The sequence below is a fragment of the Triticum dicoccoides genome, chromosome 4A, assembly GCF_002162155.2.
Source record: "Triticum dicoccoides isolate Atlit2015 ecotype Zavitan chromosome 4A, WEW_v2.0, whole genome shotgun sequence".
NCBI classification, from domain to species: domain Eukaryota; kingdom Viridiplantae; phylum Streptophyta; class Magnoliopsida; order Poales; family Poaceae; genus Triticum; species Triticum dicoccoides.
Genome location: NC_041386.1, coordinates 362,106,752 through 362,178,840, shown reverse-complemented (window position 1 = coordinate 362,178,840; position 72,089 = coordinate 362,106,752).

The window sequence follows — 72,089 nt, the reverse complement described above, 5'->3', positions numbered from 1 at the left end:
TCATTCCTGTGTCTGTCCCTTTGGGGAAATGTCATGCGGTGACATCCGGAGTCCTGCCTAGCCTGCTACAGCCTGGTTCACCGGAGTCCTGTTAGCCCAGTGCTACAGCCCGGATTCGCACGCTGCTGACCGAAATGCTTAATGTTGATTCATGTATGCCTGTCCCCGTAAGTTAGTGCCACTTTGGGTTCACGACTAGTCATGTCGTCCCGGGTTCTTTGTCATATGGATGCTAGGGACACTATCATATGCGTGAGCCAAAAGGCGCAAACGGTCCCGGGCCAGGTAAGGTGGCACCCGTGGGAATACCGTGCGTGAGGCCGCAAAGTGATATGATGTGTTACATGCTAGATCGGTGTGACTTAGGATCAGGGTCCTGACAGCTTTGGTATCAGAGCCTGACTGCCTGTAGGATTACCAAGCAAACCGGTCGAAGTTGTGTCTAGAAATGCTTTAGTTATGTAAGGGAATTGATTGTGGAAGGGAACGTAAGGCTCTTTTTACTCCTTTACCTTATGCCCTTCTGATCTGAGTCATCCTCTTCTCTTCTACAGGGATTAAGAACTAGGCCTTCTCATCTATCTATCAGGATGATGAGTTACTATGATAGAGACTTATAGGATTGATGGATTTATGCCCCAGTTCAGTTTCTACTACTTCCTTTTGTTCATAGCTGGCCTCAGAACCTTGATATGATGTTGTTGAGTGGTTATGCCACCATTTGGTAGGATGTCGCAATTCTTTTTGAGCATTTACAGCCGTTATGCTGTCCAAGTCATCCTAGGTTACTAAATAGTCTGATGCATTTTCAAATCCTTTCTTTCCGTTCCCGATGTCCTTTTTGGTCAGAATAAGCACACTATCCGGTACGTTGAGGTACTCTATTGCCTCGGTATATATGTTGGGGCTATTTTTATGACCCTAGGTGTTTTAGGGAGTCACCTAGTAAACTAGCCATGTTTTGTGTTCCCGGTGTGATGATTCTGGCCGTCATTCTCGAAAGCATCCCATGATGCCATTTAGTTAGTAGGCATTCTATTCCTGGGTTTTGAACCCGAGATTCACCCTACATATTTCATGTTGATAGTGTTTGCTCGTTCCTTTAGGTTATTAGTAACCTTGTGATAGTCCTCGAGGTCCGTGGTATTTCCTTCTTCCAAATACCATGAACTGCTTATGGCAGAAGTTCTTTGAACCAAAAGATCACAACAAGAGTGCTCTTGAGGAGTTCTCCATTCTGCATTGTGAATCTGCCAGTCCTACCTTTCTGCATGGATTATCTGGAAGAATTATGTTGAGCTTTTGTTCAATATACTAATCTATGCATCCACAACTCAGAAAGTGCTATGTTCCTTTGAGTTGTCCCTCTTCGGTTGAATTCTGACCCTCGTGTATCAGTTGATAGTCAAGAGTATGTCGTGCATTTATGCTCATCGATGCCTATTATTCTTGTGGTCCGTCAAGCCATTCTATTCTGGAATGACTAGGAGAAACAAACTCCAGTACCTCATCCATCTCTGGGATTGGGTCAAAGCAGTTGTATGCCGCAGATCAAAATGCCAATCCAGCTTTTGTTCTGTTCTACCTTGGAGTGTTGCCTCCTTATGTCAGGATCGTCATGAGAATTGCACCACCTCTTATGAACTCTGGATACAGTGATACTTCTCACCATCATTATTCATTCCTTGGTTCCGTGTTATTGTAACCGGAACACCGACAAGTGAATCGTGATGTGTGAAATCTATACTCCTAGCAACTCCGTTGCTTGGTAGTTAAATGGATAATAACATCATTCTTAGCGTGTTGATTATTGAATCATCATTCTAGGATTGACTGTGCTACCCTGTCCTTATTTTTGGTGCACTCTTCAACCAAGAGTTAGGGTTGTATTAATCCCTTTCCCATTTAGTTTTACCGTCTTGCTCTGAAAAGAAAGATTGTTCTCGAGCTTAGTAACATATCGGTGGTTTGTGATGTTCCGAATATCTTCTCGGAAGTATTACCAGGTTTTCACCTGACTGCTATGTTGAGTTCGTGATCATGTTGGTTTTCCTCCAAATCACCCCGTCTCCAAGAATCTGTGTTGGATATCCCTGAGCTAGTTGGTTGAGCTAGACAAGAACTTGGAGAGTTGGAAGATAAAAGCTTGTCTGACTTAGTTCATGTTAAGGGATATCTTTATTGTGCGTGTTGAAGAAAGATGATATCTCCATCTATTGGTCCTCGTGATCAGTTGTCGGATCTATTGCCTTGTCAAAACTTTGACTTGAGTATGGGCTATCGTCAAGTCAAATCAGAACCAACAATGTTCGTAATGTTGTCTTACTCATGGTTGATCCCTCGAGCATACACCATTACATCTTTTGGTCTGACCAATGCTATCACCGTGTTCACATGATGGTGGAAGTCCAGTGATATGGAAATTCCAACGAGTTGTTGTTGAGCCCATCAGCAGCATTTTGTCTCCCCCATGATTCATGTTGAACATCCAGCTAGTGTTGGAAACTTGTGAGCAATGCTTTCGTGATCCGTTCATGAAGCATATGTTCGGATGAAAGAAGCGATTTTCTCTAATACGTGTGCATCCGATGCGAGTTGCCACCGTGAATTAGAGAAAGCTAGTTTTGCTTCCTATGGAATCATCCCAAGTCGGTCATGCATGTGCAAAGTACTCTATGATTTGATAGGTTGGCCGCCTCCACTCCATATGTGTTTCCTAGCACACCAAGCCACTGATTGACTTGTTCAAGGAAAAGAAGTCTATGCTTGGGATCTAATCCATGGACTTGCGTAAGACTTCAAAATCCTTGATGATGGATCCTAACCAGAATTCGATAGTGTTTTATTGCAAGACTACCTTGTGGTCATGCTTGTCTGGGACAGCATGTTCACATGTGTGTAGCAGAACCTGCTCATGTTTTGGAGCTTGCTATCGTAGTTCATCTCCCGAGAATCTCGCAACTTCATCTCGTCGGTTTGTGTTGCAAACTTTATTTCCATACATGATGTCTGAAATATCCTGTTACCAACCAGATCTGAATCTCAGGCAGATATGATGGTTGAAAAACTCCCAACATTTGCATTTTGTTCCTAGCTTGCACCGCCTTGTGCCAATCTCCCTTGGACTGCCCTTCTCAGCAATTGTTATTCAGGATCATCTTCAGAAGTGGTCCTACCATGGGTCCCATCCATTTCTGATGATAAGCAAAATCATCCATTACGTTGTCTTCAACAAGGTAGTCCACATCATCCACTCTAGTTGAGTATGCCACTCTTTCGAACCCCTTCAAATGATCGATACTGATTTGCCTTAGGCTGGTATAAAGAGTTTCAATGATCTTTGTATCAGAAGTAATTCTTTTTGCCACTTAAGGGAATAATTCTACGAGTCACCTCCTCTAGGGTGCCCTGTTATGGAATCATGGTAATTATCTCCTCGCCACTTTGAACCATCCGCTATCTTCTTAAGCATGGAATATTTGCCTACCAAATCGATCTTCACCATCCATTACTATCCATCCGTCTTGATGTATGTTTTGTGTCCCAACTCAAGAGATGTTTCAACGTATCACTCCATGAGTTGATCCTGAGTGCTCGACCTTCGAGGAGATCGATTCCTGTAGGGTTTCTTTCTGTCGTCGTCATGTTGGATGAAGTTTTCGAAAGCAAAGACGTCAAGATCAGTTTGAAGCAATGAATCAACATCTTCAAAAAATGCAATGGAGCGTGAAGACTGTGTCAGTTCCGTGTCCCCTCTGTCTTTTTACCTCACGTCTTGAATCTCGGGATAAGATTCTTGTTTAGTGGGGGTGAGTTGTCACATCCCTAGCTTCTGGCAATGCACTAGCCTAGCCTCATGAGTGTCATCATGTTTAAGTTTCAAATGAACTTGAAATGGGGATTGTTTAAACCCTAGCATCAAAGGAATTCACTAGGTTCAACTAAAATATTCTCAGTGAATCCAAATGGCTTTCAAAAATGTTCATCATTTCTGGAAAATGCTAGAAGCAATAACCAGAGGTGTTGCACACTTTTCCATGACATATTTGGGCTCGGAATTAAATCATATAGTATTTGAATTTGGGAATATAAATGCTATTAAATATTTTAAATGCTCAAATAATCATAAATTAAAATGTTTGTTGTTGGTTATATTCCAAACAGTGGCATTGAGAAGTTTCATGATTTTTGGATCTGTTTAAGTATTTTCTAATAAAGCCCTAAAGACTACAGAAAATAGAAAACAGAAACAATTAATAAAAGAGAGAGAGAGAGAGAGAGGGTTTTTACCTGGCACTCACCTGGGCCTCACCTGTTTTGGCCCAGCCCACCACCTGGCGCTGCCAATCGTCGTCCAGCTCCCGCCAGTCGGACGCCGCGCGCGTGGTCATCGCGCGCCGACACACGCCCGAGCCACCTCCCGGTTCCGCCGACACTGGAGGCTGGCTGGATGTGCCACGCAACCACCCCAACCCCTCTGGCATATCCACCCCTTCTCTCCCCTCCTCTGCTCTCTCCCCGCAGCGCACCCGAGCGTGGCCGTGGCCGCCGTTCGCCATAGCCGCAGCCGCAACCATCCCCGAGCCTCTCCGACACGGCCCCGAGCTTCGTCGTGCCGCCCTCGTCCTCTCCGTTGTCTCACGCAACCAGAAGAGCCCCGACGCGTCGTTCCCGCGCCCTTCTTCCTCCTTCGGCCATGGAGATCACCGGCGACTTTCCGTCGTCACCAAGCCGTCTTCGAGCACGCTGAGATCACCGATGACCTCGCCGTGAGCTCCTCTACCGAGCCCCTCTCCCCCCGCCGTCTATTTCCTCCTCTAGCCTCACTAACCACCGCAGCCGAAGCTCGCCGCCGTCGTGGCTAGAGCCACAGTGGCTCGAAGCCAAGCACACCTCTGCGCCCAGCACGGCTCCAGGAGCCCGTAGCTCCCACCAGCTCCTCCTCCCACGCACTGCAGCAACCGCGCCCGTGTGTCCCGAACTCCGGCCACCGCATTTGTGCTCATTGCCATAAACTCAGACCACCCCAGCTCCTCTCGCTTGGCCTGCCAGATGCGCACGAGCCCCAGCTATGCGTAGGACCAAACTGCGGTCGATTTGGTCGACCGTGGGCAAATTACGAGCCCCTCCGCCGTCTCGGGCTTCACCGGCGACGAGCCATGGACCAAGTCCGGCGGGTTTGACCCCGCTTGACCGGGGTTTGACTTCCCCCCTAACCCATTGATGTGTGGGCCGCCCCCGTTAATTATTAGTTAGCTTAGTTTAGCGCTAGTTAACCTAGATTAGTGCTTAACCTAGAACTAACTAACTATGTTAAGTTAGTTATGACACTGACACGCGGGACCCACTGGTCAGGTTTGACCTGGACCGTCCCCGTTGACCGCTGACGTAATGCTGACGCAATAATGTAATTTCTGGATTAAAAACAATTCTGGAAATTCCTAAAATTGCTTTAAACTTCAAAAATTCATAGTAATTCAACCATAACTCAGATGAAGATAATTTATATATGAAAAATGATCAGAAAAATCCAATCTATCCATATGTACTGGTTTCATGCATGTTTAAACAACTTAACCTTGCTGTTTAGATCAAAACATGATAACGCACTTTATAAGTTCTTAATTTGAATTTGAACCTTTGGTTCAAATCAACTCAAACCCTTCTGTTCTTAGTTGCATTAGCTCAAATCACAGCATATTGACATGTCATGATCATGCATCATATTGTGCATTGCATTGATTATGTTCTTTCTCTGTTGCCGGTGTTGTTCCCCCTCGATAGTCGTTGTTCCGACGCTGTGATCGATGACACCGATGAAAAGTTATACTTTCTTCAGAAGTGCCAGGCAAGCAAAACCCCCTTGTTCATTCTGATACAATCCCACTCTCTCGCTCCTGCTCTCTTTTACTGCATTAGGACAACAACAACAATTCAACTGTTACATGTTGCAGTAGTTTAACCCCTTTCCTCTGCATGACCTGTCATTGCCATAGTAAATTGATGAAACCCACTAGTATGTGTAGGAGTCGTCTGAGGCCTGATGTGCCTACTCATTCATGCTTGTTTGTTATGCCTGCTACTGCTTAGAGTTGAGTCAGGTCTGATTCATCGGGGATGAATTGGAATAGTGATGAACATGTCCTACTGTGTGTGAGCTAAGTGTGTGAACACGATTTGGTAAAGGTAGCGGTGAGAGGCCATGTAGGAGTACATGGTGGGTTGTCTCATTGAAACCGTCCTTAGGCACCGAGTTCTGTGTTTGTGATCCATGAACAGCTACTACCACTCATTGGGATCCTTAATTGACCCTCTCGACTTGCCCTTGTCCTCTGTCCAGGAGTTGCAACTAGTTTCTGGTGTTTGTAGGATATGTGTTGGAGGCCGTGCGTAGCGCTGACCCTAGGGGTGGGCTATGATGCGGTAGATACACTGTGGCACGATGTACCGGGTGCCCGTTTGGTGTCTCGAGAACCCTGCACACATTGTTTGGGGCTGTGAGCGAAACTCTGGCCGGATCTCCTCGCGGATGGAACCCGAATAGGCGATAAACCTGGAGTAGAGACTTGTGTGGTTAGTCAGGTCATGGCCGACTCCCTCGCCAGGCTTCCGCTTGAAGGTTGCCGAGATACATGACATGTACATGGTGGTAAGTGGCGAGAGCGTGTGTAAAGAAGTACACCCCTGCAGGGTTAACATCATCTATTCGAATAGCCATGTCCACAGTAAAGGACTTCTGGGTTGCCTGTACAGTTCATAGACAAGTGAAAGTGGATACTCTAAAATCCGCAAGATAAGCGTGAGTGCTATGGATGGCGTTCTCGTAGGGAGACGGGACCAGATCCATAGTGGTGTATTGATTGGTGAATATGTGGACTCGTGTGCGCCACCTCAAAAGAGTTACTTGCAGTCGTAGTTCAGGATAGCCACCGAGTCAAAGCTGGCTTGCTGCAGTTAAACTCCACCACCCCCTTTATTGATACTGATGCATATGTAGATAGTTCTGATGTAAGTCTTGCTGGGTACATTTGTACTCACGTTTGCCTATTTTATGTTTTGTAGAGAGACGTCAGTCTCGCTAGTAGTTCCGTGTGGACTTCGACATTTAGCTTGATACCTCAGCTACGATCTTGTGCCCTCGGCATGATCTGGTAGATAGTCAGGCTTCTCAGCCTTTTCCATTTGTAGATGTTTGTACTCAGACATGGTAAGCTTCCGCATGTGCCTGTTGCTTGTATGCTCTGTATGTTGGGGTCATGAGACCCATGTTTGTAATGCTTGGCTCCTCGGAGCCTAATGAATAAATACTTTGAGTCGTAGAGTCTTGTTGTGATGCCATGTTGTATTCACACATATCGAGCATATTGTGTGTATGATTTGAAATGCTTGGTATGTGTGGGATCCGACAACCTAGTTGTTTATCCTTGGTAGCCTCTCTTATGGGGAAATGTAGTCTTGTGCTTCCATGAGCCATAGTAGTCCGCTAGAGCCCAGTTCACCGGAGTCCTGCTAGCCCAGCACTACTGTTCCGGAACACTTGACTGGCCGGCATGTGATTCACTTCGTTCCTGTGTCTGTCCCTTCGGGGAAATGTCACGCGGTGATATCCGGAGTCCTGCCTAGCCTGCTACAGCCCGGTTCACCGGAGTCCTGTTAGCCCAGTGCTACAGCCCAGATTCTCACGCTGCTGACTGACATGCTCGATGCTGATTCATGTATGCCTGTCCCCGTAAGTTAGTGCCACTTTGGGTTCTTGACTAGTCAGGTTGGCCCGGATTCTTTGTTGTATGGATGCTAGCGACACTATCATATACGTGAGCCAAAAGGCGCAAACGGTCTCAGGCTAGGTAAGGTGGCACCCGTGGGAATACCGTGCGTGAGGCCACAAAGTGATATGATGTGTTACATGCTAGATCGGTGTGACTTAGGATCGGGGTCCTGACAAGAAGTTTCATGATCATCATCATTAGCTTCCTCACTAATTGGTGTAGGAATCACTGGAACTGTTTTCTATGATGAACTACTTTCCAATTCGAGAGAAGGTACAATTACCTCATCAAGTTCTACTTTCCTCCCACTCACTTCTTTTGAGAGAAACTCCTTCTCTAGAAAATATCCATTCTTAGCAATGAATATCTTGCCTTCGGATCTGTGATTGAAGGTGTACCCAACAGTCTCCTTTGGGTATCCTATGAAGACACATTTCTCCGATTTGGGTTCGAGCTTATCCGGTTGAAGCTTTTTCACATAAGCATCGTAGCCCCAAACTTTAAGAAACGACAACTTGGGTTTCTTGCCAAACCACAGTTCATATGGTGTTGTCTCAACAGATTTAGATGGTGCCCTATTTAACGTGACTGCAGCCATCTCTAAAGCATAACCCCAAAATGATAGTGGTAAATCAGTAAGAGACACCATAGATCGCACCATATCTAATAAAGTGCGGTTACGACGTCCGGACACTCCATTATGTTGTGGTGTTCCAGGTGGCGTGAGTTGCGAAACTATTCCGCATTGTTTCAAATGAAGACCATACTCATAACTCAAATATTCACCTCCACGATTAGACCGTAGAAATTTTATTTTCTTGTTATGATGATTTTCCACTTCACTCTAAAATTCTTTGAACTTTTCAAATGTTTCAGACTTATGTTTCATCAAGTAGATATACCCATATATGCTCAAATCATCTGTGAAGGTCAGAAAATAACGATACCCACCGTGAGCCTCAACACTCATCAGACTGCATACATCAGTATGCATTATTTCCAACAAGTCCGTTGCTCGCTCCATTGTTCCGGAGAATGGAGTCTTAGTCATATTGCCCATGAGGCATGGTCGCAAGCATCAAGTGATTCATAATCAAGTGATTCCAAAAGTCCATCAGCATGGAGTTTCTTCATGCGCTTTACACCAATATGACCTAAACGGCAGTGCCACAAATAAGTTGCACTATCATTATTAAACTTGTATCTTTTGGCTTCAATACTATGAATATGTGTATCACTACTATCGAGATTCAACAAAAATAGACCACTCATCAAGGGTGCACGACCATAAAAGATATTACTCGTTTAAATAGAACAACCATTATTCTCCGATTTAAATGAATAACCGTCTCGCATCAAACAAGATCTAGATATAATGTTCATGCTTAATGCTAGCACCAAATAACAATTTTTTAGGTCTAAAATTAATCTCGAAAGTAGATGTAGAGGTAGCATGCCGACGGTGAACACATCGACTTTGGAACCATTTCCCACGCGCATCGTCACGTTGTCTTTAGCCAATCTTCGTTTAATCCGTGGCCCTTGTTTCAAGTTACAAATATGAGCAACAAAACTAGTATCAAATACCCAGGCGCTACTACGAGCATTAGTAAGGTACATATCAATAACATGTATATCAAATATACCTTTCACTTTGCCATCCTTCTTATCCGCCAAATACTTGGGGCAGTTCCGCTTCTAGTGACCAGTCCCTTTGCATAGAAGCACTCAGTCTCAGGCTTAGGTCCATACTTGGGTTTCTTCACTTGAGCAACAACTTGCTTGCTGTTCTTCTTGAAGTTCCCCTTCTTCCCTTTGCCCTTCTTCTTGAAACTAGTGGTCTTGTTAACCATCAACACTTGATGCCCCTTCTTGATTTATACCTCCGCGGCCTTTAGCATTGCGAAGAGCTCAGGAATTGTCTTATCCATCCCTTTCATATTATAGTTCATCAAGAAGCTTTTGTAGCTTGGTGGCAGTGATTGAAGAACTCTGTCAATGACATTATCATCAGGAAGATTAACTCCCAGCTGAGTCAAGTGGTTGTGGTACCCAGACATTCTGAGTATATGTTCACTGACATAACTATTCTCCTCTATTTTGCAGCTGTAGAACTTATTGGAGACTTCATATCTCTCAATCCGGGCATTTGCTTGAAATCTTAACTTCAACTCCTGGAACATCTCATATGCTCCATGATGTTCAAAACATTGTTGAAGTACCGGTTCTAAGCCATAAAGCATGGTACACTGAACTATCGAGTAGTCATCAGCTTTGCTCTGCCAGACGTTCACAACGTCTGGAGTTGCTCCTGCAGCGAGTCTTGCACCTAGCGGTGCTTCCATGACGTAATTCTTATGTGCAGCAATGAGGATAATCCTCAAGTTAAGGACCCAGTCCGTGTAGTTGCTACCATCATCTTTTAACTTAGCTTTCTCTAGGAACGCATTAAAAATTCAAAGGAACGGTAGCACGGGCCATTGATCTACAACAACATAGACATGAAAAATACTATCAGGTACTAAGTTCATGATAAATTAAAGTTTAATTAATCATATTACTTAAGAACTCCCACTTAGATAGACATCTCTCTAGTCATCTAAATGATCACGTGATCCATATCAACTAAACCATGTTCGATCATCATGTGAGATGGAGTAGTTTTCAATGGTGAACATCACTATGTTGATCATATCTACTATATGATTCATGTTCGACCTTTCGGTCTTAGAGTTCCGAGGCCATATCTGCATATGCTAGGCTCATCAAGTTTAACCCGAGTATTCTGGGTGTGCAAAACTAGCTTGTACCCATTATATGTGAACGTAGAGCTTATCACACCCGATCATCACGTGGTGTCTCGGCACGACGAACTGTAGCAATGGTGCATACTCAGGGAGAACACTTATGCCTTGAAATTTAGTGAGAGATCATCTTATAATGCTACCGCCATACTAAGCAAAATAAGATGCATAAAAGATAAACATCAGATGCAATCAAAAAAAGTGATATGATATGGCCATCATCATCTTTTGCCTTTGATCTCCATCTCCAAAGCACTGTCATGATCACCATCGCCACCGGCTTGATACCTTGATCTCCATTGTAGCATTGTTGTAGTCTCGCCAACTATTGCCTCTACGACTATCGCTACCGCTTAGTGATAAAGCAAAGCAATTACATGGCGATTGCATTTCATACAATAAAGCGACAACCATAAGGCTCTTGCCAGTTGCTGATAACAGTTACAAAACATGATCATCTCATACAACAATTTATATCTCATCACGTCTTGACCATATCACATCACAATCATGCCCTGCAAAAACAAGCTAGACGTCCTCTACTTTGTTGTTGCAAGTTTTACGTGGCTGCTATGGGCTTCTAGCAAGAACCGTTCTTACCTACGCATCAAAACCACAACAATTTTTCGTCAAGTGTGTTGCTTTAACCTTCAACAAGGACCGGCGTAGTCAAACTCGATTCAACTAAAGTTGGAGAAACAGACACCCCCTAGCCACCTGTGTGTGAAGCACGTCGGTAGAACCAGTCTCATGAACGCGGTCATGTAATGTCGGTCGGGGCCGCTTCATCCAACAATACCGCCGAATCAAAGTAAGACGTTGCTGGTAAGCAGTATGCCTATTATCGCCCACAACTCATTGTTTTCTACTCGTGCATATAACATCTACGCATAGACCTGGCTCGGATGCCACTGTTGGGGAACGCGGTATTTCAAAAAAAAATCCTACCATCACGCAAGATCTATCTAGGAGATGCATAGAAACGTGAAGGGAGAGTGTGTCCACGTACCCTCGTAGACCGAAAGCGAAAGCATTTAGTAACGCAGTTGATGTAGTCGAACGTCTTCACGATCCAACTGATCCAAGCACCGGACGTACGGCACCTCCGTGTTCAGCACATGTTCAGCTCGTTGATGTCCCTCGATCTCTTGATCCAGTTGAGGATGAGGGAGAGTTCCGTCAAAACGACGGCGTGGTGACGGTGATGATGAAACTACCGACGCAGGGCTTCGCCTAAGCACTACGATGATATGACCGAGGTGTGTAACTGTGGAGGGGGGCACCGCACACGGTTAAGAGAAACTTGTGTGTTCTAGGGTGCCCCTGCCCCCGTATATAAAGGAGGGGAGGGGGAGGCCAGCCGGCCCTTGTAGGGCATGCCAGGAGAGGGGAGTCCTACTAGGACTCCAAGTCCTAGTAGGATTCCACCTGGAGGAAGGGGGAAGAAGGAAGGGAGAGAGGGAAGGGAAGGAAATGGGGCGCCGCCCCCTTCCCCTTGTCCAATTCGGACCCAAGAAGGGGGACGCACGACCAACCCCTTGTGGCCCTTCTCTCTCCCCACTAAGGCCCATGAAGGCCCATTAGTCCCCCCCCGGGGGGGGGGGGTTCCGATAACCCTCTGGCACTCCGATAATTATCCAGTATCTCTCGGAACTCATCCGGTGTCCAAATAACATCGTCCAATATATCAATATTCATGTCTTGACCATTTTGAGACTCCTCTTCATGTCCGTGATCTCATCCGGAACTCCGAACAAACTTCGGTCATCAAATCACATAACTCATAATACAAATAGTCATCGAACGTTAAGCGTGCGAACCCTACAGGTTCGAGAACTATGTAGACATGACCGAGACACATCTCCGGTCAATAACCAATAGCGGAACCTGGATGCTCATATTGGCTCCTACATATTCTACGAAGATCTTTATTGGTTAAACCGCGTAACAACATACGTTGTTCCCTTTGTCATCGGTATGTTACTTGCCCAAGATTCGATCGTCGGTATCATCGTACCTAGTTCAATCTTGTTACCGGAAAGTCTCTTTACTCGTTCCGTAATTTATCATCCCGTAACTAACTCATTAGTCACATTGCTTGCAAGGCTCATAGTGATGTGCATTACCGAGAGGGCCTAGAGATACCTCTCCGATACATAGAGTGACAAATCCTAATCTCGATCTATGCCAACTCAACAAACACCATCGGAGACACTTGTAGAGCATCTTTATAACCATCCAGTTACGTTGTGACGTTTGATAGCACACAAGGTGTTCCTCCGATATTCGGGAGTTGCATAATCTCATAGTCAGAGGAACATGTATAAGTCATGATGAAAGCAATAACAATAAAAGTAAACGATCATTATGCTAAGCTAACGGGTGGGTCTTGTCCATCAAATCATTCTCTAATGATGTGATCCCGTTTATCAAATAACAACACATGTCTATGGCCAGGAAACTTAACCATCTTTGATTAATGAGCTAGTCTAGTAGATGCATACTAGGGACACTCTCTTTGTCTATGTATTCACACATGTACTAAGTTTCCGGTTAATACAATTCTAGCATGAATAATAAATATTTATCATGATATAAGGAAAAATAAACAACAACTTTATTATTGCCTCTAGGGCATATTTCCTTCAGGCACTTGAAAACTTGCTGCTCCATTGCTTCGAGTCTTGTCTCCATGCTTCCGGTCTTCTTCGGCCCCTCAACATCGTGGATGTGCAGCACCCCTTCATGCATCTCAATGGCTTGAGGGTGTCGCAACACCTCCGCAAGGTAGGGGTTGATGACCTTCTCAAAAAACTTGTACTTGGGGGCGCTTGAAGACGTCATGGTGATCTAGATCTGTCAGAAAAATAGCTCAAAACATGAACATGAGATATTGTCATGGTACGACGGTCAAAACCTTCGAGAGATTATATAATGAATTTTTACCGACCATAAGAAGTCGTGCAAGAAAACGGAGTCCATAAGGCACATGAGGTGGCCACAAGGACGGGGGCCGCGCCCAAGGGGGTATGGCACACTATCCACCCTTGTGGTGGCCTCGTGTCTCCTCCGTACTACTTTTAATTTTCCAAGTTTTTTAAATATTCCAAAACGTAGAAAAATTATCATTGGAAACGTTTTGGAGTCGGTTTACTTATCGTACCACATACCTATTCCTTTTCGGAGTCTGAAACATTCTGAAAAGTGTCCCTTATGCACTCCTCTGGTGTTACGGTATTAATAATATTGGTCTCAACTTTTATGGGAGTACCTAAGATATAATGTTTGATTCTTTGACCATTTACCACCTTCTGATTTTTTTTCCTTTGGCATGGTTGATTTTTATGGCACCAGAACGATAGACCTCCTCGATAATGTATGGACCTTCCCATTTAGAGAGAAGCTTTCCTACAACAAAACCTTAAACGAGAGTTGTATAGCAAAACATGATCACCTACATTAAACTCACGCTTTTGTATCCTCTTCTCATGCCACCTTTTAACTTTCTCTTTAAACAACTTGGCATTCTCATAGGCTTGGTGTAACACCCACAATGCGGCTATATCTCCCACGTGTCAGGGCACGACTTAGAGGCATAGCCACATGGTAGGTCTGTCGCAAGAGGGGTAATCTTTACACATCCCATGTACTGAATAAGAAAGGGATAAAGAGTCGGCTTACAACCGCCACTTCACACAATACATAAATATTCCATACATCATCCAAAGTACAATCAATGGTCCGACTACGGAACCAAAATAAAGAAAGACAACCCCAAATGCTAGATCCCCGATCGTCCCAACTGGGCTCCACTACTGATCATCAGGAAAGGAAACATAATAGCGACCCAAGTCTTCGTCAAATTCCCACTCTAGTTCGGTAGCATCACTTGCGCTGGTATCCTCGGCACCTGCAACTGTTTGGAAGTATCCGTGAGTTACAAGGACTCAGCAATCTCACACCCGCAAGATCAAGACTATTTAAGCTTAAGGGTAGGAGAGGGTATTGAGGTGGAGCTGCAGCAATCACTACCATATATGGTGGCTAACATACGCAAAAGAGAGCGAGAAGAGAAGCAACGCACGGTCGGGAAGCTATAATTAATCAAGAAGTGATCTTGAGGCTACTTACGTTCAAGCATAACATGAGACCGTGTTCTCTTCCCGGACTCCGCCAAAAAGAGACCATCACGGCTACACACGCGGTTGATTCATTTTAATTAAGTTAAGTGTCAACTTCTCTACAACCGGATATTAACAAATTCCCATCTGCCCATAACCATGGGCATGGCTTTTGAAAGTTCAAAACCCTATAGGGGTGTCCCAACTTAGCCCATCACAAGCTCTCACGGTCAATGAAGGATATTCCTTCTCCCGGGAAGACCCGATCAGTCTCGGAATCCCGGTTACAAGACATTCCGACAATGGTAAAACAAGACCAGCAAGACCACCCGACTGTGCCGACAAATCCCGATAGGAGCTGCACATATCTCGTTCTCAGGGCACACCGGATAAGCAATCCGTACAACTAAAACCAACCCTCAAGTTTCCCCGAGGTGGCACTGCAAGGGGCTCTAGTTTGGACCAACACTCAGAGGAGGACTGGCCCGAGGGTTTAAAATAAAGATGACCCTTGAGTCCACGGAACCCAAGGGAAAAAGGCTTAGGTGGAAAATGGTAAAACCAAGGTTGGGCCTTGCTGGAGGAGTTTTATTCAAGGCGAACAGTCAAGGGGTTCCCATAACACCCAACCGCGTAAGGAACACAAAATCAAGGAACATAACACTGGTATGATGGAAACTAGGGCGGCAAGAGTGGAACAAAACACCAGGCATAAGGCCGAGCCTTCCACCCTTTACCAAGTATGTAGATGCATTAAAGTAAATAAGAGATAATAATGATATCCCAACAATATCCATGATCCAACAAGGAACAAACTTCATCTTCACCTGCAACTAGCAACGCTATAAGAGGGGCTGAGCAAAGCAGTAACATAGCCAAACAACGGTTTGCTAGGAAAGGTGGGTTAGAGGCTTGACATGGCAACATGGGAGGCATGATATAGCAAGTGGTAGGTAGCGCGGCAAAGCAATCGAGCGAGCAACTAACAAGCAAAGATAGAAGTGAGTTCGAGGGTATGATCATCTTGACTGCAAAGTTCTCTGAGTTGTCAAAAGCTTGATCCTCGTTAGCGTACTCAATAGGTTCCTCGTTCACGTACTCATCTCCCGGCTCTACCCAAGGCAAGAACACAAGCAAAGGAACAACAATCAACCACGAAGGGAATCTCATAACTTAAAGCCAAAAATGGCAAGAGTCGGAGTTACAAATATGGCAAGTTACATCCGGGGTGTTACAACACTCCACCACTATGAGAGGATCTCGTCCCGAGATCTAGGACTGAAAGAACTCTGGATAATCGGAACGGAGGTGGTCCTCGTGTTCCCAGGTGGCTTCTCGGTCGGAATGGTGTGACCACTTCACTTTCAGGAATTTGATTGACTTGTTGCGAGTCTTGCGCTCAGTTTCTTCAAGAATAGCAATGGGATGCTCATGGTAAGACAAATCTTCTTGGAGATCAATCTCTTCGAAGTTGATGGTGCACTCCGGAGTCTTGAAGCACTTGCGAAGCTGTGACACGTGAAACACATCGTGCATGTTTGCGAAGTTGGACGGAAGCTCAAGTTCATAGGCGAGGTTGCCTCTTTTGCCAATGATCTTGAAAGGACCCACGTATCTAGGGGCAAGCTTCCCTTTGATACCGAAGCGACGAGTGCCTTTCATTGGAGAGACGCAGAGGTAGACATGGTCTCCGATCTTGAAAGCCAAGTCACGGTGCTTGCTATCATTGTAACTCTTTTGGCGCGATTGCGCGACTTTGAGATTTTCATGGATGACTTTGCACATTTCTTCAGCTTCTATGATTAAGTCATTGCCAAGAAGTTGGCATTCACCAGTCTCTAACCAATTGAGAGGAGTACGACACTTTCTGCCATAGAGAATTTCGAATGGGGCCTTGCCCGAACTCGCTTGGAAACTGTTGTTGTAGGAGAACTCCGCATATGGAAGACAATCTTCCCACTTCATACCGAAGGAAATGACACAAGCCCTGAGAATATCTTCAAGGATTTGGTTGACTCGCTTGACTTGGCCACTAGTTTGAGGATGGAAAGCTGTGCTGAAGCGAATGTTGGTGCTCATGGCCTTCTGGAAGGAGTCCCAGAACTTGGAGGTGAAAATGCTTCCACGATCTGAAGAAACCAATTGCGGAATGCCGTGCAAAGAGGCAATCCTGGAGGTGTATAGCTCTGCCAGCTGAGCTGCTGTGATAGATTCTTTGATTGGAAGGAAATGAGCCACTTTAGTAAGCTTGTCGATGACAACGAAGATAGCATCATTTCCACTCTTGGACTTGGGAAATCCAGTCACGAAGTCCATTTCAAGATGGTCAAACTTCCATTCTGGAATAGCAAGAGGTTGGAGGAGACCAGCTGGTCGTTGGTGTTCTGCTTTCACCCTTCTATAGATATCACATTCATTCACGAATTGAGCAATTTCTCGCTTCATTCGAGTCTACCAATATGACTGCTTGAGGTCATGGTACATCTTCGTACTTCCAGGATGAATGGATAGAAGGGAATTGTGAGCCTCATTCATAATGACTTTCCTTAGATCACCTTTAGGAACCACAATCCGATCCTCAAAGAATAGGGTGTCTTTGTCATCAATGCGATAGCACTTGTATTTGGGTTGGCTCTTGGCAATCCCATTTTTCACCTTCTTCACCATGGAATCCAGGAGTTGTGCCTCACGAATTTGATCTTCCAAAGTAGGAGAGACTTGGAGGTTGGCAAGAAAGCCTTGAGGAACAACTTGGAGATTCAGTTTGCGGAAAGCTTCACAAAGGTCCAGTTGGAAGGGCTTGAGAATTAAGCTGTTGCAGTAAGCCTTCCTGCTCAAAGCATCTGCAATGGCATAAGCCTTGCCTAGAGTATATTCGATACTCGGATTGTATTATTGAATCATTTCGACCCAACGAGTCTGCCTGAGGTTGAGGTTGGGTTGAGTGAAGATATACTTGAGGCTCTTATGATATATGAAGATGTCCAGTTTCCTTCCCAACAAGAGATGTCTCCACATTAATAATGCATGGACAACTGCCACCAACTCAAGGTCATGAGTGGGGTAGTTCCTTTTGTTGGGCTTCAACTGACGAGAGGTATAGGCCACAACTTTCTTCTCTTGCATTAACACAACACCGAGACCTTGCAGGGAGGCATCACAGAAAACTTCAAATGGCTTGGATTCATCAGGAGGAGTCAAGACAGGAGCTGTGACTAACTTCTCTTTCAGGGTATTGAAAGCAACGTCACATTCAAGCATCCATACATACTTGACATGCTTCTGGAGGAGGTTGGAAAGAGGCTTTGCAATCTTAGAGAAATTCTCAACGAATCTTCGACAATAACTTGCAAGCCCAAGAAAACTGCGGAGCTGCTTGACATTCTGAGGCGGTTCCCAATTCACAAGTGCAGACACCTTCTCAGGATTAACAGCGATGCCCTTGGCGGAGATGATATGACCCAGGTAGAGAACTTCACCAAGCCAGAACTCACACTCGGAAAACTTCACATATAATTGATGCTCTCTGAGTTTGTCAAGAACCAATCTCAAATGCTTGGCATGTTCCTCCTTACTCTTGGAAAGGACCAAAATATCATCGAGATACACTATGATGAAATCATTTGTGTAAGGGTTGAAGATGAAGTTCATCATGCGAGAGAACGTTGGAGGAGCATTGACAAGGCCGAAAGACATGACAGTATATTCATAAGAACCATAGCTTGTTCTGAATGTTGTCTTGGGGATATCTTGTTCACGAATGCGAATCTGATGATAACCCATACGGAGGTCAAGCTTGGAGAATACTTTGGCACCCTTAAGTTGCTCGAATAGCTCATTGATGCTGGGAAGAGGATACTTGTTCTTTATTGTCTTCTTGTTCAATGGACGGTAGTCGACGTAGAGTCGTTCCATTCCATCCTTCTTCTTGACAAAAAGAACACCACAACCCCATGGAGATGAACTCGGTCTGATCAGACCCATGCGCTCTTGTTCATCGAGTTGTTTCTTCAACTCCTCTGGACCAAGCTTGTAAGGACGTTTGCAAACAGGTTCCGTGCCAGGCTCAAGATCGATAATGAATTCAACTGGCCGATGAGGAGGCATTCCTGGAAGCTCTTCTGGAAAGACGTCTTGATATTCACAAACGACTGTAATCTGAGAGATGGCATTCAACTCGCCCTTCTCATTGAGAGAAAACAGTCGAATGGTATCATCCCGAGCGGCATAGATGATCACATCCTCAGAAGAGTGTGTCAATTGAATCTGCCTGGCAGCACAATCAAGCTGAGCGTTGTGCTTAGAAAGCTAGTCCATGCCGAGAATTAGATCAATATCGGAGTCACCAAGAACAATTGGAGAAGACAGAAATTCATAGTTTCCCATCTTGATAACGGAATCCCGAACGAATACTCGAGAAGTCATTTGTCGAGCCGGAGAAACAATAGCCAAAGGTCTCGGCAATACTTGAGTAACCAAATCATGCATAGCCACAAAGGGTCTTGAAATGAAAGAATGCGATGCACCAGTATCAAATAAGACTTTTGCAGGAATATCATTAACAGGAAGGTTACCCATGATCACTTCTGAAGAATCCTCCGCCTGAGCTGCGTTCATCATGTTGACCTTAGCATGCTTGGGATTATGCTTGACCACTTCATTGCATGAAGATCTCACAGGAGGAGGAGGTGGAGGCGCCTTTGGTTGAAGCATTTGTTTGCATAGTGCCCTTTCTGCTAACACTTGTTGCAAGTAACCTTTGAGAGCGGACGGTGATAAGGAGCACTTGACCTTGGAGTTTGAGACTGAGCATTGTTCTGATATCCTGGGTTGGGTGGGTGGGAAGATCCATTGCCACCTTTGCTCTTCTGCTGATAAGGCTGACGAAATGGAGGAGGAGGAGGCAACCAGAACTTCTGTTGCTTAGCTACCACTTGTGATGAAGAAGAAGATTGAACTGCACCCCTGACTCTCTTCTTGGATGCCTCACACTTGAGCTGAGCAGCTTCTTGCTTTAGTGCCATGTTGTAGAATTCATTAAACTTAGTCGGCTCAAGAAGCACGAGAGCTAATTGTAGATCTTCTATGAGACCACCTCTAAATTGATATATCATACTCTTTTCATCAGGGATGTCTTGTTTAGCGAAGCAAGCAAGTTTCTAAAACTGGATATTGTATTGATACACGGACATGCTGCCTTGCTTGAGATTGCGGAACTCCTCACGCTTGCTCTCAGCAACACTTTGTGGAATGTGATGAGCTTTGAAGTCTTGGTGGAAATCATTCCAGGTAATCACACGACCTCCTCTGGAATCTATGTATTGTTGATACCACTCAGCAGCTTGATCCTTGAGTTGAAACGAAGCAAACTTGACAAGGTCCTCAGGTCTGACATTGCTACATTCAAAATGTTTGCAAATGTCCACGAGCCAATCATCGGCGTCTATGGCCTCGACACAGTTACTGAAGGACTTTGGCTGTTTTGCGAGGAATTGGTTGAGGGTAGCAAACTGAGGCTGATTGTTGCCTTGGCCTTGATTTCCTTGGTTGCCTTGACATTGGTTGCACTCTTGCAAGAGTTGCAAAAGCATCTGAGTGTTGGTGTTGGTGGCTGCCATGACAGCTTGCCATGCCTCCGGAGGTGGAGGTGGTCGCAGAGGGGTCGACTGTTCCCCATCATTGCGGTTCGGATTCTGACGCGTTGGAGGAGCCATCCTGAAGAGGTTAACATCTGTTAGAATCTTGAAAGATAGATATTCAAGCTGAATCAATGGATCAAAATTGCAACATAAAGTCTTAACATTCGAACAAGGATGAGTGAATGAATTCCCAAAGTAAATCATCACACGTCCATAAAGTTGAGAAGCCACTTAGGTAAAGGTAGATGAATAAAGCAACAAGGTACGAATATGAACAAATAAGTGGTAAGGACTACCCAATCACAAACCAAATATCTGCGGGAAGAAATACTAGAGCTACTTGAATTCCCACCTATAAAACTCCTGAAACTTTCTGGTTATGCAATCAAGTGTTGGGGATACAGGGGAAGCATAATATCTCACCCAAAACTAGCAAATCCTACATCCAGATGTATCCATCCTTCAACACATAACCAAGAAACCTTCAGAAATCATTTACCTCAATCTTCGAAAAGCATCCGTTATACGAGTTATGGCAATACTCCCGAACTCCCGCCCCAGTACTGGGTGGCATCGAGGTTATCTCACCAACAACTACATAAAAGAGATTTTCGATGTCGGCGAACTCAGGTATTCCAGAACTGCAATGATAAAATTGTGACGACAACACCTTGGAGCTCAACTCCCCGGGACACTGCCACAACCCCTAAATGTCAGGAGGCACCAAGAACAATGTTCTCATCACAAGACTATCAGAACAATTCCAAGATACCCGCGCGATCCTAATTTTTTTTCGTGAAATTTAAGGAGAGAAGAGTCAAAACTTCTACGTTAGGAGGCCTCACCAGAGCGACGAAGGGACTGAGGAGTAAAAAGAATCCTACTTTCCGATATATATAATCCAAAGACTCAAAACATTTTGTTCTCAGCGATTCGATTAAGCAGGGGGCTCCTAAGTCGGGGATGGCTTTGATTACCAACTTGTAACACCCACAATGCAGCTATATCTCCCACGTGTCGGGGCACGACTTAGAGCCATAACCGCATGGTAGGTCTGTCGCAAGAGGGGTATTCTTTACACATCCCATGTACTGAATAAGAAAGGGATAAAGAGTCGGCTTACAATCGCCACTTCACACAATACATAAATATTCCATACATCATCCAAAGTACAATCAAAGGTCCGATTACGGAACCAAAATAAAGAAAGACAACCCCAAATGCTAGATCCCCGATCGTCCCAACTGGGCTCCACTACTGATCATCAGGAAAGGAAACATAATAGCGACCCAAGTCTTCGTCAAATTCCCACTTGAGTTCGGTAGCATCACCTGCGCTGGTATCCTTGGCACCTGCAACTGTTTGGAAGTATCCATGAGTCACAAGGACTCAGCAATCTCACACCCGCAAGATCAAGACTATTTAAGCTTAAGGGTAGGAAAGGGTATTGAGGTGGAGCTGCAGCAATCACTACCATTTATGGTGGCTAACATACGCAAAAGAGAGCGAGAAGAGAAGCAACGCACGGTCGGGAAGCTATAATTAATCAAGAAGTGATCTTTAGGCTACTTACGTTCAAGCATAACATGAGACCGTGTTCTCTTCCCGGACTCCGCCAAAAAGAGACCATCACGGCTACACACGCGGTTGATTCATTTTAATTAAGTTAAGTGTCAACTTCTCTACAACCGGATATTAACAAATTCTCATCTACCCATAACCATGGGCATGGCTTTCAAAAGTTCAAAACCCTTCAGGGGTGTCCCAACTTAGACCATCACAAGCTCTCACGGTCAATGAAGGATATTCCTTCTCCCGGGAAGACCCGATCAGTCTCGGAATCCCGGTTACAAGACATTTCGACAATGGTAAAACAAGACTAGCAAGACCACCCGACTGTGCCGACAAATCCCGATAGGAGCTGCACATATCTCGTTCTCAGGGCACACCGGATAAGCAATCCGTACAACTAAAACCAACCCTCAAGTTTCCCCGAGGTGGCGCTGCAAGGGGCTCTAGTTTGGACCAACACTCAGAGGAGCACTGGCCCGGGGGTTTAAAATAAAGATGACCCTTGAGTCCGCGGAACCCAAGGGAAAAGGCTTAGGTGGCAAATGGTAAAACCAAGGTTCGGCCTTGCTGGAGGAGTTTTATTCAAGGCGAACTGTCAAGGGGTTCCCATAACACACAACCGCTTAAGGAACACAAAATCAAGGAACATAACACCGGTATGACGGAAACTAGGGCGGCAAGAGTGGAACAAAACACCAGGCATAAGGCCGATCCTTCCACCCTTTACCAAGTATATAGATGCATTAAAGTAAATAAGAGATAATAATGATATCCCAATAATATCCATGTTGCAACAAGGAACAAACTTTATCTTGACCTGCAACTAGCAACACTATAAGAGGGACTGAGCAAAGCGGTAACATAGCCAAACAACGATTTGCTAGGAAAGGTGGGTTAGAGGCTTGACATGGCAACATGGGAGGCATGATATAGCAAGTGGTAGGTAGCGGGGCAAAGCAATAGAGCGAGCAACTATCAAGCAAAGATAGAAGTGATTTCGAGGGTATGGTCATCTTGCCTGCAAAGTTCTCTGAGTTGTCAAAAGCTTGATCCTCATTAGCATACTCAACAGGTTCCTCGTTCATGTACTCGTCTCCCGGCTCTACCCAAGGCAAGAACACAAGCAAAGGAACAGTAGTCAACCACGAAGGGAATCTCATAACTTAAAGCCGAAAATGGAAAGAGTCGGAGTTACAAATATGGCAAGTTACATCCGGGGTGTTACACTTGGGTTCTCCATTCATCGAGTGAGCTAATGTCAAATAACCTCCTCTCACCGGCAAGTTTGAAATCATAACTGAGCTCTTTAATAGCCCAATATGCCTTATGTTCTAGTTCAAGAGGTAAGTGACATGCTTTTCCACAAACCATTTTATACGGAGACATACCCATGGGGTTCTTATAAGCAGTTCTATAAGCCCACAAAGCATCATCAAGTTTCTTAGACCAATTCTTTCTAGATCTATTAACAGTCTTTTGCAAAATTAATTTAATCTCTCTATTGCTCAATTCTACTTGACCACTAGACTGAGGATGATAAGGAGATGCAACTCTATGATTAACATCATACTTAGCAAGCATTTTACGGAAAGCACCTTGAATAAAATGTGAACCACCATCAGTCATTAAATATCTAGGGACTCCAAACCTCGGAAAAACAACTTCTTTAAGCATCTTAATAGAAGTGTTATGATCATCACTACTAGTTGGAATAGCTTCTACCCACTTAGTAACGTAATCAACAACAACTAGAATATGTGTATACCCGTTAGAGGAAGGAAAAGGTCCCATATAATCAAAGCCCCAAACATCAAATGGTTCAATAACAAGTGAATAGTTCATTGGCATTTCCTGACGTCTACTAATATTACCAATTCTCTGGCATTCATCACAAGATAAGACAAACTTACGGGCATCCTTAAAGAGAGTGGGCGAATAGAAACCGGATTGCAATACCTTATGTGCATTTCTATCTCCAGCGTGGTGTCCTCCGTAAGACTTGGAGTGACACTTGCGTAGGATATGTTCCTATTCATGCTCAGGTACACAACGTCTAATAACACCATCTACTCCTTTATAAAGGTGTGGGTCATCCCAAAAGTAATGTCTTGAATCATAGAAAACCTTTTTCTTTTGCTCGTATGTGAAACTAGGTGGTATAAATTTAGCAACAATATAATTAGCATCATCGGCATACCATAGAGTATTACGAGAAGCATTTATGACATTTAATTGTTCACCAGGAAAGTTGTCATCAATAGGTAGTGGGTCATCAAGAACATTTTCTAACCTAGACAAGTTGTCTACGACGGGGTTCTCAGCTCCCTTCCTATCAATAATATGCAAATCAAATTCTTGTAGTAAGAGAACCCATCTAATAAGTCTAGGTTTAGCATCTTTATTTTCCATAAGATATTTAATAGCAGCATGGTCAGTGTGAACAGTTACTTTGGAATCAACAATATAAGGTCTAAACTTATCACATGCAAATACAACTGGAAAAAATTATTTTTCAGCAGTAGCATAATTTCTCTGGGCACTTGATGTCCACTACACAACTTTATTATTGTAGACACGTGTTGGGCCTCCAAGCGCAGAGTATTGTAGGACAGTAGCAATTTTCCCTCAAGTGGATGATCTAAGGTTTATCAATCCGTGGGAGGCGTAGGATGAAGATGGTCTCTCCCAAACAACCCTGCAACCAAATAATAAAAAGTCTCTTGTGTCCCCAACACACCAAATACAATGGTAATTTGTATAGGTGCACTAGTTCGACGAAGAGATGGTGATACGAGTGTAATATGGATAGTATATATTGATTTTTTTGTAATAAGAACAATAAAAAACAACAAGGTAGCAATTGATAAAACGGAGCACAAACAATATTGCAATGCTTGAAAATGAGGCCTAGGGTCTGTACTTTCGATAGTGCAATCTCTCAACAATGCTAATATAATTGGATCATATAACCACCCCTCAGCGTGCGATGAAGAATCACTCCAAAGTTCCTATCTAGCGGAGAACATAAGAAGAAATCGTTTGTAGCTATTCTTTCCGATCGATCTATCCAAGAGTTCGTACTCAAATAACACCAAGTTATTCTTTCCGATCGATCTATCAAGAGTTCATACTAAAATAACACCAAGTTATTCTTTCCGGTCGATCTATCAAGAGTTCGTACTAAAATAACACCAAAGAAAATTCAGATTCATAATACTCAATCTAACACAAAGAACCTCAAAGAGTGCCCCAAGATTTCTACCGGAGAAACAAAAGACGAGAACGTGCATCAACCAATATGCATAGATTACCCTAATGTCACCTCGGAATCCAGGAGTTGAGTGCCAAAACACATATCAAGTGAATCAATATAATGCCCCATTGTCACCACGGGGATTCATAGCAAGACATACATCAAGTGCTCTCAAATCCATAAAAATATTCAATCCTATAAAATGGAAATCTCAAAGGGAAAACTCAATTCATCACAAGATAGAGAGGGGAAAACACCATATGATCCAACTATATTAACAAAGCCCGTGATACATCAAGATTGTGACATCTCAAGAACACGAGAGAGAGGGAGATTAAACACATAGCTAATGGTACAAACCCTCAGCCCTGAGGGTGGACTACTTCCTCCACATTGTGGTGGCCGCCGAGATGATGAAGATGACCACCGGAGATGATTCACCCCTCCGGCAGGGTGCCGGAACGGGTTCTAGATTAGTTTTCGGTGGCTACATTGCCTTGCAGCGGCAGAACTTCTAATCTAGGCTTACTTCTGATGGTTTCTCTATTTATAGGATTTTTTGGCATCGATTTCACGCAAAGATGGGCCTCGAGGTGAGCACAACCCACCGGGGCAAGCCAGGCCCACCAGGCGCGCCCTGGTGGGTTGTGCCCTCCTCGTGGATCTTCTGGCCCTCCCACGAAGCTTCGGGGGTCTCTTTTTTTCCAAAAAAATCGTCAAAAAGTTTCAGCTCATTTGGAGAACTTTCATTTATGCACAAAAAACAACACCACAGTAGTTCTGCTGAAAACAGCGTCAGCCCGGGTTAGTTCCATGCAAATCATACCAAAACCATATAAAATTGTTGTAAACATGGCATGAATACTTCATAAATTATAGATACGTTGGAGACGTATCAGCATTCCCAAGCTTAATAAAGATTCAATTGCAAGATCTAAATATATACCTTCAAGCACTCACCTCCCCGACAACGGCGCCAGAAAAGAGCTTCGTTGACGGGATGTGAGTGCCGCTTACCTAACCTCCCCGGCGATGGCGCATGATAAGATCTTGATGTCTACTACGCAACTTTATTCTTGTAGACATGTGTTGGGCCTCCAAGCGCAGAGTTTTGTAGGACAGTAGCAATTTTCCCTCAAGTGGATGATCTAAGGTTTATCAATCCGCGGTTGGAATAGGATGAAGATGGTCTCTCTCAAACAACCCTGCAACCAAATAATAAAAAGTCTCTTGTGTCCCCAACACACCAAATACAATGGTAATTTGTATAGGTGCACTAGTTCGGAGAAGAGATGGTGATACAAGTGTAATATGGATAGTAGATATTGATTTTTTTGTAATAAGAACAATAAAAACAGCAAGGTAGCAGTTGATTAAATGGAGCACAAACAGTATTGCAATGCTTGAAAATGAGGCCTAGGGTCCGTACTTTCGCTAGTGTAATCTCTCAACAATGCTAATATAATTGCCATCCCTCAACATGTGACGAAGAATCACTCCAAAGTTCCTATCTAAAGGAGAACATAAGAAGAAATTGTTTGTAGCTATTCTTTCCGATCGATCTATCCAAGAGTTCGTACTAAAATAACACCAAGTTATTCTTTCCAATCGATCTATGAAGAGTTCGTACTAAAATAACATCAAGTTATTCTTTCCGATCGATCTATCAAGAGTTCATACTAAAATAACACCAAAGCAAATTCAGATTCATAATACTCAATCCAACACAAAGAACCTCAAAGAGTGCCCCAAGATTTATACCGGAGAAACAAAAGACGAGAACGCGCATCAACCCCTATGCATAGATTAACCCAATTTCACCTCGGGAATCCGCGAGTGAGTGCCAAAACACATATCAATGTCACCACGGGTATTCACAGCAAGACATACATCAAGTGCTCTCCAATCCACAAAAGTATTCAATCCGATAAAACAAAATCTCAAAGGGAAAAATCAACTCATCACAAGATAGAGAGAGGAAAACACCATATGATCCAACTATATTAACAAAGCCCGCAATACATCAAGATCATGACATCTCAAGAACACGAGAGAGAGAGAGAGAGATTAAACACATAGCTACTGGTACAAACCCTCGGCCCTGAGGGTGGACTACTCCCTCCTCATTGTGGTGGCTACCAGGACGATGAAGATGGCCACCGGAGATGATTCACCCCTCCGGCAGGGTGCCAGAACGGGGTCTAGATTGGTTTTCGGTGGCTACAAAGCCTTGCTGTGGCGGAACTTCTGATGGTTTCTCTATTTATAGGATTTTCTGGCGTCGGTTTCACGCGAAGATGGGCCCTGAGGTGAGCACAACCCACCGGGGCAAGCCAGGCCCACCAGGCCCGCCCTGCTGGGTTGTGCCCTCCTCGTGGCTCTTCTGGCCCTCCCACGAAGCTTCGGGGGTCTCTTTTGTTCCCAAAAATCGTCAAAAAGTTTCAGTTCAGTTGGAGAACTTTAATTTATGCACAAAAAACAACACCACAGTAGTTCTGCTGAACACAGCATCAGTCCGGGTTAGTTCGATGCAAATCATACCAAAACCATATAAAATTATTGTAAACATGGCATGAATACTTCATAAATTATAGATACGTTGGAGACGTATCATCATTCCCAAGCTTAATTCCTACTCATCCTCGAGTAGGTAAATGATAAAAGAAATAATTTATGAAGTGTGAATGGTAGCAAAGTGCATAAGTTTGATCAATGATAATTTCAATCACTTTCCCTAGCATCATAACAACAACTCTTTCTCATAAAACTTATCATGATAAAGTAGAAATTTAAAACATAATTTTTGTTGTGGAATGCTACCTATCATATTCATCATATACTCTTTGCTTTTGTAGCATGGACATTTGGACTTGAATGATTCAAAGTAATAGTCTATAATTTGACATGAGGACATCAATACTCAAGCATATTACCAAGAAACCATGTCTTTCAAAATATCAACGCTAAAATAAGTCATCCCTAGCCCATCATGCTCAATCATTGATCCATTCATGAAACACACTCGCATATTAACTACACACAATGCTCAAGTACGATCATAGTGCCCCTAGTTGGTGCTTTATAAGAGAAGATGGAGACTGAAATTAAAAATAAAATTTGCATAAAGTAAAAGAAAGGCCCTTCGCGGAGGGAAGTAGGGATTTGTAGAGGTGCCAGAGCTCAAAGAGAAAACTGAGAAATAAAAACATTTTGAGAGGCGTACTTTTCCCACCAACGAAAATGACTTAGAGCTCCCAACACTTTCCATGCTAGATATATCATAGGCGATTCCCAAACATAAAATAAAGTTTATTCCCTTTTCCACCATAATTTCACTTTGCATGGCTAACCGTATCCACGGGTTCCCTCCATACCAACACTTTCCAAGGAATTTATTATTTGACAACATAAAGTAAATTCATTTTTCATTTCGGGACTGGGCATTCCTAATACCTTTGCCTTACTCTCATGCAATGACAAGTGAATAAACACTCATCGTGAGAATAACACATCTAGCATGGAAAATATTGGCACCCCTCACCACCTCGCGAGCGGTACGAGCACACGAAAGAGAAATTTATTTTGAAAATTAGAGATGGCACATACAAATTTGCTTAGAACGGCAAAATAATACCGCATATAGGTAGGTATAGTGGACTCATGTGGCAAAACTGGTTTAAAGGATTTTGGATGCACAAGTAGTGATCATACTCAGTGCAAAATGAAGGCTAGCAAAAGATTGAGAAGAGACCAACCAAAGAAACGAATAATCTCATAAGCGAGCATCGAGCATAATTAACACCGAATAATGCACCACAAGTAGGATGTAATTTCATTGCACAACTATTGACTTTCCAGCTTGCATAGGGAATCACAAACCTTAACACCAATATTCTTACTAAAGCATTACTCATTAACATGAATCACATATCACATCATCATATCTCAAAACTATTATGAGGAATCAAGTTGATTTTTTCCAATGATCTTCATGAAAGTTTTTATTATATCCTTCTTGGATATCTATCACTTTGGAACTAATTTTCATGTATTGGTTTTGATAAGCTCAAACAAATATAAGTGAAGATCATGAAGATAATATTTCTTTCTCTCAAATTAATTTAAGTGAAGAAATAGAGAATTTCTTCAAAAATACTAAAGCACAGAGTGCTCAAAAATATATAAGTGAAGCACTAGAGAGAATGACAACCTACTCGAAAAAGATATAAGTGAAGATCAAGCGAGTAGTTAAGTAAATAGGTAGCTATTTGAGGACTCTCTCTAACTCAAAAACTTTCAGATCTAAGCATTTCAATAAAACAGCAAGCAAAAATAATGACATTCTAAGAATATCACACATCATGTGAAGAAGCAAAAACTTAGGCTCAACCAATACTAACCGATAATTGTTGAAGAAGAAAGGTGGGATGCCTACCGGGGCATCGCCAAGCTTAGATGCTTGAGACTTCTTGAAATATTATCTTGGGATGCCTTGGACATCCCCAAGCTTGAGCTTTTGTGTCTCCTTAATTCTTCTCATATCATGGTTTTCCTAAATCTCAAATGCTTCATCCACACAAAACTCAACAAGAACTCATGAGATAAGTTAGTATAAACCAATGCAAAAACCTTATCGTTCTCTACTATAGCAAATCACTAAAATTATTATTCAACATTGCATACTAAATGCCTCTGCATATTTAATACTCCTCTCCTCAAATAGAATCATTCAACAAGCAAACATATGCAAACATAACAGCAATATGCCAAAACAGTACAGTCTGTAAAGAATGCAAGAGTATCAATACTTCTTAAACTCCAAAGATTATGAAAATTTACCACACTGTAGAAAATTTATCATAGCTTATTTTGCAAAAAAATCAACATTTTATCACATTCTGACTTTTCTTGGGAATTTTTGCAACCGCGGTAAACTTTCTGTTTTCAAACAGCAACATGTAGACTTGTAAAATAAGCATAGTAAAGGCTATCAATGCCACTTCTATTGAAATAAAAGATGCAAAACATTATTCTAAACAACAACAATCAAATCCTAACAAAATAAATTGACACTCCAAGCAAAACACATATCATGTGACGAATAAAAACATAACTCCAAGTGAGGTTACCGATAATGTTGGAGACGAAAGAGGGGATGCCTTTCGGGGCATCCCCAAGCTTAGTTGCTTGGATCTTCCTTGAATATTACCTTGGGGTGCCTTGGGCATCCCCAAGCTTAGGGTCTTGGCACACCTTATTCTCCTCAGATCGACATCTCACCCAAAAATTGAAAACTTCAATCACACAAAACTTAGCGGAACTTCGTGAGATAGGTTAGTATGATAAAGAGCAAACCGTTTCACTTTGGTACTGTCAAAGACAAGATTCATAATTGTTTCCACACAATGCCTACTGTATCATATCATTCCACAATTTATATTGAGCAATATAAGCCATGGAAACTAGAAAACAAGCAAACTATGCATAGAAAATAGAATCTGTCAAAAACAAAACAGCCTATAGTAATATGTACTCCAACCATACTTCTGTTGCTCCAAAAATTCTGAAAAATAAGAAAACATGGGTAATTTGTCTATTAATCTACTGCAAAATAATCAGCATTTTATCACGCTTCTGTTAAAAATGAGAATTGTTTTCCTAAGCGCAAAAGTTTATGTTTTTCAGCAAGATGAAATCAACTATCACCGTAAGCCATCCCAAAGGTCTTACTTGACACTTTATTGAAACAAAAGCAATAAAACATGATTTCTATAGTAGCCTAGTCATGTGAAAACACACAAAAACAATAGGTAGAAGTGTTGGGTTGTCTCCCAACAAGTGCTTTTCTTTAATGCCTTTTAGCTAGGCATGATGATTTCAATGATGCTCGCATAAAAGATAAGAATTGAAACATACAAGAGCATCATGAATCACATGACAAGCACATTTAAGACTAACCCACTTCCTATGCATAGGATTTTTTGAGCAAACAAGTTCTGTGAACAAGAATCAACTAGCATAGGATGGCAAAACAAGCATAACTTTAAGATTTTCAACACATGGAGAGGAAACTTGATATTATTGCAATTCCTACAAGCATAAGTTCCTCCCCCATAATAATTTTTAGTATAATCATGAAGAAATTCAACAATATAGCTATCAGATAAAGTATTCTTTTCATGATTCACAAGCATATAAAATTTATTACTCTCCACGTAAGAAAATTTATTCTCATGAATATTAGTGGGAGCAAACTCAACAAAATAACTATCATGGGATTGAAAATTAAAATCATGATGACAAGTTTCATGGTTATCATTATTCTTTATAGCATACATGTCATCACCACAATCACCATAGATAGCAACTTTGTGATCATAGTCAATTGTAATCTCTTCCAAAATAGTGGATTCATCACTAAATAAAGTCATGACCTCTCCAAATCCACTTTCATAATTATCACAATAAGATTCAACACCCTCCAAAATAGTGGGATCGTTACTTCCTAAAGTTGACACTCTTCCAAACCCACTTTAATCAATATAATCATCATAAATAGGAGGCATGCTTTCATCATAATAAATTTGCACATCAAAACTTGGGGGACAAAAAATATCATCTTCATCAAACATAGCATCCCCAAGCTTGTAGCATTGCATATCATTAGCATCATGGATATCCAAAGAATTCATACTAACAACATTGCAATCATGCTCATCATTCAAATATTTTGTGCCAAACATTTTATTGACTTCTTCTTCTGACAATTAAGCACAATTTTCCGAGCCATCATTTTCAAGAAAGATGATCAATAATATGATGCAACCTCAATTCCATTTTTTGTAGTTTTCTTTAATAAACAAAACTAGTGATGAAACAAGAAGCTAAAAGATTCAATTGCAAGATCTAAATATATACCTTCAAGCACTCACCTCCCCGACAACGCCGCCAGAAAAGAGCTTCGTTGACGGGATGTGAGTGCCGCTTACCTAACCTCCCCGGCGATGGCGCATGATAAGATCTTGATGTCTACTACGCAACTTTATTCTTGTAGACACGTGTTGGGCCTCCAAGCGCAGAGTTTTGTAGATGGCCACCGGAGATGATTCACCCCTCCGGCAGGGTGCCAGAACGGGGTCTAGATTGGTTTTCGGTGGCTACAGAGCCTTGCGGTGGCGGAACTTCTGATGGTTTCTCTATTTATAGGATTTTTTGCGTCGGTTTCATGCGAAGATGGGCCTCGAGGTGAGCACAACCCACCGGGGCAAGCCAGGCCCACCAGGCGCGCCCTGGTGGGTTGTGCCCTCCTCGTGGCTCTTCTAGCCCTCCCACGAAGCTTCGGGGGTCTGTTTTGTTCTGAAAAAATCGTCAAAAAGTTTCAGCTCATTTGGAGAACTTTCATTTCTGCACAAAAAACAACACCACGGTAGTTCTGCTGAAAACATCGTCAGTCCGGGTTTGTTCCATGCAAATCATACCAAAACCATATAAAATTGTTGTATACATGGCATGGATACTTCATAAATTATAGATACGTTGGAGACGTATCAGCACTGTCTAGATTTTTACTACCATACTGAATAACATTTAATTTCTTATCAACTCTTTGTCCTAGAACAACAGCAACAACATAATCACTAGCATCACACATAATTTCAAATGCTTCTACACAATCATCATCAAAAACAAAAGGAACATCTTTTTGCAAGAGATTAGGGACATGCCTAGAAATTTTAGAGAAGTCTTTAATAAACCTCCTATGGAAACCAGCATGACCAAGGAAACTTATTATACCTTTGATATCTTTTGGACACGACATCTTTTCAATAGCATCTACTTTAGCTTTATCAACTTCAATGCCTCATTCAGAAATTTTATGCCCTAAGACCATACCTTCATTAACCATAAAGTGGCACTTTTCCCAATTCAAGACAAGATTAGTTTCTTCACATCTCTACAAAACTCGATCAAGGTTGCTTAAGCAATCATCAAAAGAAGTTCCATAAATGAAGAAATCATCCATGAAAACCTCAACAATCTTTTCACAAAAGTTAGAGAATATAGCAGTCTGGTGTCACTTGAAGCTACGTTGGTATTTCCCCAAAGAGGAAGGGATGATGCAACACAGCAGCGGTAGGTATTTCCCTCAGATATGAAACCAAGGTTATTGAACCAGTAGGAGAAACAAGCAACACAACGTAAATAGCCCCTACACACAAATAACAACCACTCGCAACCCGACGTGTTAAAGGGGTTGTCAATCTCTTTCGGGTAACAGCACCAGAAATTGGTGCACGGACGGGAGAAAGTTTTAATAGATTGAATAAATAGATCGCAAATAAAATAAAGTGCAGCAAAGTAATTTTGGGTTTTTGGTTTAGTAGATCTGAAAATAAAAGCAAATAAAAGTAGATCGCAAAGGCAAATAATATAAGAAAGACGACCCGGGGGCCGTAGGTTTCACTAGTGGCTTCTCTCGAGAAAAATAGCAAACGGTGGGTAAACAAATTACGGTTGGGCAATTGATAGAACTTTAAATACTCATGACGATATCCAGGCAATGATCATTATATAGGCATCACGTCCAAGATTAGTAGACCGACTCCTGCCTGCATCTACTACTATTACTCCACACACCGACCATTATCCAGCATGCATCTAGTGTATTAAGTTCATGCAAAAACGGAGTAATGCAATAAGAATAATGATATGATGTAGACAAGATCTATCTATGTAGAGATAGACCACATTGTTTTATCCTTAGTAGAGACGATACATACGTGTTGTTTCCCTGTCTGTCACTGGGATCAAGCACCGTAAGATCGAACCCACTACAAAGAACCTCTTCCCATTGGAAAATAAATAGATCAAGTTGGCCAAATAAAACCCAAATATCAGATAAGAAATGCGAGGCTATAAGCAATCATGCATATAAGAGATCAAAGAAACTCAAATAACTTTCATGGATATAAAAAGATATGACTGATCATAAACTCAAAGTTCATCGATCTCAACAAACACACAACAAAAGAGTTACATCATATGGATCTCCAAGAGATGAAGCCATCTAGCTACTAACTACGGACCCGAAGGTCTACAAAGAACTACTCACGCATCATCGGAGAGGCACCAATGGAGGTGGTGAACCCCATCTGAGATGGTGTCTAGATTGGATTTGGTGGTTCTCGTCTATGTGGCGGCTGGATGAATATTTCATCGACTCCCCTAGGTTTTCTGGAATATGAGGGTATTTGTAGAGCAAAGAGGCGGTCCGGGGGGCACCCGAGGTGGGCACAACCCACAACGGCACACCTGGGCCTCCTGGCGCGGCTTGGTGGATTGTGCTCCCCTCGGGGCACCCCCTAGGCGCAACCAGGGCCCGTTGTGTTCCTTTTGGCCCATAAAAATTCTCTGTAAAGTTTTGGGGCATTTGGACTCCGTCTGATATTGATTTTGTGCGATGTAAAAAACATGGAAAAAACAGCAACTTGCACTTGGTACTATGTCAATAGGTTAGTACCAAAAAATGATATAAAATGACTATAAAATGATTATAAAACATCCAAGATTGATAATATAGCATCATGTAACAATAAAAAATTATAGATATGTTGGAGACGTATCAGCATCCCCAAGCTTAACTCCTACTCGTCCTCGAGTAGGGAAGTGATAAAAATAGAATTTTTGTTGTGGAATGCTGCCTAACATGTCATATCAAATTTCTTTTCTTTATAGCATGGACATTTGGACTTTTATATTGTTCAAAGCAATAGTCTAGTTTTGACATGATAATTTAAATACTCAAGCATATCAACAAGCAACCATGTCTTCCAAAATATCAACGCTAAAATAAGTTATCCCTAGACCGTCATGCTCAACCATTGATCCATTCATGAAACACATTCGAATATTAGCTATACCCAATAATTAAGTATGATCATATTGCCTCCTAGTTGGTGCTTTTATAAGAGAAGATGGAGACTCAAAATAAAAATTGCATAAAGTAAAAAGAAAGGCCCTTCGCAGAGGGAAGTAGGGATTTGTAGAGGTGCGAGAGCTCAAAGCAAAAAACTTAGAGATAAAAACATTTTGGGAGGTGTATCCATCCCACCAACGAAAATGACTTAGAGTTCCCAATACTTTCCATGCATAGATATATCATAGGCGGTTCCCAGACAGAAAATAAAGTTTATTCCTTTTCCACCATACTTTCACTTTCCATGGCTAACCATATCCACGGGTGCCCTCCATACCAACACTTTCCAAGGAATTTATTATTTGACAACATAAAGTAAATTCATTTTTGCATTTTGGGACTGGGCATCCCTAATACCTTTGCCTTACTCTCGTGCAATGACAAGTGAATAAACACTCATCGTGAGAATAACACATCTAGCATGGAAAATATTAGCCACCCCTCACCACTCCGCGAGCGAAACAAACACACAAAAGAGAAGTTTATTTTGAAAATTAGAGATGGCACATGCAAATTTGCTTAGAACGGCAAAAGAATACCGCATATAGGTAGATATAGTGGACTGATGTGGCAAAACTGGTTTAAAGGTTTTTGGATGTACAAGTAGAGATCATACTTAGTGCAAAATGAAGGCTAGCAAAAGATTGGGAAGCGACCAACTAAGAAACGAATAATCTCATAAGTAGACATTAAGCATAAATAACACCGAATAATGCACCACAAGTAGGATATAATTTCATTGCATGACTATTGACTTTTGTACTTGCATAGGGAATCACAAACCTTAACGCCAATATTCTTACTAAAGCATAATTACTCATCAAGATGACTCACATATCACATCATCATATCTCAAAACTATTACTAAGAATCAAGTTTATTTTGTCCAATGATCTTCATGAAAGTTTTTATTATATCCTTCTTGGATATCTATCACTTTGGGACTAATTTTCGTGTGTTGCTTTTCATAAGCTCAAACAAATATAAGTGAAGATCATGATCATAATATTTCTTTCTCTCAAATTAATTTAAGTGAAGTAAGAGAGAATTTATTGAAAATACTAAAGCACACCGTGCTGAAAAAAGATATAAGTAAAGCACTAGAGCAAGTCCATAGCTCATAAAAATTTAAGTGAACCATAGAGTGCAATTCTAACAAGTCATGACATAATTTTGGCTCTCTCAAATAGGTGTGTCCAGCAAGGATTGATGACTCAAAACACAAAATAGAACAAGCAAAGACTCATATCATACAAGATGTTCCAAGTAAAACACATATCATGTGACGAATAAAAATATAGTTTCGAGTAAAATACCGATGGTCGTTAGAAGAAAGAGGGGATGCCACTCGGGGGCAACCCCAAGCTTAGTTGGTTGCTCATTTTTGGATAATAGCTTGGGATGCCGGGGCATCCCCAAGCTTAGGCTCTTCTATCCTTTATTCCTTCATCCATCGTAAAATAACCCAAAACTTCAAAACTTCAATCACACAAAACTCAACAAAACCTTCGTTAGATCCGTTGGTATAAGAATAATAAATCACTACTATAAGTATTGTATCAAACCAATTGATATTTTGTTTTTGTATTATATCTACTGTATTCCAACTTTTCTATGGCAAAAACTCATTACAGAAAACCATAGAGCCATAAAAATAAGCACACAATACAAGAAAACAGAATCTATCAAAACAGAATAGTCTGTAGCAATCTGACTATTTCGAATACTTTCGTAACTCCAAAAATTCTGAAAAATTAGGACGACCTGAGAAATTTGTATATTTATCTACTGCAAGTGGAGTGGGTATTTTATCGCTCTCTGATAAAAATGAAAATTATTTTTGTGAGCGTAAAAGTTTCTGTTTTTTCAGCAAGATCAAACAACTATCACCCAAGAAGATCCTTGTCGGATTTCGGGTTCCGGCAGACCCTTGATGTTCGAACACTGGGGTGCGCACGGAGATTTCGCCTCCTACCTACCTGCACTCCTCCGCCTTACTAGGATCTAAAACTAAGGAAAGAACAACACAAGAGACACAGGGTTTATACTGGTTCGGGCCACCGTTGTGGTGTAATACCCTACTCCAGTTTGTGGTGTGGTGGATTGCCTCTTGGGCTGATGATGATGAACAATACAAGGAAGAACAGCCTCGCGAGGGTCTGCTCTTGGCTGGGGCAATGAACTGCTGGGAGGACCCCAGTCACCCCTCTCTCTCTCTCTACCTGATCTTCTCTATCTTTCCAACTCTCTGGCCAGCTCTTTTTCCCCCAGCCTCCCCTTTACTCTGTGGATGGCTGGTCCTATTTATAGAGGCCCTGGTCCTCTTCCCAAATATCGAGCGGGAAGGGATCCAACAATGGCGGGCTAATTTGAAGGGGGACAGCTAGTATCAACTATCCTGACAAAAGTAGTCTTCGCCTGCGCAAAGCTCTGGTGATGACGCCGTCTTGGGCTCCACGGTGACCTCCGTCTCGTAGTCCTCCTGGTCTTGGTCTCGTTGCACCGAAATGGCAACCTTTTCCTGATGCCTCGGTACTCCGCGGCTGCGCTTGCCCCCTTTGCACCAAAGAGGAAGGGAGGACGCTGCGCGGGCTGGCACCCGCCTGGCGCCCCCGGTCGTCATGGCTTGCGTCACGGGCACCTTGTGAGATACCCCGCCTTGATCTCTCTGCCTCCTCGTGAACCAGCCAGACGAGGCCGTGCCTGAGGAAGCTCCGCGTCGTCCGCCCCGCGAGGCTTGGCCCCTCGCGAGGGTCTTGGGTTTGTGTTGGTGAAGATGGGCCGCGCTGGGCCCCCCTTTGAGCCACGCCACGGGCCGCAGGCAGGCAAGTCTGGGAACCCCCATTCCCAGAATGCCGACAGTAGTCCCCGGGCCCAAGGCGCGCCCGGACTTGGCCGTGCAGGGAGGCGGAAGGGCAAGAGCGAAGCGCCGCGGGCCCTAACAGCCTGCGGCCTTGGGCGCCGCGTGGCGGTTGGTTGGATGTGGGCGTCTCCACTTCCCCATGGCGCCTCGGCAAGTGCGCGGATTAGATAAGTCCCTGCATGTAAAGCGGGTCATAATTACCTGCGATCGTGGAGGTCGGCGGTTGGCCTTCGCCGGCCATAAGTACGGGACAACGCGCGCCCTTCCAGTCCATCCCTCCTTGCTTCTCCTTCTTCCTGATCCTTGCTCCGTCTTGCTGCGATGGCTCCGATCCGCCGGTTCTCGGCGGCAGAGAAGGGAAAAGCTCGCCGAGAGGAGCCAGACCCACTCCCGCCGAAGAAACGGCTCGTCCCCCATGGCCCGGACGAAGGGGCCCTTCAGGTGGTGTCGAGGCCTTGGTACGAGCGGGTGCCGTCGGGGTTCCCGCTGCCATTGTACGCCCACGTCGAGGGCCCCGAAGGAGCTGATGCTGACCGCCATGGGCGGCACCACCGTCGGTGCCGACGGGTCACAAACGTGTGGGTCGTCCCCCCTGGGGTCCACACCGAGGGCTCCTCCCGAGAGTTCGTGCTCCACATCGCCATTCCTCTTCAGTCTTGGATCCGCCTTCCTCCCTTCTTCGCCTCCATCATCCCGCAGGGGGAGCCCCTGGAGCTCTGGCTGCAGCACGCCGGCTGCAGCACCCTCGTGACCGAGGCAGAGGTCGCGGTCGTTGCCCCGGGCGAGGTCTTCATGACTCGGGGCTGGAGAGAGATCACCCGGGTTTGCAGGGTAAGGCGCGTCTTCGCGGTCCACTTGGATTACGACGGTGCTTCAATGATGCTCTTCAAGGTCTTCGATGCGAGCGGGCGCCGGCTGGAGTGCTGCCCCGGGGAAGGTGGCCCGGACCCTGCCGCGACGAGGACTGGGCCCGCCAACCGCTCCCTTGGCGGCTCCTCAGGCGGTGGAGGCGTCGGAGGCTCCAGCGACTCCGGCGAGCTCTTCGCGACTCCGGAGACGAGCGACGACAGCTACGAGCCCCCGAGCCGGCGCCGCTCCTGGAGCAGGGCGGGCTCGTCAGGCCGCCGCCGTCTCTGATCTGGATGGGGTTGGCGTCGGTGCTTGACGGCCCACTGTTGATGATGGCGTCTTTTGTAGGGTCGTGCGTAGCTTGTGTCCCTTTAGCATCTGTTCCCTGCGAGAAATCAAAAACGTGCCCCGTGGGGGCTTGTAAGGTGCCTGTGATCCTATTTTGTTAATATAACCCTTGTCGTGGAATTGCGCGAGTTGCTCATTCCGTCTTAGCTCAGTCCTCCCTTTCGAACCTCACGAGGGCTTGGTGCTCTGCGCCGACAGGTCCCAGTCCCAAGGCGGCTTCAGCCGTCGCTGGTATGCCAGGTCGCGAGGCCGTGGTTAAGGCCAGGAGGTGAGCGACCCGGAGTCCGGTAAGAGCCCCTGAGTCGCGATGCTCAGGAGGTCCCCTTTGGCGCCCAAGCGGCCGTTGTTTGGTGAGAAAGGAGAGTGGCGTCGCTAACACGGGGTAGCATTAGGTGCGGGGATGGTGCCACGGCAGCTGGCGCTTCCGGGTGATGACTTATCTCGAGGATCAGGGGCCGCTCTCTAGTGTGTCACCGGGTCCGTGCATCGGCAGGCGCGAGGTTGCTCGGCGAGGTCCTCGCGTGTCTCTCCCCTCTTGCTTTTGCTCCCCTTTCTGCTCTATGTCCTCGGGTCCCGGCCCTCGAGCGAGTCTCAACCGTCGCTGGTATGCCAGGTCACGATGTCGTGGTCAAGGACCTAAGGGTGAGGGCTGGAGAGCCAGTAGGAGCCCTGAGTCGCGATGCTCAGGCACCCCCCTTTAACATGCAAGCGGTTCGCCGGATGAGAGCGAAGGAGGCACCACAAGGGCCTCGCCTGAAGCAGCTCCTTCAGGAGGTCCTGCAGGTCTATCATAAAAAAAACAAGGGGTTGCCATGACAATTGACAGTCAGCCGTTGGTTGCTTCCGAGGGGTAGTGAGGCACTGAAGGCTTGATGAGGTGACGCTATGCGGGGCTGCCGCGGCCAGAGCTCAGCCATCCAGGTTTGTCGGCGTTGCAGGGACGGACCCATGCGCAAGCGTCGTGCCGTTTTGGGAGCAACTCCTTTAGTTGGTGTCAGCTGAGCAGGCAACTAGGTAAAACACATTAGCCGTGAAGGAGTGGATTCGTTCAAATAGATGCTGGGAGTGCGGACATCACTGGGTCAGGCCCGAGCAGCTTGGGGATCATGCAGCCCGAGGGGCGCCCCCAACAAGGTAAGCTAACAACATGGAATAAAAAGGGATACACGCCGACGGACCCACGCGGCCTGGGAATAATGCAGCCCTGGGGGGCGCTCCCAGCTAGAAATAGAACTCGAAAAGATGTCACCTGATGATGTCGAGGACGAAGGAGTGTTGGTGTAGCAAGCTCGGTGGGCTGCAGGAGCCGATCCTCACGAGCCCCCAGGGCCAGGGGCCTCGGGAGGCTTCGGAGGCGCTGGCGGCTCCTCACGGGCCATCTCCATCCCTGCCAGGGCTGCAGTACACCTGGCCTCCCGTGCCTCCGTGATGCCCCTCATGAGGCGCTGGTACGCGTCAGCCACGTTCGGCAAACCGTAAGGCATGCAAACGTAGCTGTGGGGTGGGCCTCCGCAGCGCTCCACTCGCGAGGGCCAGAGGCGCTCCAGAGAGGCGACTTGGTTGAGCCCTGGTATGTCGATGCAGACGCGCAGCCCACCATCCTCAGCTGGATGGGGAGCCACAGCTGGTAGGCGGCGGCCACCTTTCATGACTCTTGACTCATGTAGCTCCTGAATGGCCTTGCTGACGAACTCCTGAGGGTCTGGGTCTCCTTGCCTTCCTCCTTCTTGAGGGAAACGTGCTTTGAAACACGCCTCCATGTGGTGCCCAAGCGCCTCCCTCGTGACCCTGGCTAGGTCGGTGGCCCTCCAGGGGAGAGCCCCCGAGCCCTGCCTAAGGAGGGCGCCGGGCGCGCTTTCCTATGCGATGGAAGGAGGTTCCCCCCGGGCAGGCGCGGGCCCGGAGGGGCCTGCCTCCTGAGTGGTCGGGCCGGACGATGTCTTCTTCTTCTTAGGGGCGGTCTCGGGAGGCCTCCTGCTTCCACGATCCGGGTCTTCCAGTGACGCGGCCTGAAAGGCTCGTTCCAGGGAACACACCGCGTCCTTCTCTTCACATGGCACCGTGATGACTCTGTCGCTTCCTAGCATCTTGAGGACATTGTAGCCGTGGTGAGTTACGACCATGAACTTGGCCAGCGCTGGGTACCCAAGGATGGCGTTGTACGGCAGGCGAATGTGAGCGACGTCGAAGTCGATGAGCTTGATGCGGTAGTTGTCGCGTGCCCCAAAGGTGACAGGGAGGCGGACCTGCCCAATCGGGACCGTGGAGCCGTCAGTGATACCGGAGAAAGGCTTGGTTGGCTGAAGCTGGCTGTAGGGCACTTGGAGGTTGTTGAATGTTTCCATGGACGGGACGTTGAGCCCTGCCCCGCCATCGATGATGGTCTTGGTGACCACCACGTTGCTGATGATTGGGGAACAAAGCATCGGGAGGACTCCGGCTGTAGCCGCACACTTGAGCTGATCTGCTAAGCTGAACGTGATGGCGTACACCGACCACCTGAGAGGGCGCGTGGCTTCGAGCCTGGGGAGGACTGCGTTCACTTTGCGGGCAAACTGCTTGAAGATGCGCTGAGAGGCTGGGGCTTGTGCCCCGCCCAGGATGCAGGCGATCGGACGCGGCTCATGGAAGCCCCCGGCCCCCTCGTCCTGGTGGCGGTCTTCGTTTCTCCTTGGCTGCAGTGGCAGTGGTGGGAGGCCTGCATTGCCTTGCGGGCGATCCTCGCGAGGCTGATCCCTCCAGTCTCCCTCGCGAGGCTGATCCCTCCAGCCTCCCTCGCGAGGCGGGTCTTGCCAGTGATCCTCGCGAGGTTGATCGCGCCACCCTTGGCGCGGGCCACGGTCTTCCCAGCGTCCTGCGTTCCTTCCTCCTCCTCGGCCGTAGCCCCGGTCACTGCGGTCAGGGCGACGGCCGATCCTTCCTTCTCGCACGGCTCGGAGCTCTTGACATTCGTTGGTGTTGTGGGTGTGGAGGTCGTGGTACACACAGTACCGGCTGTCCTTGGAGGGTTCGGGCTGATCTCTGCCCCGCTTGGTGTCAGGTTCTGCCGCGAGCACGGCAGCCCCCTTGCGCTTCACATCCTTGGCCTTGGGCTTCTTCTCTTCTGGGTCTGCGGCAGGCAGCTCGAGGAGGGAGAGACGCCCTTCCTCGGCACTGGCGCACTTGGTTGCCAGGTTGAACAGTTCCAAGGAAGTGCACAGGTCTTCATGCATCACCAGCTCCTCCTTCATCTTGACGTCGCGCACGCTGGCGGAGAAGGCCGAGATGATGGCCTCCTCAGTCACCTTGGGAATCTTGAGGCGCGCGTTGTTGAAGCGCTGGATGTACTTCTGCAGGGTCTCCCCGGGCTGTTGCTTGATGCGGCGCATGTCGCTCACGGCGGGTGGCCGGTCGCGAGTGCCTTGGAAGTTGGCGATGAAGCGGGTGCGCATCTCGTCCCAGGAGGAGATTGTGCCTGGAGCCAGGTTCAGGAGCCAGGTGCGGGCCCCGTCCTTGAGTGCCATGGGGAACCAGTTCGCCATGACCTTCTCATCTTCGTTGGCAGCTTCGATGCCCAGCTCGTAGAGCTGGAGGAACTCCGCAGGGTTAGCCGTGCCGTCGTAGCAAGGAGGCAAGTCTAGCTTGAACTTGCCGGGCCACGCGACGTTGCGTAGCTCGGTGGTGAAGGCACGGCAGCCTGCTGTGGCCACGGAAGGCCTTGTATGACGGGGAACTTGGTCTTGCATGTCCCCACGCGCTGCAGCTGGGCGCAGCGCGGGGTCTTGACGCGCGGGAGCAGGAGCGTGGTCACAACGTGCTGGGGCAGGGAGCGCCCGGGCAGCTTCTTGCGGGCGAGGGACTTCTTGACAGCTCTGCTCTTGCTGCACTAGCGCCTGTCGGAGCGGGTTCCGCCCAGGGGCCATGCGCCTTGGAGCCATGGCGCCTTCCTGAGGGGGAGGCGGCCAGGGCGCCGCCGAAGCTTCATTGCCCGCGTGGGGCGGGGTGCGGTGCAGCGGAACGGACGGCGCAGGAGCGCCCCCTGCAGCGCGGACGAGCTCGGCGACGCGGTCGAGCCATTCTTCGTAGACGTCATCGACGGGACGGTAGCGCAGGAGCTCGTTCGCCGCGATGAGTGCAGCCCGAGCCTCCATGGGCGCGCGGAGCGCGCGGGACAAAGAACCAGCTGGGGTGAGCGAGGGAGTCGCGGTGCGGCCGTCTTGCCGCACAGACTGATGCTGGGACGATGCTTGCTGCTCGTCCCCCGCCGGGCCGGTGGTGGCGATGACGGCAGGTGACGGGGAACGGCGAGGATGCCCGCGGACAGGGGCCGTCTGGGTGACGCGGGCAGCGAGCGCGGCCCGGCGCTCGGCGCGGGCCCGACGAGCGTCAGACATGGGCGTGATGGTCGGAGGAGAACGGGGTGGTGGAAGACGAATCCCGGCGCACCCCTACCTGGCACGCCAAATGTCGGATTTCGGGTTCCGACAGACCCTTGAGGTTCGAACACTTGGGTGCGCACGGAGATTTCACCTCCTACCTACCCGCAGTCCTCCGCCTTACTAGGATCTAAAACTAAGGAAAGAACAGCACAAGAGACACAGGGTTTATACTGGTTCGGGCCACCGTTGTGGTGTAATACCCTACTCCAGTTTGTGGTGTGGTGGATTGCCTCTTGGGCTGATGATGATGAACAATACAAGGAAGAACAGCCTCGCGAGGGTCTGCTCTTGGCTGGGGCGATGAACTGCTGGGAGGAGCTCAGTCACCCCTCTATCTCTCTCTACCTGATCTTCTCTATCTTTCCAACTCTCTGGCCAGCTCTTTTCCCCCCAGCCTCCCCTTTGCTCTGTGGGTGGCTGGTCCTATTTATAGAGGCCCTGGTCCTCTTCCCAAATATCGAGCGGGAAGGGAGCCAACAATGGCGGACTAATTTGAAGGGGGGCAACTAGTATCAACTATCCTGAAAAAAGTAGTCTTCGCTTGCGCAAAGCTCTGGTGATGACGCCGTCTTGAGCTCCACGGTGACCTCCGTCTCGTAGTCCTCCTGGTCTTGGTCTCGTTGCACCAAAATGGCAACCTTTGCCTGATGCCTCGGTACACCGCGGCTGCGCTTGACCCCTTTGCACCAAAGAGGAAGGGAGGACGCTACGCGGGCTGGCACCCGCCTGGCGCCCCCGGTCGTCATGGCTTGCGTCACGGGCACCTCGTGAGATACCCCACCTTGATCTCTCCGCCTCCTTGTGAGCCAGCCTGACGAGGCCACGCCTGAGGAAGCTCCGCGTCGTCCGCCCCGCGAGTCTTGGCCCCTCGCGAGGGTCCTGGGTTTGTGTTGGTGAAGATGGGCCGCGCTGGGCCCCCCTTTGAGCCACACTGCGGGCCGCAGGCAGGCAAGTCTGGGGACCCCCGTTCCCAGAACGCCGACAATCCTAAAGGCTTTACTTGGCACAAACACTAATTAAAATATAAAAAACACAATTATAACAGTAGCATAATTGTGTTAACACTCAAAAACAGAAAGCAAAAATAAAATTTATTCATTGGGTTGCCTCCCAACAAGTGCTATAGTTTTACGCCCTTAGCTAGGAATAAAGCAAGGATCTAAGTTTTGTCATCCGAAGTCTTGGCAACTTTTGTAAGGGGCGGGAGGCTCTTTACACTTCCCTAAATTCTCCGGAAAAGAAACCATCTTTAGATCCAAAATATCCAATCGCTTGTTATAAAGAGTAATCAAGGTATTCATGCGATTGATACTACCATTGAGATGTTTGAGGGGTTCATTATATTTTTGTAATTCAACCATTTGTTTATGCAAATCAGCAAGTTTGTCCAGTATTTGAACTCCCTCTGGGGTGAAAGTAAACCCCTTCTTTTGAGGTGGAATCCCCAAATTCCTTCTAAAATTTCATAGGCATCATTGGCATCAAGCTCAATAAAATTCCCATTAGCGGCAAAGTCTAGGAGTTGTCTGTGATGTAAAGCCAATCCCATGTAAAAATTCCGAAGCAAAACCTTAGCGCCCCCTTTAAATTGGAAATACGATACGATTCCATAAGCCTATACCAAGAATCTTTTAAATTTTCTCCTTGTCTTTGCTTGAAGTAAAGCACTTCAAAATCTGGTGACAAAGGAGGAGTAGGCACACTAGCCATTATGACTAGGAGCAAAACACAGATAGATCTAGGAATAAAACGGTGAACGGAAAAGAGAGGCGAATAAAACAGCAAATTTTGTGAAGTGAGGGAGAGAAAAACGAGAGGCAAATGGCAAATAATGTAAATTGCGAGGAGATGATATTTGTGATTAGGAATCTGGTATATGTTGAAGATCCTCCCCGGCAACGGCGCCAGAAATTCCTTTTGATGTCACTTGAAGCTACGTCGGTATTTCCCCAAAGAGGAAGGGATGATGCAGCAAAGCGGCGGTAAGTATTTCCCTTAGATATGAAACCAAGGTTATCGAACCAGTAGGTGAACCAAGTAACACAACGTAAATAGCCCCTACACACAAATAACAACCACTCGCAACCCACGTGTTAAAGGTGTTGTCAATCCCTTTCGGGTAACGATGCTAGAAATTGGTGCGCGGACGGGAGAAAGTTGTAATAGATTGAATAAATAGATCACAAATAAAATAAAGCGCAGCAAAGTACTTTTGGGTTTTTGGTTTAGTAGATCTGAAAATAAAAGCAAATAAAAGTAGATCGCAAAGGCAAATAATGTGAGAAAGACGACCCAGGGGCCGTAGGTTTCACTAGAGGCTTCTCTCGAGAAAAATAGCAAACGGTGGGTAAACATATTACTGTTGGGAAATTGATATAACTTAAAATACTCATGACGATATCCAGACAATGATCATTATATAGGCATCACGTCCAAGATTAGTAGACCGACTCCTGCCTGCATCTACTACTATTACTCCACACATGGACCGCTATCCAACATGCACCTAGTGTATTAAGTTCATGGAAAAATGGAGTAATGCAATAAGAACGATGACATGATGTAGACAAGATCTATCTATGTAGACATAGACCCCATCGTTTTATCCTTAGTAGCAACAATACATACGTGTTGTTTCCCTTTCTGTCACTGGGATCAAGAACTGTAAGATCGAACCCACTACAAAGCACCTCTTCCCATTGCAATATAAATAGATCAAGTTAGCTAAACAAAATCCAAATATCGGAGAAGAAATACGAGGCTATAAGCAATCATGCATATAAGAGATCAAAGAAACTCAAATAACTTTCATGGATATAAAAAGATATGACTGATCATAAACTCAAAGTTCATTGATCCCAACAAACACACCGCAAACGAGTTACATCATGTGGATCTCCAAGAGACCATTGTATTGAGAATCAAGAGAGAAAGATGAAGCCATCTAGATACTAACTATGTACCTGAAGGTCTACAAAGAACTACTCACGCGTCATTGATAAGTCTCCAACGTATCTATAATTTTTGATTGTTCCATTCTATTATATTATCAACCTTGGATGTTTTATATGCATTTATATGCTATTTTGTATGATTTTTGGGACTAACCTATTAACCTAGAGCCCAGAGCCAGTTTCTGTTTTTTTCCTTGTTTTAGGGTTTCTAAGAAAAGGAATATCAAATGGAGTCCAAACGGAATGAAACCTTCGGAAAAGTTATTTTTGGAAAGAAAGCAATACAGGAGACTTGGAGTGCACGTCAGGGGATCAACAAGGAAGCCACGAGGCAGGGGGCACGCCCACCCCCCTGGGCACGCCCTCCACCCTCGTGGCTCCCCTGGTGTATTTCTTCCGCCTATATATATCCATGTACCCTAAAACTATCGGGGAGCACAAGAGATCGGGAGTTCCGCCGCCAGAAGCCTCCGTAGCCACCGAAAACCAATCTAGACCCGTTCCGGCACCCTGCTAGAGGGGGCAATCCCTCTTCGGTGGCCATCTTCATCATCCCGGCGTTCTCCATGACGAGGAGTGAGTAGTTCTCCCTCGGGGCTGAGGGTATGTACTAGTAGCTATGTGTTTGATCTCTCTCTCTCTCTCTCTCTCTCTCTCTCGTGTTCTTGAGGTGGTACGATCTTGATGTATCGCGAGCTTTGCTATTATAGTTGGATCTTATGATGTTTCTCCCCCTCTACTCTCTTGTAATGATTGAGTTTTCCCTTTGAAGTTATTTTATCGAATTGAGTCTTTAAGGATTTGAGAACACTTGATGTATGTCTTGCGTGGGATACCCGTGGTGACAATGGGGTATTCTATTGATCCACTTGATGTATGTTTTGGTGATCAACTTGCGGGTTCCGCCCTTGAACCTATGCATAGGGGTTGGCACAAGTTTTCGTCTTGACTCTCCGGTAGAAACTTTGGGGCACTCTTTGAAGTACTTTGTGTTGGTTTGAATAGATGAATCTGAGATTGTGTGATGCATATCGTATAATCATACCCACGGATACTTGAGGTGATATTGGAGTATCTAGGTGACATTAGGGTTTTGGTTGATTTGTGTCTTAAGGTGTTATTCTAGTACGAACTCTAGGGCTATTTGTGACACTTATAGGAATAGCCCAACGGATTGATTGGAAAGAATAACTTTGAGGTGGTTTCGTACCCTACCATAATCTCTTCGTTTGTTCTCCGCTATTAGTGACTTTGGAGTGACTCTTTGTTGCATGTTGAGGGATAGTTATATGATCCAATTATGTTATTATTGTTGAGAGGACTTGCACTAGTGAAAGTATGAACCCTAGGCCTTGTTTCAACGCATTGCAATACCGTTTACGCTCACTTTTATCATTAGTTACCTTGCTGTTTTTATATTTTCAGATTACAAAAACCTTTATCTACCATCTATATACCACTTGTATCACCATCTCTTCGCCGAACTAGTGCACCTATACAATTTACCATTGTATTGGGTGTGTTGGGGACACAAGAGACTCTTTGTTATTTGGTTGCAGGGTTGCTTGAGAGAGACCATCTTCATCCTACGCCTCCTACGGATTGATAAACCTCAGGTCATCCACTTGAGGGAAATTTGCTATTGTCCTACAAACCTCTGCACTTGGAGGCCCAACAACGTCTACAAGAAGAAGGTGTGTAGTAGACATCAAGCTCTTTTATGGCGCTGTTGCCGGGGAGGTTAGCACTTGAAGGTATATCTTTAGATCTTGCAATCGAATCTTTCTGTTTCTTGTTTTAGCACTAGTTTAGTCTATAAAAGAAAACTACAAAAAAAATATGGAATTGAGTTTGCCTCATATGCTTCATCTTTTTAATATCTTTCTTGAGTATGATGGAAAGGAAAATTGTGCCAAAGTGTTAGAAGAAGAAAGCATTAAAATGTTTGGTACTAAATATTTGAATGATGAGCATGATTGCAATGTTGTTATTATGAATTCCTTGAATATCCATGATGATAATGATATGCAAAGCCACAAGCTTGGGATGCTATGTTTGATGAAGATGATATTTTTTGTCCCCCAAGTATTGATGTGCAAATTTATTATGATGAAAGCATGCCTCCTATCCATGATGATTATATTGATGAAAGTGGATTTGGAAAGGTCATGACTTTATTTTGTGATGAATCCACTATTCCGGAAGAGGTTACAATTGATTATGAGAACAAAGTTGCTATCTATGATGATTATTGTGATGACTTGTATGCTATAAAGAATAATGATATCCATGAAACTTGTAACCATGATTTTAGTTTTCAATTGGATTATGCTTCACATGATAATTATTTTGTTGAGTTTGCTCCCACTATTATTCATGAGAAGAATTTTGCTTGTGTGGAGAGTAATAAATTTTCTATGCTTGTAGATCATGATAAGAATGCTCTATGTGATGGTTATATTGTTGAATTCATTCATGATGCTACTGAAAATTATTATGAGGGAGGAACATATGCTTGTAGGAATTGCAATAATATCAAGTTTCCTCTCTATGTGGTTAATGTTTTGAAGTTATGCTTGTTTTGCCTTCCTATGATAGTTGATTATTGTTCCCATAAATTGTTTGCTCACAAAATCCCTATGCATAGGAAGAGAGTTAGACTTAAATTTGCTAGTCATATTCTTCATGATGCTCTCTTTATGTTTCAATTCTTATCTTTTATGTGAGCATCATTGAAATCATCATGCCTAGCTAGGGGCGTTAAACGATAGCGCTTGTTGGGAGGCAACCCAGCTTTATTTTTGTTCCTTGCTTTTTGCTCCTGTTTAGTAATAAATAATTCATATAGCCTCTGTTTAGATGTGGTTTTATTCTTTTAATTAGTGATTGTGCCAAGTAGAACCTTTGGGAAGACTTGGGGAAAGTCTGTGCGATCATGCTGTAAAAAACAGAAACTTTAGCGCTCACGGGAATTGCTGCCATTTTTATTGGAGAGTGATATTTAGTTAATTCTTTTTGCAGATTATTAATAGATAAATTCCTCATGTCCAGCAATTTATTTTAGAATTTTTGAGGTTCCAGAAGTTTGCGTTAGTTACAGATTACTACAGACTGTTCTCTTTTTGACAGATTCTGTTTTTCGTGTGTTGTTTGCTTATTTTAATGAATCTATGGCTAGTAAAAGAGTTTATAAACCATAGAGAAGTTGTAATACAGTATGTTTAACACCAATATAAATCAATAATTGGTTCATTACAGTACCTTGAAGTGGTGTTTTTGTTTTCTTTCGCTAACGGAGCTTACGAGTTTTCTGTTAAGTTTTGTGTTGTGAAGTTTTCAAGTTTTGGGTAAAGATTCGATGGAATATGGAATAAGGAGTGACAAGAGCCTAAGCTTGGGGATTCCCAAGGCACCCCAAGGTAATATTCAAGGACAACCAAAAGCCTAAGCTTGGGGATGCCCCAGAAGGCATCCCCTCTTTCTTCTTCGTTCATCGGTAACTTTACTTGGAGCTATATTTTTATTCACCACATGATATGTGTTTTGCTTGGAGCGTCATTTTATTTTATTTAGTTTTTCTTGCTGTTTGAATAAAATACCAAGATCTGAAATTATTAAATGTGAGTCTTCACATAGTTGCATAATTATTCGACTACTCCTTGATCTTCACTTATATCTTTCAGAGTAGTTTGTCATTTGCTCTAGTGCTTCACTTATACTCCCTCCGTCCGAAAATATTTGTCATCAGAATAAGCAAAAGGGGATGTATCTAGACGTATTTTAGTTCTAGATACATCTCTTTTTATCCATTTTGATGACAAGTATTTTCGGACGGAGGAAGTATCTTTTAGAGCACGGTGGTGGTTTTATTTTATAGAAATAGATGAACTCTCGTTCTTCACTTATATTATTTTGAGAGTCTTTAGAACAGCATGGTAATTTATTTTTGGTTATGAAATTAGTCCTAATATGATGGGCATCCAAGAGGGATATAATAAAAACTTTCATATAAGTGCATCGAATACTAAGAGAAGTTTGATACTTGATAATTATTTTGAGATATGGAGATAGTGATATTAAAGTTGTGCTAGTTGAGTAGTTGTGAATTTGAGAAATACTTGTGTTGAAGTTTGCAAGTCCCGTAGCATGCACGTATGGTAAACGTTGTGTAACAAATTTGAAACATGAGGTGTTATTTAATTGTCTTCCTTATGAGTGGCGGTCGGGGACGAGCGATGGTCTTTTCCTACCAATCTATTGTAACACCCACGATGCGGCTATATCTCCCACGTGTCGGAGCATGACTTAGAGGCATAACCGCATAGTAGGCATGTCGCAAGAGGGGTAATCTTTACACATCCCATGTACTGAATAAGAGAGGGATAAAGAGTTGGCTTACAATCGCCACTTCACACAATACATAAATATAGCATTACAACATCCAGAATACAATCAAGGTCCGACTACAGAACCAAATAAAGAAAGACAACCCCTAATGCTAGATCCCCGATCGCCCCAACTGGGCTCCACTACTGATCAACTGGAAACGAAACAACACAACGAACACGATCTTCATCGAGCTCCTCCTTGAGCTTGGTTGCGTCACCTGCACTGGTATCAACGGCACCTGAAACTGGTTTTGGGAGTAATTTGTGAGTCACGGGAACTCAGCAATCTCACACCCTCGCGATCAAGACTATTTAAGCTTATGGGTAGGAAAAGGTAGTGAGGTGGAGCTGCAGCAGGCACTAAGCATATATGGTGGCTAACTTACGCAAATGAGAGCGAGAAGAGAAGCAAAGCACAGTCGTGAACTAGAAGTGATCAAGAAGTGGTCCTAAAACTACTTACGTTCAAGCATAACACAAGAACCGTGTTCACTTCTCGGACTCCACCGAGAAGAGACCATCACGGCTACACACGCGGTTGATGCATTTTAATTAAGTTAAGTGTCAAGTTCTCTACAACTGGATATTGACAAATTCCCATCTGCCCATAACCGTGGGCACGGCTTTCGAAAGTTCAAACCCTGTAGGGGTGTCCCAACTTAGCCCATCACAAGCTCTCATGGTCAACGAAGGATATTCCTTCTCCCAGGACGACCCGATCAGACTCGGAATCCCGGTTACAAGACATTTCGACAATGGTAAAACAAGACCAGAAGACCGCCCGAATGTGCCGACAAATCTCGATAGGAGCTGCACATATCTCGTTCTCAGGGCACACCGGATGAGCAATCCGTACAACTAAAAACCAACCCTCAAGTTTCCCCGAGGTGGCGTTGCAAGGGGCTCTAGTTCGGACCAACACTTAGAGAAGCACTGGCCCGGGGGGGTTAAATAAAGATGACCCTCATGCTCGCGAAAACCCAAGGGAAGGTGATAGGTTGTTAGTGCAAATGTAAAACCAAGGTTGGGCCTTGCTGGAGGAGTTTTATTCAAGGTGAACTATCAAGGGGTTCCCATTATAACCCAACCGCATAAGGAACGCAAAATCAAGGAACATAACACCGGTATGACGGAAACTAGGGCGGCAAGAGTGGAACAAAACACCAGGCATAAGGCCGAGCCTTCCACACTTTACCAAGTATATAGATGCATTAATTAAATAAGAGATATTGTGATATCCTAACATATCCATGTTCCAACATGGAACAAACTCCATCTTCACCTGCAACTATCAACGCTATAAGAAGGGCTGAGCAAAGCGGTAACATAGCCAAACAACGGTTTGCTAGGACAAGGTGGGTTAGAGGTTTGACATGGCAATATGGTAGGCATGATAGAGCAAGTGGTAGGTATCGCGGCATAGCAAAAGAACGAGCAACTAGCAAGCAAAGATAGAAGTGATTTCGAGGGTATGGTCATATTGCCTGCAAAGTTCTCCGAGTTGATGAAAGCTTGAACCTCGTAAGCGTACTCAACAGGTTCCTCGATCACGTACTCGTCTCCCGGCTCTACCCAAGGCAAGAACACAAGCAAAGGAAACAACAATCAACCACGGCGCAATGCGCAAGCAACATGATGTAAAACATGGCATGATATGCGGGATGTGATATGCAATGCATATGCGTGCTTCGGAAGGGAAAGATGGAACCAGGCCTCAACTTGGCAAACCAAGAGTGCCGATGGAAAGATGAGTTGATTTCGGTCGAAATCGATATAAAAATCACCGGAATCGGATGCATGGTTTGCAAATGGCAAGCAAAACAATGATGGCACACTTCTGCGATTAACAGCATGATGCCATCTAGAATGCAACAATAAACTAAGCTACTGCACTCCAACATAACAACAAAGCACATGGCAGTGATCTACTCAAGATGCTTGAAAAAAGATGAACACTGAGCTATGGCTAAATCACACAATAGCAGGTTCAAACAAGCATGGAAAAAGTGCAAAAGATAACAACATCATAGACTTAGTGAAAATACTAACATGTCAGGAATTAACATCATGAAGCAAAGTTTAGAGCAAGATATCAACATGCTACAGGAACATCACATAGCAAGCAAAGGCATGGCATGAATCTACTCAAAGCATATAACAAAAGTCCCTTACTGACCATAAGCCAAAAGGGGACAGAAAATATGATGGCACCCATGTAAACATAGCAAGTATCGTTACAGATTCAGACTTGGCAGAAAACTGGACATGGCATAAACAGAATTATGAAGGCATGTTTGCGAGCTCGATGCACTCAACACAAGGCATTGCATGACAAACTAAGCATACTCCCAGCAAGAAGACATGATCAAGAAGCTAACCATGGCAAGAACAATCTCATAGCATGCATGGATCAACTACAACAACCTTGGCAAATTTGATTAACACGTAAACAATCTGCCAGGACCATTTTATAGCAAAAGTAGAGCAAGATTGAGTCATGCTAGGGTACTCCATAAATGCAAACAGGGACATGGATGGATAGAGCATAACCATATGCTCAAATCATCCTTACTGAACATACTCAAAAGAAGCATGGATCTCTCTATAGCAACATGAATACATGGCATAAAAATAACAGCAGAGCAAAGACTTGGTGAAATTCTAAGTCCCTGAAAACAGCAATATCACGAGAGCTACTTTGCATGCTTGTGCTAGTCACCACATTGATCACAAAAATACATGGCATGCACCACTGTAAAGATGGCATGGCATAGCCCAAAACACATGCAGAGCTCATGACCATATGCAACACACATTAATCATGGCAAAAAAGACAAATGCTCATAATCTGATAAGAAACAGGAACTAATATTTTATAGCACTCTTTCAACAGTCATTAGGGCATCAAGATAGACTCAAACAAGCATGGTGCAATGGAAATAAATGAAGAGGACATCATGATGAACATTTTGATATATGGCACGCTCAAAACGGAGCTACGGATGCGGAGTTATGACATGATGAACAGGGCTTCAAAATATCACAGATCTGGGGACTTAGTCATTTCAGCACTGAGCGTTGGATAGCTAAAAGACGCACTGAGCGAAGGAATAGGGCATCTCACCTTGGGCCACTTGGGCCAGAGAGGAGGGAGGGGCGGATCGGGCCAGCATGGGGCAGGCCGACGGGGACGGGCTGCGGGCTCACGTGGCGAGGACAAGCGGGACGAGCGCTCCTGCTCGATCCCGAGCAGGAACGAGGCGGCGGCGGTTCCATGGCGACGGTGACGGCGCAGGAAGATGAAGCGGAGCGGGGACTGGCCGGATCCAGTGGAGGAGAAGCAAGGCGGTGCCGGCGACGGAGCTTTGACGCGTCGTTGGCGGAACATGACCCCGGGGACGACGGGACGACGTCGATTGGGTCGGCAGGGCGCAGACTCCGGTGGGGCAGCGAGGCGGCACGGTGATCGAGGCGGTGGGGCGCGGTGGCCGGCGGCGGCGCACGTGGTCATCGGTGACGGAGCAGCGCGGGTGCCCCACCGGGTGCGGTGAAGGAGGCGCGGGCCGGGGAGGGCCCCACCTGGGCCCGGCGGGCTTCGGCGGGTGGTGCGGCGATGTGGGGCGCGACCCGCACTGAGGTGGCGATGCCTGAGTGGCTGAGGCGGCGGGGAAGCTGACGTGGCGCGACGCTATTGGTTGGAGTGACGTGGAGGGGCACGGTGGACATGTCCGGCGCGGCGAGGACGCGTCCGGATGCGCGGTGGAAGAGTGGATCTAGGGTTTGACCGCGAAATTCAGAGGGAGACACAAATATATAGGTAGAGGGAGCTAGGAGAGTCCAAATGAGGTATGGTTTTCGGCCATGCGATCGTGATCGAACTACCGAGAGGATGGAGGGGGCTTGGATGGGTTATTGGTCCAGTTTGGAGGGATGTTGGGCTGCAACACACACAAGGCCTTTACGGTTCCCCGGTTAACCGTGGGAGTATCAAACGAACTCCAAATGGCACGAAAGTTGACAGGCGGTCTACCAGTGGTGTACCAAGGCCGCTTGGCAAATCTCGGTCCATTCCGAGAAAGTTTAACACCTGCACACGAAAAGAGGCAAAAGGGAGCGTCGGAGGACATAGGAGTGTCGGATTGCAAAACGGACAACGGGGAAAATGCTCGGATGCATGAGACGAACACGTATGCAAATGCGATGCACATGATGACATGATATGAAATGCATGACAAGCAAACAAATGACAAGGCAACAACAGCGAATAACTGGAAGACACCTGGCGCAACGGTCTCGAGGCGTTACATCTATCCCCCTAGGGGCATGCGCGTAATGCTTGGTTTTTGATGACTTGTAGATTTTTGCAATAAGTATGTGAGTTCTTTATGACTAATGTTGAGTCCATGGATTATACGCACTCCTACCCTTCCATCATTGCTAGCCTCTTCGGTACTATGCATTGCCCTTTCTCACATTGAGAGTTGGTGCGAACTTCGCCGGTGCATCCAAACCCCGTGATATGATACACTCTTTCACACATAAACCTCCTTATATCTTCCTCAAAACAGCCACCATACCTACCTATTATGGCATTTCCATAGCCATTCCGAGATATATTGCCATGCAACTTTCCACCATTCCGTTTATCATGACACATTCATCATTGTCATATTGCTTAGCATGATCATGTAGTTGACATCGTATTTGTGGCCAAGCCACCGTTCATAATTTTTCATACATGTCACTCTTGATTCATTGCCCATCCCGGTACACCGCCAGAGGTATTCATATAGAGTCATATCTTGTTCTAGTATCGAGTTGTAATCTTTGAGTTGTAAATAAATAGAAGTGTGATGATCATCATTAATAGAGCATTGTCCCCAAAAAAAGAAAAAGGAGAAAGGCCAAAAAAAAGGAAGGCCCAAAAAAAGAGAAAGGCCAAAAAAAGAAAAAAAGGGGGAGGCCCAAATAAAAAAAATAAAAAAAGAGAGAAGGGACAATGCTACTATCCTTTTACCACACTTGTGCTTCAAAGAAGCACCATGATCTTCATGATAGAGAGTCTCTTGTTTTGTCACTTTCATATACTAGTGGGAATTTTTCATTATAGAACTTGGCTTGTATATTCCAACAATGGGCCTCCTCAAGTGCCCTAGGTCTTCGTGATCAAGCAAGTTGGATGCACACCCACTTAGTTTCTTTTGTTGAGCTTTCATACATTTATAGCTCTAGTGCATCCGTTGCATGGCAATCCCTACTCATTGCATTGACATCAATTGATGGGCATCTCCCTAGCCCATTGATTAGCCGCGTCGATGTGAGACTTTCTCCTTTTTGTCTTCTCCACATAACCCCCTTATTATATTATATTCCACCCATAGTGCTATATCCATGGCTCACGCTCATGTATTGCGTGAAAGTTGAAAAAAGTTTGAGATTACTAAAGTATGAAACAATTGCTTGGCTTGTCATCGGGGTTGTGCATGATGAGAGCATTCTTGTGTGACAAAAATGGAGCATGACCAAACTATATGATTTTGTAGGGATGAACTTTCTTTGTCCATGTTATTTTGAGAAGAAATGATTGCTTTGCTAGTATGCTTGAAGTATTATTATTTTTATGCCAATATTAAACTTTTGTCTTGAATCTTATGGATCTGAATATTCTTGCCACAATAAAGAGAACTACATGGATAAATATGTTAGGTAGCATTCCACATCAAAAATTCTGTTTTTATCATTTACCTACTCGAGGACGAGCAGGAATTAAGCTTGGGGATGCTGATACGTCTCCAACTTATCTATAATTTTTTATTGTTCCATGCTATTATATTATCAACCTTGGATGTTTTATATGCATTTATATGCCATTTTATATGATTTTTGGGACTAACCTATTAACCTAGAACCCAGTGCCAGTGCCAGTTTCTGTTTTTTCCTTGTTTTAGGGTTTCGAAGAAAAGGAATATCAAACGGAGTCCAAACGGAATGAAACCTTCGGAAAAGTTATTTTTGGAAAGAAAGAAATACATGAGACTTGGAGTGCACGTCAGGGGATCAACGAGGAAGCCACAAGGCAGGGGGCGCGCCCTACACCCTCGTGGGCCCCTCGTGGCTCCCCTGATGTATTTCTTCCGCCTATATATATCCATATACCCTAAAACTATCGGGGAGCACAATAGATCGGGAGTTCTGCCGCCAGAAGTCTCCGTAGCCACCGAAAACCAATCTAGACCCGTTCCGGCACCCTGCCGGAGGGGGCAATCCCTCTCCGGTGGCCATCTTCATCATCCCGTCGCTCTCCATGATGAGGAGGGTGTAGTTCTCCCTCGGGGCTGAGGGTATGTACCAGTAGCTATGTGTTTGATCTCTCTCTCTCTCTCTCGTGTTCTTGAGGTGGTACGATCTTGATGTATCGCGAGCTTTGCTATTATAGTTGGATCTTATGATGTTTCTCCCCCTCTACTCTCTTGTAATGGATTGAGTTTTCCCTTTGAAGTTATCTTATCGGATTGAGTCTTTAAGGATTTGAGAACACTTGATGTATGTCTTGCATGGGATACCCGTGGTGAGAATGGGGTATTCTATTGATCCACTTGATGTATGTTTTGGTGATCAACTTGTGGGTTCCGCCTGTGAACCTATGCATAGGGGTTGGCACACGTTTTCGTCTTGACTCTCTAGTAGAAACTTTGGGGCACTCTTTGAAGTACTTTGTGTTGGTTTGAATAGATGAATATGAGATTGTGTGATGCATATCGTATAATCATACCCATGGATACTTGAGGTGACATTGGAGTATCTAGGTGACATTAGGGTTTTGGTTGATTTGTGTCTTAAGGTGTTATTCTAGTACAGACTCTAGGGCTGTTTGTGACACTTATAGGAATAGCCCAACGGATTGATTGGAAAGAATAACTTTGAGGTGGTTTCGTACCCTACCATAATCTCTTCGTTTGTTCTCCACTATTAGTGACTTTGGAGTGACTCTTTGTTGCATGTTGAGGGATAGTTATATGATCCAATTATGTTATTATTGTTGAGAGGACTTGGACTAGTGAAAGTATGAACCCTAGGCCTTGTTTCAACGCATTGCAATACCGTTTACGCTCACTTTTATCATTAGTTACCTTGCTATTTTTATATTTTTAGATTACAAAAACCTTTATCTACCATCCATATACCACTTGTATCACCATCTCTTCGCCGAACTAGTGCACCTATACAATTTACCATTGTATTGGGTGTGTTGGGGACACAAGAGACTCTTTGTTATTTGGTTGCAGGGTTGCTTGAGAGAGGCCATCTTCATGCTACGCCTCCTACGGATTGATAAACCTTAGGTCATCCACTTGAGGGAAATTTGCTACTGTCCTACAAACCTCTGCACTTGGAGGCCCAACAACGTCTACAAGAAGAAGGTTGTGTAGTAGACATCAACCATCGGAGAGGCACCAATGGAGGTGGTGAACCCCATCCGAGATGGTGTCTAGATTGGATCTAGTGGTTCTGGACTCTACGGCGGCTGGATGAATATTTTGTCGACTGCCCTAGGGTTTCTGGAATATTGGGGTATTTATAGAGCAAAGAGGCGGTCCGGGGGGCACCCGAGGTGGGCACAATCCACCAGGGCGCGCCTGGGCCTCCTAGCATGCTCTGGTGGGTTGTGCCCCCCTTGGGGCACCCCCCAGGCGCATCCAGGGCCCGTTGTGTTCCTTCTGGCCCATAAAATTATCCGTAAAGTTTTGGGGCATTTGGACTCCGTCTGATATTGATTTTCTGCAATGTAAAAAACATGGAAAAACCAACAATTGGCACTTGGCACTATGTCAATAGGTTAGTACCAAAAATGATATAAAATGACTATAAAATGATTATAAAACATCCAAGATTGATAATATAACAACATGGAACAATCAAAAAATTATAGATACGTTGGAGACGTATCACAGTCATACATCTTTGAAAGGTAGTAGGGGCATTGCATAAACCAAAAGGCATACATCTATAAGCAAAGGTACCGAAAGGGCAAGTAAAGTAGTTTTCTCTTCCTCTTTTGACACAGGTATTTGAGAAACCAGAATAACCATCTCGAAAGAAAAAATGAGTATGTTTGGATATTCTTTCTATCATTTGATCAATAAAAGGTACATGGTAATGATCTTTTCTATAACCTGTAACCTGTAACAATTCTTTGAGGAATCAATTCATTATTATCATTAGGAACAACCATAATACCTCCCTTCTTAGGGACACAATGAACATGAGTTACCCATTGACTATCAACAATAGGATAAATTATACCTGCCTCCAGAAGCTTTAGTATTTCATTTCTTACCACTTCTTTCATATTAGGATTTAACCGTCGTTGGTGATCAACAACTTGTTTAGCATCTTTCTCCAATTTAATTTTGTGCTGACATAGAGTGGTACTAATGCCCGTAAGATCATCAAGAGTATATCCAATAGTGGCACAGTGCTTTTTCAGAGTTTTCAATAATTTATTTTCTTCATGCTCTGAAAGATTAGCACTAATAATAACAGGATATATCTTCTTTTCATCAAGATAAGCATATTTCAGAGTATCAGCTAATTGTTTAAGCTCAAACACATGATCACCCTTGGGTGGAGGAGGATCTCCGAGGATTTCAATGGGCAAATTGTGTTTCAGAATAGGTCCTTGATTAAAGAACACTTCATATATTTCCCTTCTTTCATTCATAAACATATCATTTTCATGGTCTAGCAAATATTGTTCTAAAGGATCATTAGGAGGCACGGCAATAGAAGCAAGACCAATAGTTTCATCCTTACTAGGCAATTCTTTATCATGGGGTTGTCTATGAAATTTAGAGAAATTGAAATCATGAGACATATCCCCTAAACCAACAGTAACAATATCTATCTTGCAGTCTAGCTTAGCATTAACAGTATTCAGGAAAGGTCTACAAAATATAATGGGACAAAAATTATCTTGTGGGGAAGCAAGAACAAGAAAATCAGTAGGATATTTTATCTTCCCACACAAGACTTCAACATCTATAACAATCCCAATTGGTGAAATAGTATCTCTATTGGCAAGCTTAATAGTAACATTAATATCTTCTATCTCAGCAGGTGCAATATCATTCATAATTTCTTTATATAAGGAATTGCACTCACACTAGCACCCACATCACATAAGCCATGATAACAATGATTTTCTATTTTAATAGAAACAATGGTCATGCCAACAAAAGGTCTATGTTTATCTATCATATCTAGTTTAGCAATTCTAGCAGCTTCATCACAGAAATAAATAACATGCCCATCAATATTATCAACCAAGAGATCTTTAAACATAGCAATACTAGGTTCAACTTTAATTTGTTCAGAGGGTGTAGGTGTTCTAGTATAACTCTTAGAACCACAATTGAAGCTTTAGCATGATCCTTTATTCTAACAGGAAAAGGTGGTTTCTCAATATAAGCAGTAGGAATAACAGGATCAACATTGTAAGTAATAGTTTCTTCATCAACTTTAATAGTTTCTACTACTTTAACTTCAATGGGAGGTTGATATTTAAACCACTTCTCCTTAGGGAGATCACCATGAGTAGCAAAAGATTCACAAAAGAAGCTACTATCTCAGAGTCAAGTCCATATTTAGTGCTAAAATCACAAAAATCATCGGTATCCATAAAAGATTTAACACGATCAAACTTAAGGTTTATACCTAACTCCTTACCTTCATCGATTTCCCAATCTTCAGAGTTGCATTTAATTCTTTCCAATAAATCCCATTTGAATTCAATATCCTTCTTCATATAGGAGCATGTATAAGAAGTATCGAGCATGGATCGATCATTATGAGAAAGCAGAGCTAAAAATTTTGAATAATAATTTCTCTTGAGAGCTCATGATTAGGGCATGAATATAACATTGACTTATGTAACGCCCTGGACACACCCACCGGTGGTCGTTACTCCTGGCGGGATCTAGACTGGCCCCACAGATCAATACTAGTCTTTTCTGTGCACTTTATCCTCACTCGTGCGCACCCAGGAGCAACTTCCTGATCAGTCACCCATCCTGAAATTACTCCAAGCTGAGCATGCTTAACTTTGGAGTTCTGTCTGAATGGGCTTCTAGAAAAGAAGGAATTCCTTATTGATATGAGTAGTCTATCATCCCTATTAAGCTAGGCTATCACAACTTAAGCCTCCCCCAATATTGAGAGATACTTTCTCCTTCACGAGGCCAAAAATTATATATATAATTCCGATCATGATGAACCAGATGTATAGGATAAAACTTCTGATGAAATTCCAATTTCAACCGGTTGTGGTTCCATGATCCAATATCATCCAATAGCCTATACCATGTCAATGCCTTTCCCTTCAAAGATAAAGGGAAGACCTTCTTCTTGACAGCATCCTCGGGCATACTTGCAAGCTTAAATAATCCACAAACTTCATCCACATAGATTAGGTGCATATCAGGATGTAATGTTCCATCTCCTGCATAAGGATTAGTGAGCAGTTTATCTATCATACCCGAAGGAATCTCATAATAAATGTTTTCATTAGGCGTAGTAGGTTGAGGAGAAACTCTTTGCTCTTCCGGACGAGGTGAAGATACCCTGACCAAGCCCCTCAAAGGATTATTTTCCATGTAACAAGTGACAGTAAATTTCAGCACACTATATAAATGTTTCCTTACCAAATTCCACATACCAAAGGCGCTTCACTCCCCGAAAACGACGCCAGAAAAGAGTCTTGATGACCCACAAGTATAGGGCATCTATCGTAGTCCTTTTGATAAGTAATAGTGTCAATGAGGAGCAGAAGGAAATGACAAGCGGTTTTCAACAAGGTATATTCTGCATGCACTGAAATTATCGGTAACAGATAGTTTTGTGATAAGATAAATCGTAACCGGTAACAAGTAATAAAAGTAAACAAGGTGCATCAAGGTGGCCCAATCCTTTTTGTAGCAAAGGACAAGCCTGGATGAACCCTTATATAAAGCAAAGCGCTCCCGAGGACACATGGGAATTGTTGTCAAGTTAGTTTTCATCATGCTCATATGATTCATGTTCGTTACTTTGATAATTTGATATGTGGGTGGACCGGTGCTTGGATGCTTCCCTTCCTTGGACAAGCCTTCCACTTGTGATAAACCCCTCTCGCAAGCATCCGCAACTACGAAAGAAGAATTAAGGTAAACCTAACCATAGCATGAAACATATGGATCCAAATCAGCCCCTTACGAAGCAACACATAAACTAGGGTTTAAGTTTCTGTTACTCTAGCAACCCATCATCTACTTATTACTTCCCAATGCCTTCCCTAGGCCGAAAAAATGGTGAAGTGTTATGCAGTTGATGTTCACACAACACCACTAGAGGATAGACAACATACATCGCATCAAAATATCGAACGAATACCAAATTCACATGATTACTTATAACAAGACTTCTCCTATGTCCTCAGGAACAAACATAACATCCTCAGGAACAAACATAACTACTCACAAAACATATTTATGATCAAGATAAGAGGAGTACTAATTATCATTAAGTATCTGAAAATATAATCTTCCACCGGATAAACCAACTAGCATCAACTACAAGGAGTAATCAACGCTACTAGCAACCCACACATACCAATATGAGGTTTTGGGACCAAGATCGAATACAAGTGATGAACTAGGGTTTGAGAGGAGATGGTGCTGGTGAATATGTTGATGGGATTGAGCCCCTCTTGATGAGAGGATTGTTGGTGATGATGATGGCTTTGATTTCCCCCTCCCGGAGGGATGTTTCCCCGACAGAACAGCTCCGCCGGAGCCCTAGATTGGTTCCGCCTCGAGATGGTGGCACTTCGTCCCGAAAGCTTCCTTCTAATTTTTTTCAAGGCAAAACACACCATATATCCAAAGATGGGCACCGGAGGCCAGCTAGGGGGCCCACAAGGTCGGGGGGCGCGCCCAGGGGGTAGGGCGCACCCTCGACCCTTGTGGCTGGCTGGTCCCCTCTGGTATTTTCTTCGCCCAATATTTGTTATATATTCCAAAAACATGCTCCGTGAAGTCTCAAGACTATTGGAGTTGTGCAGAATAGGTCTCTATTATTTGCTCCTTTTCCAGTCCAGAATTCCAGCTGCCGACATTCTCCCTCTTCATTTAAACCTTATAAAATAAGAGAGAAAATGCACATTTATTGTGATATAATGTGTAATAACAGCCCATAATGCAATAAATATCAATATAAAGGCATGATGCAAAATGGACATATCACGCCTTCATGCAATATGCTCATGCCCTCGGAAGCAAGATCTCATTCGCCTCTGTTGCTCATCCAAGGAGCAACGGGCAAGCTGAGAGGGCGAACGTTGAAGTGTTGTGAGGACGCAAGAGAGAACAACTGATAAGCTGCAAAAGTGTGGCAGGTGGCGGATCGATGAGCTTCCGGTGGTTCTTTGGTCCCTTAGAGCGACACCAAATCGAGCTACCGGGCAGACTCCCTTCTCCCTACTCTATGGGGGCAGAAGCAGTTATCCCCATGGAACTCATTTATGGGTCGCCTCGAGTACTTGCCTATGATGAATTAGCGCAGGAACATCAGCGGTGTGATGACACTGTGCTACTCGAGGAGAACCGACTTCGGGTTGCTATGTGTGCCGCACGCTACCAGCAAGCCCTGCGTCGCTATCACAACCATAGGGTTCATGCCTGGAGTTTTGAGGAAGGCGACCTTGTCCTTAGGCGCGTACAGTCGCCAAGGGTACAAACAAGTTGACGCTGAAGTGGGAAGGCCCTTACCGGGTAGTACGAGTCACCAGACCTGGCGCAGTCCGTCTGGGGACCGGAGATGGCATTTGATTGCAGAACTCATGGAACATTGAGCATCTGCGCAAGTTCGACCCATAAGGCGCTGATGACCCAAAAGTATAGGGGATCTATCATAGTCCTTTCAATAAGTAAGAGCGTCGAACCCAACAAGGAGCAGAAGGAAATGACAAGTGGTTTTCAGGAAGGTATTCTCTGCAAACACTAAAATTATCGGTAACAGATAGTTGTATGATAAGATAATTTGTAGCGGGTAACAAATAAAAAAAGTAAATAAAGTGCAGCAAGGTGGCCCAATCCTTTTTGTAGTAGAGGACAAGCCTGGAAGAACTCTTATATAAAGCAAAGCGATCCCGAGGACACATGGGGATTGTTGTCAAGTTAGTTTTCATCATGCTCATATGATTCGCGTTCGTTACTTTGATAATTTGGTATGTGGGTGGACCGGTGCTTGGGTGATGCCCTTCCTTGGACAAGCCTCCCACTTATGATTAATCCCTCTCACACACATACGCAACTATGAAATAGGAATTAAGATAAATCTAACCATAGCATGAAACATATGGATCCAAATCAGCCCCTTATGAAGCAACGCATAAACTAGGGTTTAAGCTTCTATCACTCTAGCAACCCATCATCTACTTATAACTTTCCAATGTTTTCCCCTAGGCCCAAATCATGGTGAAGTGTCGTGTAGTCAACGTTCACATAACACCATGATATGTCTCCATTGTATCTACTTTTCCTAATGCTTTTCCTCTTGTTTAGGACTCTAATTTGCATGATTTGAGTGAAACTAACCCATACTGACGCTATTTTCAGCAAAACTACCATGGTGTTGTTCTTGTGCAGAAATAAAAGTTCTCGGAGTGGAATGAAACTTTGCAAGGACTTTTTATATAAATAAAGAAAAATACTGGAGCCAAGAACCACTAGAGGGCCCTCCCTGGCTGAGCACAACCCACCAGGGCGCACCCCCCTCCAGGTGCGCCCAGGTGGGTTATGCCCACCTGGTGGCCCCGCATACCCTAGCTTCGACGCTATAAAATCCTATTTTTGGAGAAAAAATCAGGGAGGAAGAATTATCTCGTTTCACGATACGGAGCCGCCATCACCTCCCGTTCTTCATCGGGAGGCCAGATCCGGAGAGGGGATTCGTCATCACCAACCCTCCTCCATCACCAATTCCATGATGCTCTCCATCGGGAGTGAGTAATTCCTTCGTAGGCTCGCTGGTCGGTGAGGAGTTGGATGAGATTCATCATGTAACCGAGTTAGTTTTATTAGGGCTTGATCCCTGGTATCCACTATGTTTTGAGATTGATGTTGTTATGACTTTGCTATGCTTAATGCTTGACACTTTGGGCCCGGGTGCCATGAATTCAGATCTGAACCATTTATGTTATCACCATTATATCTATGTTCTAGATCCGATCTTGCAAGTCATAGTCACCTATTACATGTTATGATCTTTAAAGCCGGTAGTGACAATATGCGGGATACTTTCCGGTGATGACCGTAATCTGAGGAGTTCATGTATTCACTATGTGCTAATGCTTTGTTCCGATACTCTATTAAAAGGAGGCCCTAATATCCTTTAGTTTCCTTATGGACCCCGTAGTCACGGGATGGTTGGACAAAAGATATCATACAAGTTCTTTTCATAAGCACGTATGACTATTTACGGAATGCATGCCTACATTATATTTATGAACTGGAGCTAGTGTCGTATCACCCTAGGTTGTAACTGTCACATGATGAATATCATCCAACAAATCGCCGATCGAATGCCTACGATTTTCCTACATATTGATCTTACTAAGTTACTACTGCTGCTGTTACTATTGTCACTGCTACAAAACTATTACTATCACTATTACCGTTACTATTGCCGCTGCCACTACTATCAAAGCTATCATATTACTATGCTAGTGATCACTTTGCTGCAGATAATTAATCTCCAGGTGTGATTTAATTGGCAACTCAGCTGCTAATACTTGCAAATATTCTTTGGCTCCCCTTGTGTCGAATCTATAAATTTGGGTTGAATACTCTACCCTCGAAAACTGTTGCGATCCCCTGTACTTGTGGGTTATCAAGAACTTTTTCTGGCGCCATTGCCGGGGAGCATAGCTATATTTATTGAGTCACTTGGGATTATTATCAAATTATTACTATGAAGAATCTAAAGGACGCTAAGACAAAGATTTTTCCCTTTAAGACTAGGGGAGGTAAGGAACTGCCATCTAGCTCTGCACTTGATTCACCTTCTGTTATAAGTAGACTTACAACACCACCACATGCTATTAATCATGATATGTCGCAAGTTATTGATGATGCTACTTCTGCTATGAATAATATTTACGATGATGCTAGTACCTTGCTTGATGATAATGTGCCACTAGGTGAATTTCTTGATGAACAACTTGCTAGAACTAAAGCTTTTGAGAATGTTGAAACTGATGAAGAGCTTGGAACTGAAAATCTTGAAACACCTACTGGAACTAGCCCTCCTAGATATGAATCGCCAAAGGTACTGGAAGGTTTTGTTATGGATGAGGAGGCAACTAGGGATATTCTTTCTTGTAAGGATAGAGATGATCTAGAAAAATTATTATGCAAGTATAAAGAAAAGACTTTTCATGCTAAAATGAAATGTGATCCTTAGTGTGCCACTTCACCTATCTTTGTTGATGATAAGGACTATGAATTCTCTGTCGTCCCAGAGTTGATTACTTTGGTTGAATCTGTTAGATTATGGGTTCCACAGACCCTTGAGAGGTTCGAACACTGGGGTGCGCATGAAGAACACTCTCTCCCTAGCTCACTCGCTAACGATCCCACGGCCTAGCACGACGAACCCAAAGGATGAGAGACACTGAGATTTATCCTGGTTCAGGCCACCTTACGGTGTAATACCCTACTCCAGCTTTGTGGTGGATTGCCTCGAGGGGCTGAGGATGAACTAGTACAATGGATGAATAGCCTCGGGAGGTGAGGTGTTATTGAGCTCGACGAGTTGGTGGGTGTGAGGATGGTCTGAATGATCAGTCCGTTCTATGGTGGTGGCTAAGCCCTATTTATAGTGGCCTTGGTCCTCTTCCCAAATGTAGGCAGGAAGGGATCCCAACGGACAAGTTTGAAGGGAGACAACTAGTACAAGCTATCCTGACAAAATAGTCTTCGCCCACAAAAGGCTCTGGTGGTGACGCTGCTGTGGGCTCCACGGTGACCTCCGTCCTGCCGTCCTGGCGGTCTTGGTCTTGTTGCACCAATATGGAAACCTTTGTCTGATGCCTCGGGACCCCGCGCCTACGCTTGCCTCCTTAGCACCAAAGAGGAAACTGGTACACTGCGCCCGCTGGCGCCCGCCTGGCCTTGGTCATCATGGCTCACGTCACGTGGACCTCGCGAGGTGCACCCTGCATAGATATCTCCGCTCCTCGGGAGCCAGCCTAGCGAGGCTGCCCCCAGGGAGGTCTTAGTGTCATCCGCCTCGCGAGGCTTGGCCACTCGCGAGGGTCTTGAGTTGTTGCTGCTGAAGCTTGGCCGTACCTGGCCGTCGATGGAGCCACGCCACGGGCCGCAAGCAGGCAAGTTTGGGCACCCTCGGTCCCAGAACGCCGACAGTAGCCCCCGGGCCCAAGGCGCCCTCGAAATTCGCTTCAAGGCGAAGTCAAAGGGCAAGTGCGGAGCACCATGGGCCCCAACTGCCTGTGGCCTCGATCGACGTGTGGCGATTGATGGGACGTGGGCGCCTCCACTTCCCCACGCTACCTCGGCAACTGCCCGACTTGACGAGACACCACTGCATGCAGAGGAAAATCATCATTACGCGCGATCGTGGTGACTGACGGTTGGCCTCCTCTTGGCTATAAATGAGGGAAGGGGTGAAGCCCCCCTTGCTCATCTATGTCGTCTCGCAGTACGCTCCTTCTTCTTCCTCCTCGCCTCACCACCTTTCCGCAGCCCCCATGGCACCAACGAAGAGGTTCTCGGCCATGGAGAAGGGGAAGGCTCGCCAGGAGGGCCCGGCTCGCCCCCACCCATGAGGGGGCGGGGCCGCCCCCGTAAGCATGCTGCGACTCTTTCTGTGGCTCCTTGGGGGTGCGAGCGTACTCCTTTAGGGACTGTCGGCGTCCTCGGCAACCGCAACGGTGCTTCCTCTCATGGCGGGTGTCACTCGAGGCGGGGGCAGCCCTTGCACCAAGGGGAGGCATGCCGTGGTCGCCCGACCTCCTCGACCATGCTTCCATTTGGCGGAGGTGCTCCCAGAGTTTGTTGTGTGGTCAGAGAAGCCGGCCGACACCTGGCTCCAGCTCTCGCGCTCCTTTGCCAGCGAGCTGCCTGCCACGGGCCTTGGCGGCTTCTGGTTGCAATACAAGGACTGCTGCAACAAGGCCTCGTGGGCCGCGGTGGAGGTTTCCACCGCGGGTAACGCGGTCCTGGCCTGCGGTTGGCAGACGTTTGCTTGCGCGCGTGGCCTGAACGGGATGTGCGCCCTCCACTTCAAGTACGACGGCGCCACGACCCTCTACTTGAGGGTGTTTGGGGAAGATGGTCGCCGCGCAGGGTGCTGCCCCGAAGACAACGACGATGACGACGGTGGGCTCGGCTTTGACGACGGTCGCGACGACGTGGAGGGCGAGCTTGCCCTTGGTGACGGCCGTGGCTCATCCAGCGGTGGCGGTTCCTCCTCCAGCGAGAGCACAAGCAGTGGTGGCTACAACCAGCCAGCACGCCGCCGGCTCGCTTCGAGGACGGCGGCGGGTCGTCCCGCCACGCGCTGGTGAAGCGTGAGGAGGGCTCCGGCTGAGTCCGGGGGGCTCTTGGAGCCAACCCTCGTGTGTTGCCGCGGTTGTGCGTGCCGCTTTTGTTTATCCTTCCCTTTCTCCCTACATTTTAAAAAACAAGCATGGGGCCCTGCTGGGGCGTGTAATGAACTATGGTATTTATGCTGCTATGTTATGCTTATTGCTCCGATGCGTACAGTAGGATACTTAGCTTGATACGCTTGTGGTAGTTCCCCTCCCCGTGATGGCGCGCATCCCAGTATCTGGTGAGGCCCTTCTTGCTTTCGGCTCAGGAGTCTCCGACCTCAGGGGGTGTCACGAGGTTGCAGGGTCGTTAGAAAGCTCTGCCAGGTGTCCTATTCTTTTTTGCGCGAGCCCTCAGGTGTGAGCCCATCGTGGCTCAGTGCACCGCATCGCAGTACCCGGGGGTATGGACATCAAGAGCTTGCTCGATGGGCATCTCGCGAGGATAGAAAAAGCCGAAGCTCTGAAGGAGTGGGGCTATGGCGAAGTGTGTTTGCTGCGCGGGGCGAGCCCGTCGCATGCACCCACCTGCCCAGCCCCCACGCGCGAGACGTGCAAGAAGGAGCAACGGGAAACTGCCACTCCTCCAGAACCAGGACCAAAACACAAAAGAGGTAACAGAGAGGGAAGTCGGCGAGGCAACTGAAAGCATGCGAACTCCAAATTCATTAAAAGGTTGCAAACCAGATACAGAAAGCAAATGAACAACCGCGTTCGGCACCTAGTCTAGTCTTCTCACCAGCGCGGAGCTAAGTGCTGTCGCTAGGACATGGGAGGGATCCCTCGAGGCCGGAGGGCAGCACTCTGGAGACTCCGGGGCATGTACAGCCCCACTCATTATTATGTGAGAGTGTCACGAGCGGAGGCCTTCACAGGAAAGGGGCCTTGCTTCATGGGTAGAACCTCCGGAGGTGCTGAATGTTCCAGGCATTCTGGATGGGGATCCCATCCTACGTCTCCAGGCACGCGACGCCAGGCCTGGAGACGCGGGCAACCCTAAACAGGCCCTCCCACATGGGTGAGAGCTTATGCAGCCCTTCCCTGGAGAGCACCCACCGTAGGACAAGATCTCCCACCTCGAGCATCCTGGAGCGGACGCTGCGGCAGTGGTACCGCCGCAGTGCCTGCTGGTACCTTGCCGCTCGGAGCAAGGCTTGACGGCGGTGTTCCTCCCCCAGCACGAGGTCCATCCTCCGCTCGGCGTCCTGGCGCGCCTCGTCAAACGCCAAGACCCACGCAAAGAGATGCCTGACCTCATGCGGGAGAACCGCTTCAGCTCCGTAGACGAGGAAGAATGGAGTTTGGCCGGTCGGCTTGGTCGCAGTGGTGCGGACGGACCACAACACGGACTAGAGCTCATCGAGCCAGCCCCTGCCTCAGGCCTCGAGCTTCTTCTTGAAGGTTCTTGTCTTGAGGCCCCTCAGGACATCCGCGTTGGCGCGCTCAACCTGGCCGTTGCTCCTCGGGTGTGCTACTGAGACATAGCATATCTGCGTTCCAAGGTTAGAACAATATGTTTTGAAGAGGTTGCTAGTGAATTGTGAGCCGTTATCGGTGATGATGCGGTTAGGGACTCCGAAGCAGCTCACGAGGCCCTTGATGAACTTGACCGCCGAGCCGGCTGGGATGGTGCAGACTGCTTCCACCTCCGCCCATTTGGTGAACTTGTCGATGGCGATGTAGAGGTAGCGGTAGCCCCTGGGCGCTCGGGGGAACGGACCCAAGATGTCCAGCCTCCAGACCGCAAACGACCACGAGAGTAGGATGCTCTGGAGGCCCTGATAGGCTGGTGGATTAGCTTGGCGTGGAACTGGCAGGCTCCACATGATCTCACCAGCTCGGCCGCGTCGGTGAGCGCCGTGGGCCAGTAGAATCCGCTGCGGAACGCCTTGCCCACAAGGGTGCGTGATGAGGAATGATGCCCATAGTCTCCGCCGTGTATGTTGGCTAACAACTCGTGCCCTTGTTCCCTGGAGATGCATCACAAGGAAACATCGTTTGGTCATTTCTGGTAAAGCTCACCGTCCCGAATGCAATAGGTTGTGGCCTGCCGAGCTACTCGTTTGGCGTCTTCTTCCTTCTCAGGTAGGGTCCCCTGAAGTAGGTACGCCTTGAATTCTTTGGTCCAGCACCCCTCCTGATGCTCGAGCGCATGGAGCAAGCGCACTCTTGAGGTCGGGCCGCAGGCCGGGGCCCCCGAGGTTGGTGCTGGCGGGAGCTCCTCCTGAGGCAGTGCTGGCTCCACAATAGGAGGGGCTGCTGAGGACTTGTACACTTTGTTGGAGAAGTTGACGAGGAGCTGAGAGTCGCCTTTGATGGTGAGGTGCTTCACGCCCAAAGCGGTTGTGGCCTTGAGGCCAGCGATCAAGCCTTTGTACTCCACGATGTTGTTGGAGACCTTTTCACCGTGTTGGAAGCAGAGTTGCATGGTGTAGTAGAGCTTGTCTTGAGTATGCGTAATGAACATGGCTCCAGCCCTAGCGCCCTGCCGTGCGAAGGCACCGTCGAAGTACATGACCCAGTCGTCTGGTGCTTCATCTCCTGGTGAGAGCGTCCGGTCCTCGTCTGCCTCTGGTCCCAGGGCATCAGCCCATTCTACCACGAAGTCGGTGAGCGCTGCCCCCTTGATGACCCTGGTGGTGCTGAACTCCAGGTGAAATGCATGTAGCTCGATTTTTCATTCGGTGACTCCACCTACAGTATTGGGGCTCCGGAGTACCCTCTCTAGTGGGTAGGCTGAAACGACCTTGATGGGGTGCCCTTGGAAGTAGTGGCGCAGCTTGCACGAGGCAACGAGGAGTGCAAGCAAGAGCTTCTGTGGCATGGGGTAGCATGCTCGCATGTCCTGCAGTACCATGCTGACGAAGTACACCGGGTGCTCGACGAGGGCAAGGTCGTCGGTGTAGTCTGAGACCTCCTGCGGTGGAGTCACCTCCTGAGGCTGGTGGGCCTCAGGAGCTTGGTTGCCTGTTGGCGCGGCAAGGGCCTCAGGAGTGTCGCCTCAAAGCTTCGCCGCCTTGATCGAGCGCACGGGGTCGTGTGGTAGGCCCTTGGGCTGGTGCTCCTTCCTGATGGCCACCAGCGCCGCACTGGCTGAGTGAGGTGTGGCGGCCAGGTAGAGCACCAAGGGCTTGGGTGGACCCAGCGCCACCATCATCGGCGGGCTGGTGAGGTATTTCTTGAGATCTTGGAATGCGGCATCAGCCTCCGGAGTCCACTCAAACGGTCCCTTCTTCTTCACCAGCTGAAAGAATGGGAGGGCACGCTCCCCCAGCTTGGAGATGAAGCGCCCTAGCGCGGTCATGCAGCCCGCCAGCTTCTGCATTTCCTTAAGGGTTTGTGGCGGGTTCATCCTTTATATCGCCTTGACCTTCTCTGGGTTTGCCTCAATCCCCCTACGTGACACCAGAAAGCCCAACAACTTGCCGTAGGGGACGCCGAACATGCATTTCTATGGGTTGAGCCACAGGTCCACCTTGCGCATGCTG